Source organism: Aythya ferina (genome assembly GCF_964211825.1).
Source record: "Aythya ferina genome assembly, chromosome: Z".
NCBI classification, from domain to species: Eukaryota; Metazoa; Chordata; class Aves; order Anseriformes; family Anatidae; genus Aythya; species Aythya ferina.
The window spans coordinates 74,166,032-74,236,853 of NC_140299.1; the positions used below are offsets into that span (position 1 = coordinate 74,166,032).

Consider the following 70,822-nt stretch of genomic DNA (forward strand, 5'->3'; position numbering starts at 1 on the left):
GCTGGTGAACAAGTTCCTGTTGGAAGCACTCTGCAGTTTCTTTTGAAGCCACACCTGTTCGTATCACACAAGCCTCTCAGCTCGGCCTCCTGCTCTCTCGTGGCATTGAGAAAGAAACACGTCACGCCCCACTGGAAGGCAAGGCAGCGCTGCACTGGGTACACAAACACATGCCAGAGAGCTAACAGAGACTAAGCAACCTTGCCCGTGTAGCCAAATCGTTGCTCTCTCACACACACACACACACACACATATTTTTTAGCTGAGTAATAATTTCTTATTGCTGGGGAAGCAAAGGGAAAGGAAGGGCAAAGGCAAAGTTTCATATATATATATATATATATACATATATATATGTATATATATGATATATATATATATATATATGTTGTATATATATCATTATTTAACTGTAGTGGATCTAACCAAAGACAAAATGCCTTTTAGTTTTTACAGATGTCCTGTCCTTAAGGGTGAGATACCCAGGCACAGAGCACAGCATTTCTGTACCCCTATGTGCAACCACCTGCCTGAAAAGAAGCCTTAACTGTGACGAAAACCAGAGCACGTCACTAAGAAACGGGTGAAAAGATATGACCTTCTAGTCATCCCTTTTGCAGGATGAAGTAATTTGTAGACACTCACTGCCTTATCACAACCAGCTCGTCACGCCCTAACCTGATACCGGGGCTTGGAGGACGTGTCACAACGCAGCGATGACTCAGGATGGTGAGGACACAGAACGAGCCTGCCCCTTGTATTTTGGGTGCTCAGCCTGGTTATGACTTACTGACGAAGGGCTGAACTTCTTGTCCTTAGGCAAGGGCACCGTGGCAGTCACTCCCAGACACGGCGCAACACTTCCATCACGTCCCTGGCTCACCCAAGGGAAGACCCGTTTGTGAGCACAGCCCTGTCTGCCACAGGGCTCCTTGGCACAGGACAAAATCATGTGCTAGCCCTGCGTCTTTTGCCTTCACACTATGGGCTGAGGCCTCAAAGTTAAAAGAAAGTGAGAGAAATTGCACAGCCATCTATTTCTTCTCCTTTTTTTTTTTTTTTTTTTTCCCAGTATTTGAAAAAGATCATGCTCTTGTAGAAGGCAAATTTTTAGTGGATCCTCCAGCAGTTCCCACTGTTTCTTCCCTGATGTCAAGGTTGTTCTGAGCAAAGCTGACACAACAGCAACCAGCTGCTTCTGCTTCTGTTCCTGGCTCTTACTGGTGTGAACACGCCTGGTAAGAGACACTGAGGTTTGCTAAGGGCAGCTGATTTCAGAAGCAGGTGAGTCTATATCCTATTTAGTGGATACAGTTTCCGTATCCATTAAATGTGATCCGTACCGAATCAAATTCATTCCTGTCTGCAGATAAAGAAAACCATTACACAGAAGGTGCTCTCAGGATCACTGAAAAGACCTGAACTGGGAGAAAGCTCCAGAGCAAAAGCACAGGTCACTGCACGAAAAGGCCATGATGCTGAGAGCTCTGGTAATCCCACAGCTCTTCTAACTACTAGTCCCAAGCATGCACCTGGTTCACACAACTCAGAACTTAATATTTACAATAAAGCAACAAAAATCTGTTCTGCTTAGACAAAGGAAAACATACTTAGAGTTTTATAAAAACCCTGTTTTAAAAAATAAAAACAAAAAAGTGCTTCTCAGAGTTTTCTCAGAGTTACTTTCTTTGCAATACACAGTAGCTCAGCCTTCTCACTCACCTGCTGTGTGCTTGATTCTAATATTCTATTGCAGAGAAAATTATATGAGCATTACACTGTGGTGGGTTTGTAATGGGCTTAAGTAGTAACTGAAACTTTATATATATATATAAATATGTATATATGTATACACGCACACACACACAAGTACTATACGTATATACATATAGTATAAGTATTAATTAAATACTAATTTCCCACAAACTTACCCTACTTTTTAAGGAGTAGCTCACATCAAGCAAGGTGTAACAACACAAGGAAGGATGGCTAAATATGACCTTTCATTTGAAAAAAAAAAAAAAAAAGTTATAGGAATGTTAAATATTTTTATAAACAGAAACTCAGACATCATTGGTTATCTGGAGACAGAAACCGAAAACTCAGGTCTCAAGGAGTTCTGGTTGCCTGTATGTAACCTTTTCTTCCATCTGCAGTCTGCATCTGCATTCAAATTTTGGAAGATTGCATGCAAATGCTGGTGGTTATCAGGAAGCAGATCTCAGTACCTGGAAAGCACGGGGTAATTCCTGGATGCTTGGCAACTGTGCAGCAGTGGGGGAAGATACAAATACGGCTTGCATCTTTGCAGACACCGTGGAAGGAGAAAATCCTTGGGAAGGCCCCTGCCAGAGCTGTGTAGTATGTCATAATGGTGGTAGCCATTGAGACAAGAGTAGGAAACTCCATGAGATGTCTTGATGACTTCATTTAATCCCAAGAGATTTCTTGTCATTGATGTGTTAATTGCAGACTTCAGATGTTGCCAGGTGTTCTGTTTTGAGGCAGAGGTGGACCTGATTTCTAAGCCAGGTGTCTTTCCAAACCACAGATTTCCTCCACTCCTCCAATACTGGGGTACTTTTATATGGACCAAGACATCCCCAAGGCCGTTCTGCTTCCAGGCTCTCGAGGCTGTGTTAGTGACAAAGGACACAGGAGCTTTCCAGAGCTCCTGGGTCTGCTTCCCCTGAACTCTGGAGCCACCTCCCACCCTCACTGCCATTTCCGCACCGTGGGTACCCATCTTGGGGCCCAAGAGTGCACCAGTTGCTTCCTTAAGGGTGAATTCCTGTGTTGGCATCTAAAGATTCATTGAGCATTCATCTACTCATTTTCTTCTGTGATTCTGTGATTCTGTGATTTTAAGACCTTACGACCTTCTTGTTTTCTTTCTATATTCATTTTCAATATTTCTCTAATCATGTGGCTTTGGGTCATAAAATATATATATATATATATATATATATATATATATATATATATATATAGACATATATTCTCCTCAGCATATGCAGTTATGTGGATATACACGCAAACAGATTTAAGTCATAAAGGGGAGCTGTTTGCTGAGAGGGCTGACTTTGAAACACTGTTTTAAACACCGGAATAAAAGGATTGTTTTTGAAACAGGGCTAGCCCAAAAGAGAGAGAGATTGATAACTTAAACCAAAACAAACACTTTGGCTTATAAATATAGATATATTCATATTATACTATCTTATCTTATCTTATTATTCCTGAAGCATTCACACAAATTCCCTGGGAAAAATTTTATATGTGAGAAATACCACAGATACTGAGTTCTTGCTACCAGATGCTCTCACCCCTGATCATCATCTCTTTTTCTTGGATCAGCACACAGGGATAGTCTTGGCCATCTTTCTTAGCTTGCAGCTCAGAAATAATTGAAATACTGCGGCCAGATGGTTCTGTTTTCCAGGAGGCAAGGATAGCATGATATTTCTCAGAAAGAGATGTAATTTGTTTATAGGGATGTTACATTTTTTAAAAGCAAAATAACTCACAGCGGTGTAGATACTACAATTTTCTGTCAGTTTGTATATTGGAAAAAATGACTTTTCACCTTACAGAGATTATCCTTGTCCTGAAAATCTCACAATATAAAATGAGTGGAGACAAGAGGAGAAAAAGGGAAAAGGGCAGATGGAAACTGAAAAATAAAATAAAATAAAATAAAATAAAATAAAATAAAATAAAATAAAATAAAATAAAATAAAATAAAATAAAATAAAATAAAATAAAATAAAATAAAATAAAATAAAATAAAATAAAATAAAATAAAATAAAATAAAATAAAATAGTTGTTTCCAGTTACTTATAACAAATCCTTCACACTTTGCTTGCTCACTGATGATTGGAAATTGAAAGGAGAAATTCTGAAATGCCTGCAAAAGACAAGATGGAGCAAACATGTTTGGGGACAGGCCTTGGAGGATGAATGCCTGTGAAATATGGCAGAACATTGTAGAGGGAGCAAGCAGGGATGGCATAAATTGGAATAAAAGGATTTAGGAAATGAGGTTAAAAAGAGCTGGCAAGGCAGCAGAAAGAGACATTATAGTTCAAGAAACTTAGAATTCTGCTGCGTCTCTAGAATGAAGAGTAAGAACTTCAAAGGAAGAATTGGGACAGGCAGTAAAGAAAATGCACATATTCATAGAATCATAGAACCGCAGAATGGTTTGGGTTGGAAGGGGCCTTAAAGATCGCCTAGTCCCAACCCCCTGCCACGGGCAGGGACACCTCCCACCAGCCCAGGTTGCCCAAAGCCCCATCCAGCCTGGCCTTGAGCACCTCCAGGGATGGGGCATCCACAGCTTCTCTGGGCAGCCTGTGCCAGGGCCTCACCACCCTCTGAGTGAAGAACTTCCTCTTCACATCTAATATAAATCTCCCCTCTTTTAGTTTAAAACCATTCTCCATTGCCCTATCACTATCTGCCCACGTAAAAAGTTTCTCTCCATCTTTTTTATAAGCTCCCATCAAGTAATGAATTGCTGCAATGAAGTCACCCCAGAGCCTTCTGTGGGATGAACACCCCCAGCTCTCTCAGCCTGTCTTTGTAGAAGAGGAGCTCCAGCCCTCTGATTATCCTTGTGTCCCTCCTCTGGGCCTGCCCCAACAGCCCCACACCCTTCTGGTGCTGGGGGCCCCAGAGGAGGACGCAGCACTCCAGGTGGGGCCTCCCCAGGGCAGAGCAGAGGGGCACAATCCCCTCCCTCCTTCCCCTGCTGCCCACCCCTCTGTTGGTGCAGCCCAGGACGCAGTCGGCCTTCTGGCTGCAGGCACCCACTGCTGGCTCGTGTCGAGCCTTTTGGCCACCAGAGCCCCCAAGCCCTTCCCTGCAGGGCTGCTCTCCAGGAGCTCTTCTCCCAGTCTGTGCTCATGGCTGGCATTGCCCCGGCCCAGGTGCAGCACCTGGCACTGGGACTTGTTGAACCTCATTAGGTTCACGTGGGCCCACTTCTCCAGCCTGTCCAGGTCCCTCTGGATGGCATCCCTTCCTTCTGCTGTGTGACTGCACCGCTCAGCTTGGTGTCACCTGCAAACTTGCTGAGGGAGTGCTTGATCCCACTGTCTGTGTCGTTGGTAAAGGTATTAAACAGCACTGGTCCTGAGACAGCTGGAACCAGCGGAACAGCTGGAAGTTCACTCTTTGAAAGTCCAGGGTCCTCTGCTCTTTGACAGGGTCACGTTTCTCCTTTGTGTTCAGTACGGGTTTATGCAGGGGAACCACGCTTAGCCAACCTGACAGCCTTCTTTGACCAGCTGGCTGGTTTGTTGAACAAGGGGTAAGATACGGACGGTGTGAGTCTGAAACAGAGCAAGGCTTTCAATGATGTCTCCCATGACATCCTCGCAGATAAAACTGGCACAGACTGGACTAGATAAGGGTTTAGATAAGGGCGAGCTAGACAGAAAGTTGGCTGAATGTCCAGTCCCCAGGCCTTGTGATCAGTGGCAGGAGTCCAGCCGGAGGTCAGTTACCAGTTCAATGCACCAAGGGCTGACCCCGGGGCAGCAGTGTTTGACATCTTCCTTAATGACAGGGTGTTTGCTCAGCAGGTTTCCAGATGACACGAAACGTGCAGGCGTTGATGGGCTGTATGTATGAGGTGGGATGTACATGTGAGATAGGAACCACGTGAAGTTCAATGACAGAAGATGCAAAGTCCTGCACCTGGGCAGGAACAACTCCAGGTACCGGTACCCACAATTTGGCAGAGAAGGACCTGGGGGTGCTGGTGGACACGAGGCTGACCATAAGCAGCGAGGGCGGCCAGCAGCATTTTGTTCTGCGTTAGTAAGTGTGTTACCACTGCAAGAGACATGGGCATGGTGGGGTGAGTCCACCGCAGGGGCACAAATATGATGGAGGGACTGGACAAGGAGAGGCTGACAGAGCTGGGATTGTTCAGCCTGGAGAAGAGAAGGCTCAAGGGGAGTCTTGTCCATGTGCACATTACCTGGGTGCAGGGGAGTAAAGAAGATGGAAGCAGACTTGTCTCAATGGTGTGCAGCAACAGGATGAGACGACGAGCACAAAATGAAAAATAACAAACAACAAACAAAACCAAAAAAACATCTATTTAATCATATGAAAAACCTTGTTTACTGTGAAGATGTACGAATGCTGAGAGGTTTCCCACAGAGGCTGTAGAGTCTCTGTCCTTGGAAAGATTCAAACCTGCTGGGACGCGATCCTGGGCAAACTGCTCTAGTTGACCCTGCTTCAGCAGGAGGTTGGTCGCTTCAGCTCTTGTGTGATTCTCTGAAATTGTTTACTTGGGTTTTCTAAATTTAAAGCTAAACTCTGAGCATGCTTTCTCCAAGTTTTCCTTAATTTAATGCTGACTACATAACTGCTTTCAACAGCAATACTGGGGAGAAGGCTTATAGGTTAGTACAGACCAGGATCAATTCCCAAGAAAAACACCATGGAACCAAAACGTTTGCATACATCTTACAATATTGAGTATTTATTTATTATTATTTTAAAAATTATTTTAAAATTGTTTTCATATTCCCTTGCAGTAACATTCCTGAAGGTCAAAAGTATCAAAGCCTCGTTCCTGACAGATTTGTACCTTGAGATTTCACTGCAAACTTCAAGTTGATTTTTATTTTTTTTCCCCACTATTGGACTTTTTAAGAGCCTGGGTGTCTAATTCTTCTGGTGTTTAATTTGTTGAAACACTCTATCAGACAGGAGACAGCCTGTGCTATGGCCAGTCTGGCACTCTGTTTGTTAAACCTCAGTGGCCACTTCACATATGCTGATTAGAAAGCTTGTTACTACTGCCAATTATGAGGGTACTGGCAGACTTCTCTGATAAGTTGGGCCTCTCTAGTTCTCCTCTATTAGGCAGAATTTTCCTCAAATTTTACAAGTGCTCAAAGATTTGAATAAAATCAACTCATTCAGGCAAGGGAACGACTGACAGAGAGCAATTGAGTAAATTTCTGTATTGAATCCTGCTAAATATTGCACACTTTTTTTTTTCTCAATGCAAATGAAGACTCAAACAAGAGAAAGACACAGGAGAGAACATTTTGATAATAACAATCGTGTTTATCAGTAACATACCTGTTTCTTTGATGTTATTCGAAAGGAAGGAAGAAATCATTTTGATAAAGGGTTAGTTAGATATATCCAACATTCTGCTTAGCCTTGGAGGCAGAGTTTTTGGTGTTTAAGTTATTAAAAATTAAAACTTCACTTCAAATACACACAGTTTCTACCAAAGCATATTACTTTTATAATAAGGTGTTTTACAAAGCAGTTTCAAGTGCAGATGAAGTCAAGGATGTGGATGAAGCCATTATGCACAGGGCAAACTTCCACCCTCCCCTCATATCCATACTTTCATGAATAATTTGGTTTTGCCCTTTTTTTGCCCAGATCTTCAGCAATATCCCCGTGAGGAGAAACAGTAACAGGACAGTGACGGGAAAAGCGTACAGCTGGAAACACTAACAAAGGCACACATGGGCTGTGAAACAGCATTTCAGCAGATTTTACATGAGGTTTTAGCTGGGGTTCAGGTGAAAAACTGTTTTGCCATCTGCAGCTGCAGAACTAGATTTTAGGTTTTGTCTCTCCAAAACTTATATAAATGATGTTTTTATAACAGAAACTCTCATGATTTTGGAGAAACCTGAGAAGCCTGTATAAACTTCTGTAGTTTTTATGTTTCCACAGTCCTCTCAGAACTAATACCAGCATCACTAGAGGTTATCAAGTAATGATCTTTTGCTAATAATCTCAATATATGTATACTTTTTATCAGTACAAAATCACATATGAGTGTTTATCCTTCATCTTTTCTGTCGGAGCAACAGGTATCCTATCTACATACTCCACAGCCATATAGGATCCTCAGGAAGAAATGTCGGGGTGTGGTTTGGCCTCAGGATGTGGGACCTACTCCTCTTGCCAGGAATAAATGTCCCAGGAGAGGAAAGGGTGCCATTGTGAGGTCTTTGGACTAGAGGGAATGGCCTCACATTCCATCAGGGGAGGTTTGGTTTGGAAATGAGGAGACATTTCTTCTTAGAAAGAGCAGTCAGGCATTGGAACATGTTGCCCAGGGAGATGGACAATGTTAAGTGTGGGAGACAGAGGGATTTGGCCAACCTCTTTCCAGTGGTTTGTGGGGAGAGGACAAGGGGCAATAGCTATAAAATGGAGCCCAGGCAGTTCCACACCAACATGCCAAAGAACTCCCTCTTGGTGAGGAGCACTGGGACAGGCTGCCCAGGGAGGTGGTGGAGTCTCCTCTGGAGATATTCAAGATCCATCTGGACACCTACCTGGGCAGCCTGCTCTAGGGAACCTGCTTTGCAGGCTGATGATCTCTTGAGGTCCCTTCTGTGACTCTGTGCTGGAGTCACCATCCCTGGGGGTGTTCAAGGAAAAGTTGGACCTGGTGCACAGGGACATGCTTTAGTGGGTGACATTGGTGGTTGGGTGATGGTTGGACCAGATGATCTTGGAGGTCTTTTCCAACCCTAATGTTTCTATGATACTGTGTTACACTGATGAGAGGCTGGAGAACAGACCTGTTCTCCCTGTTGGCCTGGTGATGGGATGAGGGGGAATGGGCTGAAGTTGTGCCAGGGGAGATTTAGGTTGGATGTTAGGAAGAATTTCTTTACCGAGAGGGTTGTGAGGCATTGGAATGGGCTGCCCAGGGAAGTGGTGGAGTCACCATCCCTGGAGGTCTTTTAACCTGGAGGTTTAGATGTAGAGCTTAGTCACACGGAATCACAGAATCACAGAATTTCTAGGTTGGAAGAGACCTCAAGGTCATCGAGTCCAACCTCTGACCTAACACTAACAAGTCCTCCACTAAACCATATCACTAAGCTCTACATCTAAACGTCTTTTAAAATGTTTTAAAAGGGTGGGCAAAAAGCGAGAAGAGAAACATCACCAGGGCAGCTGACCTAAACCAACCAAAGGGATATTCCATACCATGTGGTGTCATACTCAGCAATAAAAGGTGGAGACAGGAAGAAGAGGGGAGGGGTGGGCTCTCGTTGTGAAAACGTCGGTCCTCCTCCCGAACACCAAGCTATGTGCATTGAGGCCCTGCTGCAAGGACGTGGTCAATTATCGCTCATTTCTGGGAAGCAGAGAGTAATTTCTTTCCTCTGCACTTCTACATAGCCTTCATTAGTTTTATTTGTTTGTTTTCCTCCTTTTTTTTTTTTTTTTTATTTTCCCTTCCCCCCTCCCTTTTCCCCTCTCCCTTTTTAGTTCCCTTTAGATAAATTGTTTAGTTCATAATAATCATTATTGAATTATTATTATTATTTCCCTTTAATTAAATTATCCCTATCTCAACCCGTGAGTTGTTCTTTGCTTTACTTCTCCCCCTCCTCATCTAAAGAGGGGGAGTGAGAGAGCGCTTGTGGGGTTTAGCTGCCCAGCACGGTAAAACCACCACACATCTGCGAACTTACTGAGGGTGCACTCGATGCACTCATCCAGATCACCGATAAAGATATTAAAGAGGACCGGCCCCAGTACTGGGCCCTGGGGGACTCCACTAGTGACCGGCCTCCAGCTGGACTTGACTCCATTCACCACGACTCTTTGGGCCCGGCTATCCAGCCAGTTTCTAACCCAACAAAGTGTACGCCTGTCCAAGCCACGAGCAGCCAGTTTCGTGAGGAGAAAACTGGCAATTTGGGCAAAAACTGGCAGAATTTGGGCAATGTCCCTGCTGATGGAAAAATGGAAACATCATGCCCCTACCCTTCAACAATTAAAACAAAGAATTGAACAAAGAGCACTACTCTTCAACAATTAAAACAATTAGGAGACATTTCTTCTCAGCAAGAGCAGACAAGCATTGGGACGGGCTGCCCAGGGAAGCGGTCGAGTCACTGTCGCTGAGGGTGCTCAAGGAAAAGTTGGACGTGGTGCACAGGGACATGCTTTAGTGGGTGACGTTGGTGGTTGGGTGATGGTTGGACCAGATGATCTTGGAGGTCTTTTCCAACCCTAATGTTTCTATGATTCTGTGTTACACTGATGAGAGGCTAGAGCCTGAGCTGGAAAACATCATGTGGAACAAGGCAGATAAGGCCGCAATTTGCAAGGTCCTGTAGTTCTGCCACCTAAGCTAACCCATAAAAGTGGCCTAAGAGAAAGCTGGAGAGGGGCTCTATCAGGGAGGGTAGTGATGGAACAAGGAATAATGGCTTTGAACAAATGGAGGGGAGATTTAGACTAGATGCCATGTGAGGAAGAAGTTCTTCACTCAGAGGATAAAGCACACATGGCCATTGGGGCTGAAGATGCACCGTGCTTCTGTTCTTTTCCGTAAACAAGAGAATGAAATTCCATAAAAAGCAGCGTTCAAAATAAACCCAGGGCACAGGATGCGAGGTGGAGGGCAATCCCTGTGGCCGAGGGGCAGCCTTTCTCTCTGGCAAGCCAAATGGCGCGGGGGAGCCAGCCCCACACAAGGGGCCCTCAGCCACCCCAAATTGGCCACGCACGGGCCCCTGCATCACAGAGGCTTCCTGAGGTCACAGTGGCCACCGCTGCCCTGCCCTTGCTTCGGGCCCTATAAAAGCGGACCCCCACCACTGGCCCGGCACTCGCTGAGCTTCGAGGCCCTCTGAGAGCCGGCATTGGCGGCAGGAGGAAGAGCCAAAGCAGCAAGGCGAGAGGCGGCCCTCGTTGGTGTGAGAAGGCAGCGTTGCAGGCCCAGCGAGCACCAGCAACGAAGGCAGCTGTTAAGGAGAAGGAGATGGAGGAGAGTTATGGGCGGAGGCAGAGCGCTGGCGGCACGACAGACACCAGTGCCCAAGGCAGCTCTGGCACCCAGCCCAGCGACACCCCGCAGCGGTACCATGGGTACCGCAAGGATGCGAGGAACAGGCCGGCCCCCCAGCCACACAGTGACAGGGGGCCTGGGCCTTCTTCCAGTCCAAATGGCGGCATGAGGAACCGGCAGGACCAGCGGCCAAACCGCCACCAGGAGCGCGGGCGCAACAACAACGCGCAACGCAGCGTGGGGCCCAAGCACGGCCAGAAGGAAGATGGCAGCGTGGGGCCCAGGAATGGAAATGAGGCGCAGAGTGGAACGGGACCTGGGCGTGAAAATGAACAACCCCATGGCTCAGCACCCCAGCCGAGAAAGTGCACGGAAAAAAGGCATCACATAGAGCCAGGACTCGTCAAGGACGGGCTCAAACGTCAGCAAGGCCAAGCCGTGCGCCGTCCCTCCCCTAACCAAGACAGCGACTCGGGCCATGGGCCTTCCATTTCACAGAGCGATGGGATGGGGCGAAGGCAGGAACATCGGGCAGGTAGCCACTCGGAGCAGAGGCGCACCCATGGAGCAAGCCCAGACTCCTATCAGCGGCACGATGGGCACCGCAGGGATGCGGGGAAGAGGCCATCCCCTCCACCGCGCAGCGACGGGGGGCCTGGGCCTTCCCAGAGCCGCCACAGTGGCAAGGGGCAAAGGCACGTCCATTGGGCAGACAGCCACATGCAGCAGAGGCGTGCCCAGAGTCCCCAGCACAGTGCAGGATCCAGGCACGGCCACAAACCTGACGGCAGCATTGGAGCCAAAAATGCAAATCCACCTCCCAGTGGCACAGGACCTCGGCGTGCAAGTGAACGACCCCGTGGCTCGGCACCCCAGCCTGAAAGGTCTCCTGAGGGAAGGCATCGCATGCAGCCAGGAACAAGCAAGGACGGGCTCCGACACCAGCAAGTCCAAGCCGTGAGGCGCCCTTCCCCTAGACGAGACAGCAACTCGGGGAATGGGTCTTCCAGCTCACGCCACGATGGCACAAGGCGAAGGCAGGAACATCAGCCAGCCAGCCACACAGAGCAGAGGCGTGTCCATCGAGCAAGCCCAGACACCTACCGGCGGTACCACTGGCACCGCAGCGATGCGAGGAACAGGCCATCCCCTCCACCACGCAGCGATGGGGGCCCTGGGCCTTCCCACAGCCATCACAGTGGCACGGGGCAAACAGAGGACTATCGGGCAGACAGACACGGGGAGCACAGGCGTTCCTACCCCAGGGAAACCAGTGCAGGACCCAGCCACGGCCACAGATCAGATGCCGGCAGTGGTCGCACACAGGAAAATCAACCCAACGGAGGCACTGCACCAAGGAGTGCAAGCGGACGAGCCCCTGGATCTGCTCCCTGGCCTGAAAACATGCCAAGTGGACGACAGCCTGTTTGGGCAGTCCCAGCCAAGGACTGGCTTTGCCTTCTGCCCAACACTGTGGAACCGATGGAGCTGGATCCACCGGGAGACGTGGAGGAGCCGATGGAGGTGGATCCACCTCCGCCAGAACTGAGCTGGGACCCCCGTGGCGCATCCTTGCTCTCTACTCTCCAAGCGCACAAGGAGCGTCGCAAGAGTGCCCGCCTAGTCCCCTACTCGTTGTCGCGCCGGCTCCATCGCAAGCATTAGCTTGCGACGGAGCCCCCAAACAGCATGGACATGCCTACCTGCAAGACGTCCCGCCAATAAACCACTCTGTTGCTAATTCTCAGGGGTTGTGTGTGTGTGTTTCTTTCCCATCCCCCAGCCCTCGTGCCAGAGGCGCCATCCCTTCTGCACAGAGCCTCAAGGAAGAGCACAAGAGAGGACTCAGCTGCCTTTGATCTGCTGCGCTGGGGTGACAGGAGGAGTCCCTGAGGGCCACCATGCACCTCTAACATTTGTGAAAATAGACCGAGGGAGGGGTGAAAATAGGAGTGTGTAAGCGATTATAGGTGGCTAAATTCTTCTCCTAGGAATGGGTTTCTCTAGCTGAGTGATTGGTAACAACAGTCGTAGAGAAGGCTGAGGTACTCAGCAATTTCTTTGCCTCCATCTGCACTGGTAGACGGGCTTCCCAAGTCTTTCATGGTCCTGAACCCATAGATGGAGGCTGGGAGATCAAAGTCCCACCCACTGTAAGTGAAGAGCAGGTTCAAGACCTCCTGATGGATCTCAGCAGGGACAGGTCTATGGGACCTGATGACATGAATCCCAGGGTCCTGAGGGAACTGGCTGATGGAGTTGTCAAACCTCTCTCCATCCTAGTTGAAAAGTCCTGGCATTTCACAGAATCACAGAATTTCTAGGTTGGAAGAGACCTCTAGATCATCGAGTCCAACCTCTGACCTAACACTAACAAGTCCTCCACTAAACCATATCACTAATATCGTTGATACAAATATATCAACGCCAAACAGAGGACTAAGGAGAATCTCCATCCTTTACTGGATGGGGGGAAACTTTGTGATGAGAGATGAGGAAAAGGCGGAGGTGCTCAATGCCTTCTTTGCCTCAGTCTTTAGCGGCAATACCAGTTGTTCTCTGGATACCCAGTACCCTGAGCTGGTGAAGGGGGATGGGGAGCAGGATGTGGCCCTCACTATCCACGAAGAACTGGTTGGTGACCTGCTACGGCACTTGGATGTGCACAAGTTGATGGGACGGATGGGATCCACCCGACGGTACTGAGAGAACTGGCAGAGGAGCTGGCCAAGCCGCTTTCCATCATTTATCAACAGTCCTGGCTATCGGGGGAGGTCCCAGTTGACTGGCGGCTAGCAAATGTGATGCCCATCTACAAGAAGGGCCGGAGGGCAGACCCGGGAAACTACAGGCCTGTCAGTTTGACCTCAGTGCCAGGGAAGCTCATGGAGCAGATTGTCTTGAGTGTCATCACGCAGCACTTGCAGGGCAACCAGGCGATCAGGCCCAGTCAGCATGGGTTTATGAAAGGCAGGTCCCGCTTGACGAACACGATCTCCTTCTATGACAAAGTGACGCGCTGGGTGGATGAGGGAAAGGCTGTGGATGTGGTCTACCTTGACTTCAGCAAGGCTTTTGACACCATTTCCACAGCATTCTCCTCAAGAAACTGGCTGCTCTTGGCTTGGACTGCTGTATGCTTCATTGGGTTAGAAACTGGCTGGATAGCCGGGCCCAAAGAGTTGTGAATTGAACAAAGAGCACTACTCTTCAACAATTAAAACAATTAGGAGACATTTCTTCTCAGCAAGAGCAGTGAAATACTGGGACTTGCTGCCCAGGGAAGCGGTCAATTCACTGTCGCTGAGGGCGTTCAAGGAAAAGTTGGACCTGGTGCATAGAAATATGCTTTATTGGGTGACATTGGTAGTAGGGTCATGGCTGGACTAGATGATTTGAAGGTCTTTTCCAACCTTAATTTTTCAACAATTCTATCAATTCTATCTTGTTTTCAGTATGCAGCAAAGCTGTCCTCAAACCCTGGTAAATAAATTCATCGATATTTTGGCAATGAAATGAAGAATGAACCTAGAGCAGTAGCTCTATAACACATGGATAGGTTGCCTTTTTTTTTTTTTTTTTTTTTTTAAACACAGTACACATTAGCATAAGTCCAAGGCATTTGATGAAAACTACAGGGTGTATCATGCCTCTGAGGCATGATGAGCCATCTTTGAGGAGGAGGCAGATTCACACCAGCTGAAGAACGCTGCTCTTCGTGAATCGACACAGTCTGTGCTAATGGGAGACCAGGAGCACGTCATCCATCACTTCAAATTGCTGCAGCTCCAGATGGCCCCTTGTTCTGGGAAGCCATATCCTTTACTCTTTGTCCCCCACAAAGCTGAGGGACACACCCACCTGCTGAAATATATAACGTACCTGCTGAAAGAAGCCATGTTGCAGGTTTGGCTAGAGAAGTTCTTCAGACCAAAGGCCTTACCGTACCTCACGTCTCTCCACCATGCTCCCAGTAAACCTCCTGAAAGTGTCTTGTAGCCTCATGTGTTAAACTAGGCATCAACTTCAGTGTTGGATGCCGCAGTCTCCCAAAGGTTTCTTGTTGCCCTTTTTACCTTAAACCTCTCATGAGGACGAATTTCTTCCTTTCAATACAACAGAGCAAGCAGGACCGATAGCTGACGCTGAGGGGATGGCAGAAAGACAGGTCCTCTGCTAAACCAAAGTGACTTGTGCCAGCTTGGCATTTTCCTTCATGACACTGTGTGATGGCTGCTCATTCATCATTAGTATGCTTTGCTGAAGGTTGCAGTCGGTAGCAGGGTAAATAACCTTTATTCATTTTATTTATACTCTAACAATTCTTAAACACATGCTACAGTTTATAGAAGCCGCAGAATGTTTGTATGGAGCCACTGACCCTAACAGCTATTGCAAAATAAGCAGCTGGTCAACATAATCTCCCATGCAAACACCTTCTGGGACAAAGATTAAGCTTTAGTGATTCAGCTCGATATTTCAGAGCCAGAAAAAAAAAAAAAGTTTAGTAAATTGTGATTATTTGCTCAACTTACTATTGAAGACTGGCTCTCAATCTTCCTAATTCACTGTACTGTAATATTTTAATGCAAGATACTATTTTGCATAGGTTGTTTCTGCCTCAGAAGAGAGATTAAGTCCGGGCAAGTAAGGGTTTATTACATATATCAGCTCATACTTTTCATGATTCGGACGTACTGACTCAGAATACTCTGGCTGGTCTTGTGACACTATCAAAACTGAGCACTACTGTTCAACTCACGGCTTAAAAATGTACATAAAGCTCATTAAGAATGATGCCGTCCTAAGCCCATATGAACAGGATCCTTAGCTTCTAACAGGGAAAAATGAAAAACCGATAGATTGGCACCCGCAGTTAGAAATGAGGTACGATCTGTGATAAGTGAATCTGAAGACTGGGGCCCTGTGTTTTACGTGGAAAGTTCATTAAACAGCAGTTTTGCTGAGAAAAAGACTGAAGCCAGACAGCGTGAAGGTATGCTGGCTCGCGCAGCGTTGGCTCTGCGGCACACCAGTCCCTCACCTGTTCCTACCAGAGATTTGTCAGTAGCTTTTCACTCCCGTTTCAGTTTTAAGCAGTGCTTTCAGTTTCAATTTAGTCGGTCATTTTCTGTGGCAGCGTGTGAGCTTTGTGGACATAGCATGGTTAAGGGTGGAGGAGACCTCCGAGATCACCCTGTTACCAGTGTCGCCCACTAAACCACGTCCCCGAGCACCACGTCCAGCGTTTCCTTGAATTCCCTCAAGGGTGGGGACTCCACCACCTCCCTGGGCAACGCGTCCCAATGCCTGACTGCTCTCTGTGCGAAGAAATGTCTCCAAAATTTCCAACCTGAACCTCCCTTGGTGCAACTTGAGGGCACTGCTTTCAGCCCGTACACCGGGACTCGACACTGAGCCGCGTCACCCCGAAGCCAGATTTTGGTGCAGTTCGGGGACATTTTGGCCACCAGACTTTTGAAACAGCTACGACCGAGTTCTTGGAAGGGCGCTGAGGAGCGCTTCACCGACACCAGCCCCTCTGAGGCAGCCCGGGGGGCGGCCGCGCCTCACCCCACAGCCCGCCCCACACTGCGGGCCCCGCCGCCATGGCCGGGCGGCAGCGGGGGCGGTACCGGCCATAACCGCCCGCCCCTGCCCGGCGGGCCGGGCCTGCGCCTGACAGAAAGGCGGCGGCGGGAGGAGGGGGAACGGGAAAGGGGCCGGGGAAAGGAAGAGAAGAGAAGGGAAGGGAAGGGAAGGGAAGGAAGAAGGGAAGGGGTCGGGGCTGGGCTGGGCTGGGCTGGGCTGGCGGCAGCGGCTCCTCCTCGGTGCGCGGTGGGGACGGGGAGCAGAGGCGCAGCCGCGGCGGAGCGGGGATGGCGGTGCTGGCGCTGGCCCTGGAGGGACTCGCCATCTTCGGGCTCGTCCTGTTCGTCGTGCTGTGGCTCATGCACTTCATGTCCATCATCTACACGTAAGCTGAGGGGCGAGAGGTTTTGGGGTATGGGGGGGTATCTGGGGGGGGGGGGGGGTAGGGAGGGACGGGGACGGGCCCCGCAGCTCGACCCCGCAGCTCCCCGCACACCCCTTCGTGCTGGCTGAAAAAATGATAAAAAAGAGAATATTTTAAGTAAATAAATAGATAAAGGGGTCGGCGTTCAGGCCCGGCGACCTTGCGCCGCCGCCTGGAGTGCTGCTGAAGGGGGGGGGGGGGGGTGAGGTAGGGCGCGGGGAGGCCCCCTCCTCCTCCTGCTTTTAAATTTATTTTATTTTATTTTTTTAATTTATTCTCGGTGGTTTGGTGAATGATGGCGGTGTGCGCAGGGTGTCGTGTCCCCCCCCCCCCCCCCCATACCACCAGCACCTCCAGGCCGGTGCTGGGTCGCGGGGTGCCCGGGGTCTGTGTAACAAAGCGTGCTGAGCCCAGCCCTGGATTCAGCTGGGTGCAGGGCGCTGCCCCCGAGGGGAAGGGGCTGGGGGGGGCTCCTCGCCCCCTGCACGAAGCACCCGGCTTGTGCCGCTGCCTGAAGCGAAAGGCCGCTGTTGCATCACCGCAGGCATCGGAGAGTATCGAAATTTGCGCTAGGATCAGCGGTGTTTCGGTGCTGGTGAGCTGCAGGGGTGCCCTGTGTGGGAGCACAGGCGGCGGCTTCTGGACAGCGCTGAGCCAGGTGAAAACAGCCCCTCGCCTGCCAAAACTTCATCCAGTGCGGGAGCGTGCGGCGGTGCTGCCGCTGCCCATGAATAATGAAGGAAGAGCGGCAGCTGTGAGGGGCAGGAGACCCACAGGGAGACACAGGAGGAGACATGCGAGAGGATGAACAGCAGGTTTGTGGCGAGAGGGGAGCCAGGGGGCCGTGCAGGAGGGGGATGTTGTTGGCAGCCCTCGCCACAGGACCCCGCTGTGGGTGGGTGACACCAGAGCAGGGCAGGCAGGGGACACCCAAGGGACTGCAGCCCCTGCACAACCCATAGTGGGGCAGGGATGCTGCCAGAGGGAGTGCAACCTGTGTGTGAGTCACGGCAGAGCAGCTGCACCTGCTGGAGCAGGGAACAGCTAAGGAGGAAGGAAAATGAGCAAGCAGCGAGGTGGGGCAGAAGGTGGCTGTGCACTGACCACGGCCGCCTGTCTCGCCTGGGTCAGGAGGGGCTGAGCGTAAGGTGCAGGGAAGCACGAGGAGCTCAGGTGGGGAGGAAAGGTCTTTGCCTGAAGCCGGGTTTGGGTAAGGGAAACAAAAGGCGCTTCTCTGGAAGTTTGGTGCTCTGCTTTCTTTCCTCAATGCCCAAAACAACGATTAATTTTCCCCTAAGTGGCAGTAACTCGAAGTGAGAAGAATTCCCCAAGCTGAGGCTGCTTTGCCTCCTCCAGGAGCTGGTGGAGAACACGGGCAGCGGCCAGACCTGACATGGCTTGGCCCTAGAGTAAGCGCCGTGGCTGTGAAACCTGGGCAGAGCTGTGGGTTTTGTCACTGGCAATTTGTGGGGCGCCTGTTGCCTGCGTGTGCCACCCCTGCTTGGTACACAAGGCAGTAACGGGCTGGGAACTCGCCAGCTGGCCGGGCGCTTGCCCCGGGCTGTGACACCCCTGGAGAAAGGCGTGCTTCCAGCAGGGCTCCGCGGGGACCGGCCCCGCAGATCTGGGTGCCTCTCTGCTGGAGGAGGGCCAGCAACAGGGCTGTCTGGTGCAGGAGGGTGTCCCTCGGGCAGAGCAGCTGGTAGCTGACGTGACCAGCTGGCGAGCTGTGGTGGAGGGCCCTGGCCATGTGGAAAGGGGACCGCTGCACCCAGTGTGGCCACGCAGCTGCCCCTCGCTGGAGGGGAAATTAAAGAGCTGGAGCAGTGGGCGGCTGAGAGCTCTGAGGTGTGCAGGGTCTTTGCTTACACGTGGGAACTCCTCTGGATCGCAGGGAGAGGGTGTAGCATCAGAGCAGAATTATGTTTACCACGCACGGAAAACTAATTAAACTGTACCCGCTACAGAAAGCAAGGGAGGAAGATAAAAGTAATTACTCTTGCCGTTTTCTCTTTGCGTGGATGATGCTGTTGGTTTAACACTTGTTAAAGCGATAGGGGTAGGGACTGCTTGTTCTCAGCCTGTGCTGCGCCCAGCGGTGCTTGGCTGGTGGGCTGGAAGGGCTGATCTCTGCCGCTGGAATGATAATGCCAAAGCTGCTCAGCAAAGCTTTTGTGGCCAAGGCAATCCTCAGGCTGTGGTTCCCCTTCAGCATTTCGGATGCTTGATTTAAAAGGAAATGCCCTACGAAGATGTGTGAATTAATTAGATAAATGGGATTATACATCTGTTAAGAATGTAATCTTTCCCTGTTTTTAGTTGCTTCCGGCAGTTGCCAAGGTTAAGGTCATAGCAGCATCTCAGCTCTGCTGGTTTGCATTGCAGTGGCTTCAAAGAAGATACAGGTTTTGGATATCTAGGGTGGCATGCAAGGTTTTGGTCGGAGGAAGAATGCCCACTGTCTGTGCTCCCATCAAGGCACTTACTGCGTGGGATACGAGTCGTGCACGGTTGTCAGCTTGGTTCTTGACGGCTTTTTCCCCTGCCACCTTTCCTCGCTGCGAATGGGCTTGATTTATAAAAAGTGCAGCGGGTTTGGTGGATTTCATGTTCCTTCGAAATAAGCACGTGGGCTGGAGCAGTGAAATTCAGGCGGCCCCACTGCTAAGCCAAAAGGTGATCTCTGTAAATTGCCTGAAGTATGTGATTATGAAACCAGTACACGCCGGGTGCTCACCGTGTAGCACTGACTCAGTGGAGTAAATGAAATGAACACAGGCCAAATGGCAGTTTTTTATTGCTAGTAATTAGGTAAAGGGCAGTTTGCATGTATTTGCTCTGTGTAATAAGGCAGTGATGACTGACCTGTTTCAGGCTCTACCCTTCATGCCCAGCTTGGGTCCTTGGGCAGGACCCTTGCGTGCGTATAGCTGCTTGGGTCGGGGCTGAGACACCGATCCAGCAGGAGTTCAGTGCTGGAGGTCACTGGATGTACCAACTCTGAAACCTTCTGAAGCTGTGTGGACAGCCAAAGCAGACCTTCAGAACTAAAATCAAACCCGTAGCTGTATCTGGAATGAAAGGAGTGCAACACGAAAAAAGGATCTTATGATATCGGCTGAAGTGTTATTCAGGAGGCCGAGGAGTAAATCGTAATTTATTTCAAGGCTGCTAAAATATCAATGTTGAGTTAATGATGCCTAACTATCATTCTGATGATGTGCAAACAGTGGAACAGAAATTGTCTTAAATCGGGGGGGAAAAAAATAAAAACAACTGAAGCTGCTTTCTCGGGGTTTATGGCACTCTAATACGTCCTGTATTTCTGAATGACTGACTGGCAAATTCTGTGGCAGCGGGTTTGCTGCTTTGACAGCGTTTTAAAATAGATGGTTCTAGTTTAATAATGATGGTTTTCTGAACTTTGTGTCGCTTCTAAAATAAGACTGGCAAACAAAGTCTGTAGAAGCTAGAAAAAGCCTGACTTAAGCATAACCCGATCTGTTTCCCTACCGTGTCTTCCGCCTTTAGTCTAGAAACGAAAGAAAGCTCATGTTTTACAGTTCTCTGAATAACTTGACTTGATTATTTCAACTTGTATGCCGCGCAGAGATGTGTTGCTAATGTGTTTTGGGCACCAAAGAGAGGATGGGACATCTTCGGAGATGTTTTGTCTGCACTGAGCTCTGCCAGTGCGAGCTCACAAAACCTCAACCTGCTCGCAGCTTCCTGCTCTGTTTTCCTGGCCCTCGAAATGGGACTCGTGGAGTCCTGTTCCAGCCCTGAGTCTCCATTGTTTTTGTACCTGCTGTCAGCAGCAATTCCAAGTACAAGCACCTCATTTAAATTATTTTATTACTTATTTTTTCCAAGGGATCCATAGTCAGTCCGTACACAAGTTGTTCATTGTGCTGGTTCGCCAGGTATCAGCGGGAAGGATAGTACCATATCATTTCATTGATAACTACTTGCTGGTTTTAGCTTCTAATTATACTTAAAATGTCTATATGTTAAAGAGTAGCCAGTGATTAAAAAAAACCACAGATTTTGTATTCATGCACTGTTCAGGTATAATTAGGTGTACTATGCCTTGTCTGAGTGAAACCCAAGACTTCCAGAAACATAAGTGTAGTAAAACTCCTAAATCTGACTAAAAACATATCTAACACCCCTGGTGTGAGTCATATGCATCTAAGGATGAAGTTCAGTTTACAAAGATACAGAAAAATCAAGTTTTCTTCTAAACAAACACCAGCTCCCTTCCCCCCCAGCATAGCTGGTGTTTGATTTCTGCTCTTTGTGAAGTCATGTTGATCTTTGGGTTAATAACATGTTACTGTAGAGCAACTGTGACCTTTCCTTCTTAACACAATGATTCTGTTGTCCATATCTTATTGTCTTGTCCCCCTGTATTTGTATTTGTCCCTCCCTTGCTGCTCAGTCGATGATTTGTGTCCAGCCCTACCCTGCTCTGCTCTGACATCCTTGCTCGTGTCCTTCTGACCTTTCTGCTTGTTGGCACGGCGGCTCCTTCCTTCAGGCTGTCTTGGTTTTCCACCGTCACTGTCAGTGCCTGGCAGCGGATTGACCAAAGGAGATGGATGAGCAGTAGCGATTCCCTTCGCCGTGACAGGGCTGTGGGTTTTTTTTTTTGGTTTGTGGCACTGCTTCAGAGGCAGCCCTCAGACAGAAGCTACGAGGGGAGGAAGCACGTGCTATCACGTACCGCCAGGCGTAAGCGAGCTAAGATTTGGATGAACTTCCCTGGAGATAATGCGAGTCCCTGTTTGTGAGATGAGAGGTACCCTTCCCTCTTGTTGGTGATCAAACAGAAAACTGAGAGATGCGTGCTGGAGCTCCTCCAGGAAGCGGCTGGGAGGTTCCTAGCACATGCAGAATGCTCTGTCTGTTCTTGGGCTTGTTTTTCTTCGCTGCTCAGATGAATCTGTATTGAACTCAAACCATTTAGGCTGAAATTTTCCATGCAGGTGAATAGTTTTTTCCAGCTATGCAGCTGATGACAAACAAACCTGATCTGAAACGTTTGGTAGCTTTAACAGCAGATTGTCACCTGCGGTCTCATCTGTGTGGAACAGAGAGTGGAGTGAGCTCATGATCTCCATTAGTAATCTTTCTGCAAAAATGCAGCGGGTTAAAAGGAAGTAAAAACAGAGCTTGCATGTTTGACCACAGAGAGGGACACCAGAGAGTTAGGAGAAGTCGGGCACTTCTCTGAAACTTCTGTTTGGTCTTGGGTGACGCTGCTACCTTCCTGTGATGCTGGTCCCTACTAGCTAGGGACTGATGGGGATGGAGGTGGTGTGGAGGACGTAAGCTGTACATGTTGCTAATCTTAGACAACCTCAAATTTACCTGACTCTTGTAGTCACCAGGCTTAATTTTAGGTGATCTGTAGGGAAAGACAGACCTGGAGAAGGCAAGTGTTAATTTGTGAGTTATATGCACTAAGCTTGTGATTGGGTGTTTCTGGACTAGAAGGAAGGAAAGCAAAACAGCAGAGAACCAGGAATCTGAGAGTGGTAACAATGTTGGAGAAAAGCCATAATGCTGTAGCCAATTAGCTGATTTTTTTTTTAATGTTATGTGTCAGGAGGATAAGGTACAGGTAATAAACTGTGGGGAGGCAGTGTAATATCGGAGGCTCTTAAAGTGGATGATTTGGGGGAATCCAAAGCCAAAATTAAAGACTGTCTGGGGTAGGCTTAAAGGAGAGCAGCTGTGGCAAACCTGCGGGTGATATCCTCAGTATGTTGAGAAAGAGGGGTGGTGGTGGTGCAATAAACGTGGCAAGTGTGCTGGTAGGGCCAACCATGTCTGCTTGGTGAATGGCTTGTGTGGAAGGGAAAGATGGAAGGCTGCAAGATTTGGGGTATACAAGGCATAAAACCAGGTTAAAGGGAGCGAAATGGATTGTGCTACCAGTGTAAGCTGGGGTCTTGGAGGCCAAGCAGCATCCAGCTTTGCCTGCCAGCTGCAGAGGAAGAATCTGAGCAGTGGGACGAGGAAGAAGATATCTCACGTGCTGGCTACCATAACCTTAATCAAGATCTCACAAAAGGGGAAAGAAGCTGAGGCTGTCTGTAAAGCAAAGGTTGCCATAAAGGTGCGTGCAACTTGATGAAGTTGTGTAGGCAGAAGGTGGTAGATGGCCATGACAAGTGACTTTAAGAGTGAATTTGTGGAATTTGTCAGAACTCCTGTGTGGCATGCAAAGTATGTAACTAGTTTTTCTCGTTTGCTAGAGCACTCCTGAAGTCAAAAAAAAAAAAGTAGTGTTAAAAGTAGTCAAATTCATCGGGATTGTAATTTTTTTCTTATAACTGAAAGAAGTTCTGCAAGTTTGATGCCCCTAACATTGGTCTTGCATTTTACTGGAGACTATGGTGTAGAAAAATAATTAACGTACTTCAAATATTTCGCAATAGATCAAAAAAGCCTGTAATTTTTGCTTATTGCAAGGTGAATAGTTTGCATTTTCTTAAATACGCTACTTAGAGTTGATAAAGATCGAGGCTAGATTATACCTTCTTGTTCTTGGCTTGGGCTAATTCATACCTTGAGTCAAATTACTGAGGTTGTAGCATGCATAAAACAAGTCTTACGTTGTCTTCTGGGCAAGTAAGGTAAAACATGTTTACAAGCGTAGGCAAATGCAGAAAGCCGCAGTGAAGCATAGTACCAAGTAAAAGACTGTCTTGGCAGTGCTGCTTGTAACTTTTTTTTGCTTTGAAACTGTATTTCTTGAAGCAGTTTGACCTCACAGGTGCTCCTATGGACTAACCTTTTTTTTTTTTTTAATTTAAAAAAATTAATTAAAACAGCTGGATAACTAACAACACATCTCTGTTGCTGGTAGTCGCTTTGGTCTATTTTAAACCATTGCTTGTTCCCCTCTTCAGAAATACCTCTTTGAAAACCAAAGTCTGTATGTTTTGTTAGTTGTTTGTTGTTTTTAACCCCTTGGTAAGGCTTCTGTCAGCAGTGTAGTCCATGGAGAAGGAAGCTGTTTAGGTGAAGAAACATCAATTTTCGTCTTTGCAAATGTCCTATTTGTAAGTACTTGTTCTGGGGTGTTGTTTCATTCTGTCTGTGTAATAACAAATTCTCAGGTGATTGTTGCTATGGTTTGATAATGATAGCGTGCTGCCCTTCATTTTGAAGAAGTATTTCTCTGGCTGTATGCATACCTTGCTTGTAGCAAAATCAAGATGCTGAAAATTAGACTTCGGTCAACATGCAGAGCTATTTTTGAGGAGGTGTCTTAAGTGCTTTCTGCCACAATAGTATTTTTTTTTTTTAATCCGAAACATGTTTTCCTTGCAGACTCTGCTGGAGTAAGAGTTAAAGCAGAAATCTTTCAGACTTGTCTCCATCGTGAGAGCACGCATGGTGAAGTGAGAAATTCTTCCTCCCGTGATCATCCTCGCAGACACGTGTTGGGCTGGGGGAGCGGGGGAAGCAGGCAGGGTTTCCAGGCTGCAGGAGTCTTCTGCTGGCCTCTCGCCTGCCTGGCTCCAGAGAAGGAGGTGGTACAGCTGGTGGTGGAGATGCTGCGGTGAGGGCTGTACCCAACAGCCTTTTGAAACACCAGCGAGGTGTTTCAAAACTGAGAGGCTCCGTGTTCCCTTTCAAACATCTGTAACGGGGAGGTGAAATGCACAGGTTTCACAACAGCATTTCCAGGCAGATAGTTTTACGTAGATCATGTAGGAAGGAAGGATTTTTTTTTTTCTTTTAGGGCCTGTGACCAAAGTGTTGTGTGTATATTTTTGTGGCTTTTTGGTACAGAAGGCAGATGAAATTTGCAAAGGTGGTTTTTCTGGTTCCCATCTGCTGAGGGAGTGGGGGGATTACTTCTCTGAAGCCTTTAATATTGTGTTGAGTATAGAAATTACTCTAATGTTTTCTTTGGAAGGTTTTCATAATTGCTTTCTTTATTGGAAAGTCTTGAAGGTCCCTTAAGACCGTTGCAGAGAGCACTGACAGCCCTGTAGGCCAGACAAGGTGTGTAGCTTTCTTATTATCTCAGTTGATACAAGGAGGGACTGGGACTGTGTGTTCAGACTTGAGTACATTGGTGTTTGGGTGAGGTTTCTGCTGCTATTTTGTACTCTGGAAACATTGTAAACATGAAAATGAGTTAATTAAAAAAAAAAAAAGGGGGGGGGGGACTGTCAACCACTAAAATAAGGAGAAAAGTATTGACAGAGTCTGTCTGATTTGTTCATGCCATCTCTGGCCAGTCATTACTACAATTCTCTTACTTGCCGTTAACTGTTTTGGAAGCTTTCAGGGGGAAGAAAATGGAAAATGTTGATGAGTGGCACGATGGGAGCAGTAAGGAGCAGCAATGGGTCTGTAGGAAGCACCTTATTTAATGTTGAGAAAACGATGTTGTCATTTAAACTTGTCCCTTCTGAAATTAATAACGATGTGCTATTTTCTCCCGACAGAATTGCAAAATAAGTCAGAAAACTTTTTTGATTCAGGTTTGAACTGCATTATCTCACAGTGCAAATCTTACAAAGCTTTATTTAAAATTTTCATGCTTTTTTTTTTTTTTTTTTTTTTTTTGGGACTTGCTTCTGTGCTAAGCCCTCACTGCTGCGAGTGGTTTACCTGGCGCAGAGCTGTGGCCGTCCGCTGGAGGTGCCCTCATAAATAAAACACGGGGTGCAGTCCTCTGAAGCTGCCTGGCACTCGTTGCAAGGAGTCTGTATCAAAAAGCACTTCTACTTCTGTGCCTTGCTGGCTCTTCATTTGCTGCCCAAAGGGATAATCTAAATCCCCTTCCACCCCTACACCTTCCTAAACGTTTCTGCCGCTCTAATCTGCCTGTAGCGAGCGTGTGGCGACGTGGTGACTCAGAGCAGCAGCGAGCTCTTTCCGTGGGGTAGCTCTCGGTTTGGTCAGCCGGCTGATCCAATCTATCCCGTGGCCCTGGCTGCTTTATAGGGTGTGGGGAAGCAGAAGCCAGGCGTGAGTGAGCTGCTGTTTTGATGGCAGCCTGCAGGTAGGCTTCGAGCAGGACCAGGTTCGTTTCAGTGCTTGCCATGATCCAGCAATGGCTGCGGCGCAGGCAACGCGCGAGGCTTTTGTTAAGCACACGGGCAAATTGTGCAGGACCTAGGATTTGGATGGTAAAAGGGTTCCCTTTATGTTTAACTGCAGCCCATTGTATGGGAGCCTGATTGTTTCCCTTTTATCTTGTGGGCGTGGGGATAAGAGAGGGGAGTAGGGAAGGAATTTCTAGATTAAAAAAAGGGGGGTGTTTGCTAGAGGTTTTCAGTTGAGGTCTAAACTGTTTGCTCTTACTTATTTCCAAAAGATAAGGTTTTTTGTTCTTTTTTCCTGCTTCAGCTTTTTTCAAACACGGAGTTAAAAAAAAAAAATAAATCAAAATCTAAAACCCCACCTTTGAAAAGGCTGCACCACCTTATGCATTGCCTGTGCTGAATGTGACTTCTGTGATAACATGTTAAGCTGTTCAGAAAGCACCTCGCAGGGAGTTTCAGCTCTGTATGAAGGCTTGAAGTTAAAAATGTTAAATTGCACGAGATAAGGTTTTTATTGTTCTGCATTGTATGGTTGTACTTGTCTTTACCGCCCGCTAATTGAGCTCCTGATTCCCAGAACTGGAAGAGCAAATTGATGTTTGTGTTCTGAAAGCATTTCCCTCCCGAAAAAGTGTCATCCCCACAGCCCAGGTTATGCCTCATTCCGCCCCTCCTTGAGACCTTTAATTCTGCGTTTTTCTGTGAGTGTGTGTGGAAAGCCTCTTCCATGCAGCCATGCCAGGGAGAGTGGCATGTCTTGTAAGTGGCAGCAGTGTTTTCTACCAGCAGCTGATACTGGTTAGCCCTTCTGGTGGGCCAGTGAGGACAGGGAGCAAGCTGGAAGGGAGAGGATGCTGCGAAGGACAACTTCTGTGCCAGCCAGCTGTGGAGGGGTTTTCAGGGGACTGGCCCTCATCCCACTGCAAGTGTATTGACACCAAACAGGCAAGGGAGAGGAGGAACACCAGGGGAGCCTTCTCTTCGCTGTTAGTGAAGCTGCTTGATCATCCTGGCCATCATTTCAGGGTGTGTGCTTGCTAAACTGCATTGAGAAAATGCTGACATGATGAATGGAGTAACAGGTGATGTCTTCTGCTTACGGATCTGTTTTGCAGTTTTCAAATCCTTCTGAAGTCGAGGAAGGACCCTAGGAAAGAATAGTGTAGTAGGCCTCAGAGTGCTCAGTAGGATGTCCCTTAAACCTGGTGAACTCCTGCTTTTTACCTTTCTGCTTCCAGAAGAAGAGGAAACCATCTCCCTCTTGTTTCTCATGCTCCGAGCCCAGATCTGGTATTCCATCGCAGATCCTGCTCTCCACAAATCCCTGTGTGAAATGATTCAGCTGACTAAGATGGGAGCTGACCAGAGGGCGTGTGTGTTTGTGTGGGTTCAGAATGACAAGCAGGGAAAGCAGCCTCTTCCCAAAGCAAAGATCTCCTGGGCTATCTCAGCTGCCTGTGCACCACAGCCTGCGAGGCTGCTTTGGGTTGGAAGGGACCTTAAGGACCACCCAGTGCCACGGGCAGGGACCCCTCCCACCAGACCAGCCTGGCCAAAGCCCCATCCAGCCTGGCCTTGAGCTGCTAGCCCTGAGTATTTTAATTTATTTCCCGTGATGGCTGGTCAGTTTCTCTGGTGATGGTAGGTGTTCAGCTGTAGCATTTCCACTCTTCTTCAGGTTGTGTCAATGCACAAGTCGTCCGTATCGGTGTAAAATGATGCTGCTTGAGTGCGGCGTGACGAGTAGCAGGTCATCTGATGGCTTACCTGTAGGGTAGCAAGCTACCATCGGTGCTACCCCACTGAACTGTGCTCTGTTAAAATTCCCAGTCTGTGGTGCTGTGTAGCTGGGTGGATCCTGGTCATGCCACGTGCCCCGTTTGCAGGTTTTTTAGGGCTTTCCTCACTCGCAGCGTGTGTAGGCTCTCCTTTATGTAATTCAGTCACCTCCGCAGTCCTGCACGTCAGCAGGGCTTGTGCTGTAACGCCTGGCGAGGCTCTGCAGTCCTGTCACTTGCTGCATATTCTCTGTCACAAACCTTTCCTTTTTTTTTTTTTTTTTCCTCTCCTTTCCTCCCTCCATTCACTCTTCTCTTCCCACCCTGTTACCCTGTTCTTAAGGATTTTGCCTCTGTATGCAAAGCTTATGTGTGCATTGCTACAGTCCATTTAAAATGGATTTTTTAAAAATTTTTTTGCCTTACATGCCTCTTACTCCTCCTTTTCAAAGTTACATTATTTGCTCTCCCTTCATACTTAACAGCAAACAAGGGCATTATGTTTATGTGAACATTGGCAAGGAAATCATTGTGGTAGCTTTCTGAACTGTTAAAACTATTACTTTCCTTGTTTCGCTCTGACTGTCCCTTCTCTGTTAATTGTTCTGCAAGACAATTCCGGTTCACCTCTGCAGTGCCCAGGCTCAGGCTTGGTGACAGCGTGAGGACAGTCATCTGTCTTTCTGTCTCTTGGACCAACCATTGCTGGTGCTCTCTGTGCTGAGCTTCTGGTGTCCAGCTGCAAAACTCGTTCAAAGGAGCGTTCTGGGGAAGCAGAGGAAGTAACACGTGAGGATGTTGCTGTCCCGTTTCAGGGAAAACTGTAAAGAACTCCTGGAATCTCTTAGTAGATCAATAGCTTCCCTTCATCAGGCACATTCTTCAGGAGCAAGCTGCAGGAACATGACCTCTTGTTTTGCCATTTAACTAGGATGAATTCCACTCAGTGGACAACCGCCTTATTCTCTTTTTTAGGCAGCATCTTGTGAATTGTAAAAAAATTTAATACAAAATATTATTTCAGTCTGAGTACTGTGCATGTTTTCATACTACTGCAGCATACAGTAGATGAGAACTCATTTTGCAAAGATTGATATTGTAGTAATTTGCAAATGTTACGTTTCAGCAAATACTTTTTTTCTGCAGTTACTTAGATTACATATTTACTTCATTAAAATTTTATTGTGTTCTGGCCCACTGAGAATTTAATTTTGCATTAATTCACACAGGAGCGTAGAATTAAACATTCATGTTAGTGAGTTGTGGCACGGTTTTAAATTTTACTTTGTATATTTATTGCTGAAATATTAGTGATAGTCTAGATTTTTTTCTCACTTTATCCATGATTCTGACCAGGTCTGGTATCTAATTTTTAGGATATTTACACTATAGTTGATAGTTGTACTTTTCTCGGAGATGTTTAACTGTTGATTCTGCTGATCAGTTTTCCCCTGTGCTTTCAGCTTGATTTAAGTTTTGCATAATTTAGTATAGGAAAAATAACATGACTCTTCTTTTTTTTTTTCTCTGTTGTTTACAGTAAGTTGTTTTTCTGGTTATCCCATTGTAATACCAATAATTCTAAATACTTTGTAGGAAGGCAGGAAAATCTCATCTCCCGATTAGACTGCAGAAAGTGATACTTTTACTGTTCAAAATGTGTACAGTTTGGAAGTTTTATCTGAAATATATAGAAAGTTGAATGAGGTTGAATTTAACCTATTCAGCACTGAAGTTCTTTGGGCATTGCCTCTGACGTGTTAACTGTCATCAGGTCTAAAAATGCTGAACAAACCAAGTTTTGAAGCAGTTTTTAACTTCCGAGTTCCTTAGTGTTTACAGTATTTTGAGTAGAGTTCTCTAGCGTATCTTCATTCTTTTATGGTGATGTGTTATTTCTCTTACAGGCGTCTTCACCTAAATAAGAAAGCTACGGATAAACAGCCGTATAGCAAGCTTCCTGGTGTTTCACTTCTCAAGCCGTTGAAAGGTGTGGATCCTAATCTGATCAACAATTTAGAAACCTTCTTTGAACTGGATTATCCCAAGGTATGTATATTATTTTCAGTCTTTCTTCTTATACCTTCTTAACTGGTATCAAGTGTTTATGTTAGAGCTATTCAACTTGATTGTATAGTGAGTTGTTCTTCCTTCCACAGCTAATGCATAATTACACGTTTTATGTGTTCCAGACAATAAATATTGCTCTTAAAAAAGCTGCTTATGAAGAAACATGGCTAAGACTTGGGAATAAAACATACTCTAGACATTAATAACAAAGAATTGCTCAATGATGAGATTATCCTATAAAAAAACGTTGAGGTGCAGAGTCTCCAAGCCACTTAGCCACTGCTGGAAAATAAATAGTTAATAAAAGCTCCCATTTGCTCTTGAACACTGTTTGACTTTGTAATATTAGTGATAAGTAATATATGTGATAAGTGCCAGAGTCTGTCCTTGCTTTAAGGACTGTACAGCATAAAGTAGAAATGCTTGCTGCATCCTTGGGTACCTGGCTTATGCTACCGTGTGTGGAAAACACGCTATTCCTACTACAGGCCAAGATTTTGAACCCAGGAGATATTAAGACTTTTTTCTCAGTCTTTCTCAAAACCATTTCTGGTAATGTTCCTTCAGCTGTAGAAGGCTAAAGGTATGGGTAAGCTCTACAGCAGGTTTTTGTTGTGTGTGCTATTTAGGAGTGAGTTCAAAACTGTCTGGTAGGGTTTTAAAAAAAACAACAAACAAACAAAAAAGAAAACAACAACAAAACACTTGGAACTTACTAAAAATTGGATTGTTCTTTTGTAATGACATCCATGGCCTTTGAAAAGCTTGAGGCACGCAGGTTTGAATCCTTTGACTCACTGAAAAGTGCAATAAAGGTTAAGTGTAGCCAAAATAAATTAAAGCACGCTTGAGGCATTCTTTATATGCTAATATTGCAAACAATGCAAAAAGCTTGCAACGCGACCTTAAGACATTCTATGACTTTAATGAGCATCTGAACACTTGACTACAAATACTTTTTTTTTTTTAACCTACTATGCATATTGAAATTTTGGCAGAAATCCCCCCATTCCTGTTATATCCAAATGAACCTGATTCTAATGTTTATGTAGATAAGCATCTTTGTATTTCTTCTGCTTTAGTCATATACTTTGTAGCTCTTTAGTCTGTTACTGTACACAAAGACTATTTACTGTGTAAAAGAATTTTTCTCTGTACAAATGTTGGCGTGTCAAAGCTTTTTGTTCTTTCTCGTTGAATTTCTTTCAGACTGTGAATATAGAAATGTCAATGCAACTGTGGATGGAAGATTAATTTTACAAGTTACCAGCAAAAATAATTGTTCTTTTGCATATTTAATTGAATCAGCAGTAAAGCGCTAATTTCTTCAGTTGGTAATTTTCCTGATGTTCAAGATGTCAGGACCATTCTATAATAGTGGAAGGACCTGCCTGCTTAATGAGACAGGTCTTTTGCCTTTTAAATCCAACTTCTTATGCTGGTAAAAAATAATGTGAAGCAAATATTACTGACTCTTTAGGTTAGCAGGCTTTAGGCTTGCACTCTGAGACATAAATGTGCCTGTCCGGTAGTCTGTAGCGCTAGACCAAGTCTTACTAGCTACTATTTAGTGGTTAATGATTTTAAGTTTCCACAACCTAACTTTTGATTGCTGTATTTTTGTCTCTATCTTTTTTTTTCTTGAATGTATTTATTCCATTTATTTTATTCAAAACTGTAAAAACATTACTTCTTACTGATTGAAAACATCAGAAATGGTTGTCACTGAACTCAGCTCTTGAGATTCAGCTTTATTTTTGATTATGTAAAATAAAGTTCAGGTAGGTGTTAAAGCAGTGTGAGGGAGATTGAAGTAACTGTCTTGATCAGTAGTTGGAACTTCTCATTTGGCATAGCAATTGTAAATAAGATTCAACAATAATACTGTTCTTAAGCTGAATTTTTAATTTTTGGTCTGTAAAAATGGCCGCTAGGTTTCTTGATCAGAGATCTAAATTTTCTGAATGTTCTTTGTATGGACCTCTATTAACTTCTTGTAATGTCAAGTAAGGAGCATTCAGGGAATCTCTTGCAAATGCAGAAACAAATGTTTCCTTCCAAACTTGTAAAGTTGTTTCAAAACATTGTTGAGTGATTCTTAAAAAATGCCACTTTTTCACTCTAGTGTCTGTAGTTCATGTAATAAGCATGTAGATTGCTGAAACTGCTACAGTTTTCCTTTACCTCTTGATAGTTTTTCTAACTGTTTTTCTGTTGATGAGGAAAATGTATACACATTACGATGGCAAGATGCATGTCCCTGAGCTTAGCTTTTTTATGTGCTTAGGAACACACTTACTGGTCTCAAAGGATTATCTTCTGTGCATCTACATCTACTACAAAGTAAAGAAAGGGAAGATGCAGTTTGATGTACAATAAAGCTTGTGTTAACATCTTAGGGAGTTCTCTTAGGGGTATAAAAAGAAACCTGACTGTCTGAATTCCATTTTTAAGTGTCTTCCTTGTTTTGTCATGCAAGCATTCAGAGCATTACAGGCTCTGTTGGTAAAGATAAAATTCAATCACAGTTCTGACATACTAGAGTTTGGAAATTAACGTATGTTGACTGAAAGTCAAGATACAGATTGCTTGGTCTGCTGTGAAAGCTAACGCTTTCATGGCTTGTATCATCATTTCTTTAATTATTTTGTGTACTGTAATTTCATAGAGTGTAAACTCGGTTTTAAGATTCGTATGCGAGCAAAAATGGCAGTGAAACAAAAAATGTTACCTTTTATGTGTACCAGAATATCTTGTTTTGTGCCCAGTAAAAACGTTTCCAATAACAGGAAAATGAATGTTCTTAATGACAACAGTTTATAAAGAAACAGGTTTAGGTTCTTCTCACAAGCATGTGGTTGCACATTGAAAAAGTCTTATTTAGCTGTAGAACAACCCCATTAGTTTTTTTTTCCAATTCTATCCCAGTGCTCTTTATTTTTTCAGTTTGGTGTACCATTAAGCTTTATTCCCTCAGCTATACTGATATTGTGTGTGTGTGTAAAAACAAAACAGAAAAACATCTGTGCATTTGTGTACACTTCTGTTTTTCTTTTTTTACTAGTATGAAGTACTACTCTGTGTACAAGATCATGACGATCCAGCTATTGATGTTTGCAAAAAGCTCCTTGGCAAATACCCAAATGTTGATGCTAGGCTGTTCATAGGTAAGCAGCGCAGCTCTGGGGTGGGACTCTAGCTTGAAAAATCTCTTTAGGCCTTCAACTCCTTGTACAGTATTCTGCAATAAATAGTTGTCTTGTTCTGACAGCGTTGGTTCTGTAGCTTAGTCATCTGTTTGAGAGAAGTATAGAATTAATTTTGTATTCATAATTTGAGACCTCGTTTTAAAAACAAACAAAACCAAACTGTAGGAAGAAGCATTTGTGCAAGCCCCTCCTCACCCCCCAGCTTTTTTCTACTAAATCTGGAATTCATCAGTTTAAATCCCATCTCTGTGCTGAACTAAACATGCAGGAAGTTACTTAATGTTGTGGGTGTATTTGAGCTTGAGGTGTTACAATAATCCTTTTTCACCAACTTGGAGACTGTGAGTCTGTTTCTTCTCTTTCTGATTATATTAGAGGAAAGGAATAAGGCATATTAGAACTAAATACTAGTTTTAACTAGAAAGCTATAATGCTTCTCTGACATGAAATAAACTGAATCATATCTGTTAGGAGCAAACTGTCTCACTGTTCTTGCTTCTGTTCTGTATTTTTTTTTTTTTTTAATAAAATTGGCCTAGAGCATAATGATCGTGATCAGTAGTAGCAAACAGCATTGACCCTACAGAATGTAGTAACAAGCTTTTTAGTTCTACTGTCCTTTCAATGTCATTAACCTTATTACCCTGGCATTATGAGGAAGCACTTGAATCCTTTTCCTTTTTAACCCTCTGCATAATTGTAGTAAGAGCTAAAATATAGAAGTGAAGGAACACTTAAAATTTTAATCTTTCTATTAAGTTGGACTTAAAGAATTGAGAGGTTAGATTATTCTGTTTCAGTTAACACATCTAAGTATTTGGAATATTGAGCCTAGATTGTAAAAAGCATGCATTTTATGTACATTTTTTTTTTAGGTGGCAAGAAGGTTGGCATCAACCCCAAAATTAATAACTTAATGCCTGGCTATGAAGTTGCCAAATATGATCTGATATGGATCTGTGATAGTGGAATCCGAGGTAGGTGGGTGTTGAAATGTGATGACAATTGTATTGCTCTTACTTGCTGCAAGCAAGCAGTTGTGTGGGATTGTTTTAAATGAGAATAGAAATAGAAATTCTGGAAAGATATTTTCACAGAATAAAGATGCTTCATCTCTAAAAAGTATAAATACCATTTAAAAAAAAATATTAACCTGCTTTCATTCTAATTGCTGTTGATCATAATAATGCTAATCATAATTACTGTTTTACTGACACTGTTGCCCAAAACTACTGCACACTGAAGTGTACCTGCTCTTCATAATAAAATGAGTCACTGCATTTTCTGTAGAGTAGCCTCTTGCTAATGACAGCACTGTTCAATGAATTGTTCTCTCATTTGTCACTTAGTCACACCAGACACACTGACGGATATGGCCAATCAAATGACTGAGAAAGTAGGCCTGGTCCATGGGCTTCCCTATGTTGCAGACAGACAGGGATTTGCTGCTACCCTGGAACAGGTCAGTGCAATGCTTTTTTTTTTTTTTTCCCTAACACGCTGCTGGCTGATTAAAAGTTGTATAGTGCCTTCTGCAGCTTTTAAGTGAAGGGATGTTTCATTTATTTTTAGCTGCAGTTACACTTCAGACTATCTAGGATAATGTTTAAATGTTTGAAAATTCAACCACAGTCCACTAAACATTGATTGAATATTTAAGTTTGCAATTCCAAGAAAGAGTGCAGGATTTTATTTTAAAGTTAATTAAAACTGGAAACTTCTTCACTGCTTATTCAGAAAAGGCTATTCATTTCATGTTTCCTTTTGAATAGGAATACAAAAATGGCTGTATGCCAGAATAGTCCTTTTCATACAGTGTCTTATTTACAACTCAGCGTATAAGCAGCACCTTTGAGAACAGAACCTAAGCAAGGCATATATGCTGTTTTCAGATAGTAGTCGCTCAGCTGAAAATACCAGAAAGCTGGGAGAGATCCTGAACAGAAAGTAGCCTTGTTTGTTTACTCAATATACTAGTAGGAATGGTTTTCTTAGAAGAACATTTCCATTCCATTTCCATTCTATTAAGTCCATTTAGACTTTCAACATCTACAGCTGTATGTAGCAGGAAGTTCCACAGTTACAGCCACCACCACCTTGTTCACCCTGAACTTTGTTCTTCTGTAGTGTACTTCGTGTCTCCTAATGCTTCATTTGGAAGAGAAGGTGAACAGCTGATTTCTGTCTATCCTCTTTATATCACTTATGTTTATCTGTCCTATTCTTCCCTCTCTCTATTCTCAGTAAGTTCTCTTTTGTAGAATGAAGAGGTTGAGTTTTCTTGTTTATTCCTTTTGTCTCAAGGCAAGTAATTTAATCAATTATCTTTTATTCTAAGCTGGCATGAATGAGGCGTTATGGCCCTGAGTCTGATGTTAGTCAAAGGCAAAATATGAGAGACAAAAGTGCAGGGAAATTCAGTGGAGAGAGAGCAGCTCGTGTGAGTTTTCTGCAGCAGAAAGTCTGAATTGATTTTTTTTTTTTTTTTTAAGGGAGCAAGAAGCAGTAGCACAAAATTCTTAGTATTGCTGTTAATCTCCTTAGTACAGTATTTCATCTCTTGCTACTGTATTCCTGGAAGAGCTTTTTCTTCCCGTATCCAGTATGCTGTAAGATCAGCATGGCTCTTCTGGAATGAATTAGTGTATTAGTAAGACCATCAGTGGGAAGAAGTAATGAGAGGTGCTAATGCTCAGTACCAACTGTCTTTCTGTAGAAAATTGCTGGTTCTATATTAGATCTTACAAAAACATAACTTGCTTACAATCTGAATTTTTATTTTGCCTATTTCTTCTTGCATGTACGTTAAATAAACAAAATTCCACTGGTTCTATACCACCGTATAGTAAGCTTCTTTGAGAATGTATGCAGAAATTTACTTGATGTTTACAAGGAAGCAGCATATCTTTTTTTCTATAACCAAATCTATAAGTGATTGGTAGTATGATTTTTAGTATGTACTTCCTGAGAACAACCTCTTAATTAGAAATTAAATACCAAATTAAATATGGTAGTTCAATACATGGATTTAATGAACAGCTTACATTTATAAAAACAGCACATATCACTATTAGATTTATCAGTTTTGGTGATACTTTAGATTTCTTATGTGGGTGGTGAAGATCTTTCCAAGTATATCATCATAATTGGCCATGTCTAGATTATTTTTTTTCCAAACACTTACAGGAGAAAGCTGTGGGTAGTACTTGCATAAATACAGGTAGATCTTTAAAAGTCTTATTTGTCTTGTTTTTGCAGGTTTATTTTGGAACTTCACATCCAAGGTCATATATTTCAGCCAATTTAACTGGCTTTAAGTGTGTGACAGGAATGTCGTGCTTGATGAGGAAGGATGTCTTGGATCAAGCTGGAGGACTGATAGCTTTTGCACAATACATTGCGGAAGATTATTTTATGGCCAAAGCGATAGCTGACCGGTAAGATGACTGGACATTGCTTATTGCTTTAAGTGCAGTTTTAATTCTTATTTTACATAAAGGCAGTTGGGTCAGTTTCACATGTATACAGCAAACAGATTTTACATGTGCTTTGTCCTGTCAATGTATTCTTGGAGAAATAACTAAGTCACAGTGCACTCTATTCCTTTGGGAAAAAAAGTTTCAGAGAACTTGGAGTAAATATTATTCAAGTGGTATTTGCTACCTTCCAAGCAAGAGACTTGATAAAATCTGCTCAATTTGTTTTGCTTATGTATAAAAATGTGGCATATATACCAAAGAAACTTTCCAAGTCTAATAAAATTCTTAGATGTTTGTTCTAGAATTAGTCTTTGCATTTCTTATTTGCTCTTTTTTTAAATACACATTTATATTTCAGGGGCTGGAAATTTGCAATGGCCACGCAAGTTGCAATGCAAAACTCTGGTTCATATTCTATTTCTCAGTTTCAGTCCAGAATGATCAGGTAAAATTTAAATTTTTACTTCTCCCTCTCACCTCTTACTTGCGTCTGATGGGGAAAACTTAAATTATTTTGATAGAAGTTTGGCTCTCATCATTTAATGTAATATCCAGAATGATGAAGTTCCAATGCATGGCCTGAAGCACTTTTCTTGTTGGTGCTGAAAGAGGGGTGCTGGCTTTCCACAGAAGTAGGACTAGGATATTAACATCTTAAAAAAACAAACAAACAAAAAAATAAAAACCTTAACAACAACAACAAAAAAAAAACAACACAACAACTTTATACCTTTTAAATACTATGCACAGTATGTTTGAAAGGGAGATTTTTTTGCCATGCTTAATGTGGAGGTGTACATTAAATGAGATTAAACTAGCATTGAGAAAGACCCTGTCGGCTCTTCACCTGATGAGTCTGTTGAAGAGACATAAGGAATTGTATATAGTTGGAACTTATTTATTTGTTTTTCCTAGGTGGGCCAAACTGCGAATTAACATGTTGCCTGCCACAATAATCTGTGAGCCAATCTCAGAGTGCTTTGTTGCCAGTCTAGTTATTGGCTGGGCAGCTCATCATGTGTTCAGATGGGATATAATGGTATTTTTCATGTGTCACTGCTTGGCATGGTTTATATTTGACTACATTCAACTAAGAGGTGTTCAGGTATGTAGCTTTTTTTTTTTCAAAGGTTATGAAAGTGTTTAGTGCCAACTACTTCAGCAAAAAGATAAATGTGGTTGTAGGGACAAAATACTTCTCTTGACGTTGTCAAGGAAATACCAGGTCAAATACTGCTACCCCTACCCACCTTCCAGCTTCAGTTATAGAAGCATAAAAGGAGGGTGTAAGTGTGCTTCTTCGTAATCTTGTTTTCTGAGTACACCTACCTCTACATAGGCTCTGAAAGTTGGCTTCTGTGTTGACTTTACCTCTTCTGCATTTGTTTCTAGTCTGCTCTACGTCAGCATGTCCAGAATTTTTAAGCTTTTTTTTTTTGAGTCCAAGAACAGCAGCTTTGTGGGATTTTAGTTTTCTTCCTTTCTTAGTTGTTCTTTTGTCTTGTATGACTTGAGGCTTATATGTACATTTTAAGTATACGATTACTTAGTCTTACTCTATTTTGATATTGAATAATGGATTTATTGTACAGATGTAGTCTTCTAAAAATAATTCTTTTCCATCACTGGAAGAAGTGAAACCTCAGCAAAACTTTGAATATAGAAGGATGTCACAAGTCAGTACAGCATTTGCTGTTTTAATGCTGTAATTCCTTATGCTATTTTTTCTGTGACCATATTCCATCTAAATCCGATCCACGATTGCTTGTGTATACAAATTTATCAAATAGCTCTCGTTATGAAAAATATTCTTTTTGTAGCCTTAACAGTTACTAGAAAGATAAATTGGTTCTGCTGTTGATTGTGTAGAACACCAACAGGCAGGTTTCACAGTCACCTTTCTGAGTCCTCATCTCACCATGCGTGACGTGTACATGGAATAGGGGAAGAGCTTTGTGCCTAGTCTTCCACTTCTGAAGCCTTCTGAAGCCTCCTCAGTTTCCAGCTCTGCATGTGGCTGGAAATCCTCAAAGGAATAGAAAAGGCAGAGGCTCTAAGCTCTTTTTAATCCCACTTTTTTCCAAGGCTAAAAGCTTGGAGTTTTTTGAATTTCTCTCCTGAGAAAGAGCAGTGTACTTCTCCCATGTAGGTGCTGCTGTTGTGGGGTCTGTGGCAAGAACCTAGTGCCTGCTTGAACACAATTTTACAGAGCGTCAAAAGGAAAAAATATTTACACTTTTCCTTGCCTTTTGCTCAACACAGAAGTCATTCTTTGAACCTTGTGGCTCATTCTGTCAAGCTTTGCATGTTTAAATATGGGTAATATTTTGAATAGGAAAACTTTATTGGATTCAAAGAAGTTTATTGATAACGTAAATCTTTTCAGTAAGCTTTAGTATAGACTTGTTAAAACACTTGTGTTAGAGATAACTCCAAAATTCCTTTGGAATAGCATGTTTAAATATTTGTTCTTACGTTCCTAGGGCGGTGCTTTGTGCTTTTCAAAACTTGATTATGCAGTAGCTTGGTTCATCAGAGAATCCATGACAATTTATATCTTCCTATCTGCTTTGTGGGACCCCACTATTAGCTGGAGGACAGGACGCTACAGATTACGTTGCGGAGGCACTGCAGAAGAAATCCTTGATGTATAGCCACAGCTTTGTAACTGTGAATGTCAAAAGAGAAAGGGGATCAAAAGTATTATAAATTGTTTATATAAGTACTTTTAAGAAAATCTACCTTCAGTAGTTTTATTACTTGTATGTTTTGGTATCTGTTCCTTAATTTATTTTTGCATGGCACTTGCATCTGTGAAAATACATCTGTAGTTTTGGCCAAATGGTACCTTGCTCCTATGTACAAGTAGAAATGGTGAGAATTGGTCCTGACATCTACTTGCTATGTGAATGCTCTGCAGTAAACTAATTAAAAATTATACGTATATCCTCCTGGATATGAACAGCTTCTTACTCCATGGTGTACTGGCCTAGCAAAGCCAGGGGTCACATAGCTATTGTCCAGCTGGCTTGCACAAGGCTACACCCAGTAAAATCACAGAAAAAGTATGTCTGATTTCTGTCATATCCCACTAAATTGAACCAGTAATAGGACCTCGGGAAAGAAGCTCTTAAATGCTTTATGCCTACCTCTTGTAGTTGCTGCAGAACAAAACAAATGGAAAGGTAAAAACGCTTTGCAAAAACAAGCTAAAGTGAAGCTGGAGTCTCGTGTTTATATGTATATATGAAATACTTGTCATTGCAATGAACCAAAAGTGGACTGAGTTTGATAGAATGCATTGAAAGGAATTATTAGACAGTCATGTATTGTGAGCACATTTTGGCCAACTCTGATCTGGTTCGGTCTTGAACCTTGTTAAGCACTGTGCTGTAACTAGCCTAGCTGGTCCCCTTCACTATTTCCATCCTTTTATAAGGGGTGTTTTGTGTGAGTGGATGCTTTTAGGGGGGCGGGGGGGTCACTAGGGAGTGGAAAGGAGCAGAAATACATTTCAGAAACATTTCACATGAGCTATTTTCTTACACACACAATGTCTTAAGAATGTAATTTCATGATGCAGGTATTTAATAACTTTTTAAAGTGAACATACATACCTACACTAGTATCATAATTAAGTATTCAATTGCAGTAGTTATTGTGAATATATTAAAGGGCTGAGTGAGTTTGCTGTTACTGATTAAAGTTGTAATCTTAATTTAAATATCAAACTAAGTCTACTCTTGGCTTTTTGCCTACTACTGTTAGTCTAGCCTTTAAATTGGACTTTTGTATTCCAGTGGTATGACTAAAAAGACTAGATTATAATGCATGCCGTGTTTTCTGACCCCTTCCCTGTAGCTTGGTTTCCAACCTCATTGTGAGACTTCCTAATTTGTGGTGAACTGGACTTGTTTTCTTTGAACCTTTTAAATTAAAAGCAAAACAAAAAACACAGCAAAGCTAGAGAGGGATGTTGCATAAGCCTTTTGTTTTCATAATTGTATTTATGCTACTTTACTTCAGATGGGATAGAATATTGCCACCATGAATGTGAGCTGTTAATAATAAGGCTGAAGCCAACAAAGCAGCTTTAAAAGTTGGATTATAACGTGTAGCATATTAGCAATAATGATGTGTATTTATAAAAATGGATACTTTTACCTTACTGAGCCAATCCCTTAATTGTCATATGCTACACACTAGCGTAATGTATATGTATGTGTTAAACATACTCTGGGCCAAAATGCTTTATCCACCTTAATATTTCTTTTGCCTTATGATACAATGGAACTTCTTTTAATGGGCATTTCTGTATGAACAAAGGCTTTTGATGCATGCTTCATTCTTTTCATGTGAATCAGGAAGAAACTTTTCCTGAGGAAAGTTGCACACTGAAAGCTAGTCTAGTTGTGACCCACGAAAACATTGTTTTTAAGAGTTTCTACATAGTTGAATTTTGCTGACAACGTTTGTATCTTTGTTTCATGAAGTTCGATGCAATTCATTGCGCTGTTGAAGTGAAGCATAGCTTGCAACGTAGCATTATGCTGATTTCTATGCAGGCAATGGAACAGAAAACCAAAAAAGGCTGAACAGGCTTCATTTTAAAAATGTAAGTGGGGATAACTGTTTAACGGGTGCTTTTGTATTAGTAGAGCCATCTTTGGTCAAGAAAACTGAAGCTTAAGCAAATAGTTTAATTTGAGTATTGTCTGGTTGATTATGGAATGGAAACCAACACTGTCAGATGCTGTAGAAGATGCTGCAACAGATCTTTTAAAAGTTAAAAATGGCTAATGTAAAGTTGTGTTGATATACAGATATGTAGAATGTACCATGTTTATTTAAAATCATTGTCTTGTTTTTCTTTTATTTAAAAATAAATTTTGAATACAATGTTTGGAATACATTTTTTTTTTTTGCATTTTGTTCAATGGCATTGTAAAAAGGCAGCTTTGATTTAAAGCGTTTATGACAGTTTTAATGGGTTTCTTTTCTAATTCATCTTCACTGCAATAAATGAGAGTGCTGTGGTGTTTTTTTTTTTTTTTTTTTTTTTTTTTTTTTTTTACACCTATGCCATCTGTTTTGGATTTTACATTTTGCTGAAATTACCTTTCATGTGCCTAAATCTTTTGAGCTATCCTTAGGTTTTTATAGAATAACTTCAGTGTATGGAAACGTCATAACTGATCAGATAGAAAACTATCTATTGTCACTAATCAGCCTAGATTAAGGCTTTATAGATAGATGTCTTTGCTATAAAACTTGTAGAAATTGAGGAGTAGCATTCATACTTCGCTTTGAGGCACTACTGCTGAGAAAGCATTCTGTGCTTGTGCTGTCATCGGACTGGTATTTCTTTTCCTTAATACATCCTCTAATACCAGTTTTCATGCAAATCTTAATAAGAGACTGTGCACAACAGAGCTGCTGGAGTCTGGGAGGGATGGTGGAAACAAACACCCCTGGAATCGTTTGATAACTGCTTATAGAAACACAAATATTCCTGAATGCATTTCGTGCTCAGTGCAGCTGCACAGCACACAGCACAATACTTAAATCCCTCTTCCGAGTCCTTTTATTAATTTCCTCCCTATTAAGCAATGCTTTGGCTTTTATTCTGTGCTTTCAAATGAAATATTTCCCACTTGAATTCCTTTCATTGCCACTCTTCTGTCTCCTGATAGTGCTGACTACCTTCATTTCCTGTTTTCAGGGCTTGAACAGTTGATGCCTGCTTATATCCATCTGCTTTCATATCACTTCTGAAAGCTATTTCATTCATTGTAAAGGCCTCTTACTCCTCACACAATTATTTTCTTACCTCATTTTAGGGTAGGTCTGAGCTCCAGGCGTTGTCTGGTTAATCTTGTCTCTCAAGAGCTTAAAAAGTGGACAACAACAGTGTCATGTAGTAACAAAGAAACTTCCATAGTGCTACAAAGTGACTCGAATGCTCTTGTAGAGTACCTAAGAGTGACTTTTAAGCATGTCTGAAAAATAAAAACACTTGAAAGAGAGGATAGCAATGTGTAGAATAGCAATGATTTCAAACTCAATCCAGATTTTGGGTCTGAAAATGCATAAAATGAAGTTTGTCACGTGTGAGTCTACAACTTAGACATTCAGAGTAAAGGTATAAGTTTAAATGATGAGAAAACATGCTCATTTGGAATAAACTACATCCCATGTCGGAATTGTTTCACAATGCCAAATGTTGTTGCGTGTCTGGGTGGGTGGGGAGCTTCCCCTAGGAAAGCAACCTCCACACCGACTGTACATGCAGGCTGGCCTTGGAGGAGGTATGTATGGCTCCTCGCTTGGTGTTGTAACTCTGCGGTGGCTCAAATCGGTGATCGGGGATGTGCTCTTAAGGAAAAACTAACAAAACCACGCCCAGACTGGTTTTGTGGCCCCATCCCAGCCTGGTGCCAGCTGGAGTTAATTCCTGTGGGCGAGTGGAAGAGGTCAGGCTCCAGCGCTCGTCTGGCTGTGCAGGAAGCCAGCGAGCCCACTGGAAGCATGAGACAGGAGCTGTCAGAAGAGGTCTGGTCACTCGGCTTTGACATGAAGAGAGTTATTGTTCGTGACTTGGGTCTAAGTCCTCCGGGCCTGCTAAACTTGGGTCTGCTGACAGGACTGCAGCAAGCTCAGTCACTGCAGAGCACTTCCCTTCCCCCTGCCTTACCATGCAGTGAGTAGCTCCTCCTCTTCCAAGGCTTGCCTGTCGCCTGGAAGTGTTTGTTTTTACTTATTCAGCAGCAAATTGCTTCTGGTGGCAGTGGCTGCTTCCTTCCTCTGGTACCTGAAAGCTGAGGCAACACAAGGCTCCAAACAGGACCTGTATAAAACACAGCAACACACTCAGAAATGGCCACAAACCCTTTTGGAATAAGGAAATACGGGGGAACTGTGAAGACTTTTAGTGATTTTAGTCAGTATAGCTAACTTAGTTTATTTTTGTATTCATTCACTTATGTATAACTATGATTATACACATATATGCAATTATATATAGCTATATATAAGTATATAATTAGCACTCAAAAGAAAAGAAATAAAATTAAGATGTCTTGAAGATGCTCCAAAGGAAAAAACAAACAAACAAACAAACAAAAGCTGTTATTTTCTGTGGGTGGACCAGACAGGTAAATTATTTTTCTAATTTAAGCATCAGCAGATTATAACCAAGTAATCCTGAGCCACTGGGCCTTGTAGTCAGTTTCATTTGGTCTTTCAGTAAGGAAAGCCTTAAGGATAATGCCTTTTTTTTTTTTTCTGGACTCTTTTCTCATAATTTTGAACAATGTTTAATCCTTCAAACCTTTTGGGTGAGCTCAATAACTGAGGCAGAATTCACACTTTCTTAGCTGGCAGTCCCACAAAACCTGAGCAACAAACTTTGCCTCTTGCCTCCCTTCTGTTCATTTTTGGTGACTTCTGCTCTTCCCCCATGGGACAACTGTCTTGTCCCTGAAGATCTTTGTAAAGGAGCTTTGCCCTAGGATGAAAATGTGAAGGAAAGGGAAAAAGAACAGGAAGAGAGAGCTGAAGTGCATGTAGTGTTGTTTGCCTATGGCTAATAATTAAGAGTGACAAATTATAGACAAATCTGGGTGCTTTTGCAACATGCTGGGTAATGAGGAAGAAAACCAGAGGTGAAATCTTAGGGATGTACTTCAGGTTTCTTGTTTAAAGACAGGCTCAGACCTCTGAAGGGTTCAAGGCTAGCTGTCTAGGACATGCCATGTTCCCCTTGAATTATACGGGGCTTTCGGCGAGAGCTGCTTTACGGCTGCATCGTGCGCCTGGAGGTGTACAGCTGGCAAAGGAGGAAAGCCAGCTGGTGGGGCTGGGAGCACCAAGACGTGAGAGCTTCCAGCTGTTGTCTCTGGGTTGCAGACCACTCCGAGACCCTCTCATTGCGGCATCCTCTCGATATTCAGGCAGGGCTGCGTAGCACTTGGCCGAGGACGACTGCCTCTGGATGCAAGGCGCCTGGTCTGCCCGCAGGCTGCCACCAGCAGCGATCTGCGCTGCCCCCGCCAGCAGCGAGCACTCGTGTTTGACATCCAGTGGCACTTTTGTAAAGGCAGACAGCCCCTGGGCAGCCCGAATGCAACTGCATGATATCCCCCTGCTTTGCCTCCCAAACAGATGGCTTTTGTGCGCAGCAGGTGATGGCCAGAGAGATGATTTCACTCCGCTTGAAACCATAGCTGAAGGGACTGCCAGAAGTGAGATTTGGCATTTCCAGCCCTCTGTTGAGAGAAGCTGGTGTGTTTCTGCCTCAGGGGGTTTGTTGCTACTGAACAGCAGGGCCCATTCTGTATTAACGTATAAAACAACGAAGCCGTGTCTGTAAAGCACGAAAAATTCCAGTCATGCACAGGATCGACGCTGATTTTAGCAGAATCTCTGCCATGCAGCCCAAACCCTCTTGGCTGCAAATTGTTTTGAGCTTCTCACTCCCCAGGAAGTTGGTGCTGTCATCTCAAACAGGCTGGATGCATTTTTTCCTCATTTTTGGGGGCTGTTTTAGGTCATGAGGTGTCTGAAGGGACCAAAGTGCTGTTGTTTCGTCGGTGTGCACCAGAATTTCCCTGCTTTCACCCGGTCTGTGCTGCGGCCTTTTCTGCTGCATCTGCGGCAGTCGTTTGTTCCCGCTGTAGCTCTGCAATCAGTGGATTAATGAGCTTCGTCTCGGCAAGAGAAAATGTCCACCTCCTCCCTGCTGTTAGCAGTGGGGGAAAACCAGGGCACCGAAGGACATGCTCGACTTGTGGCTGGTGAATGTTATCTCCATGTACCACGGGGTGCAGGAGGTGCGAGCCTGGCACATGCTTGGCAGTCCCTTGCTGGGCTCTGGCTCCTGCCAAGGCAGCAACAGAAGGGAAGTGTTTAAAAAGAAAAAAAAATAAATATATATGTATATATATAAAGCCTTTGTTTTTAGCATTTGTTCTGAGATAAGCAGGTTGTTCGGAAAGTCTCACTGCAGACAGCAGTCCTTGCCACCCATCTCCTGAATCATGCTCCTGGACTATTTTCTCCATACTTAACTGAAACCCAGTATTTTGTGGGGAAAAAAAAGTGCATCACTACACACCTGAGTTTGGTCAGGTTGACTAAATCCTCTTAAAATCGTTGAGACTCAGACTCTTTAATGGAGGATAATCCCTGCTTCCGCAAACAGCACCAAATAGCCCGTGATGAGCATCCCTGGCTCCATCCCCTCAGGTATTTATGTACATGGATACGATCCTCTTCAACCTTCAGGCTGAACAGACCTTCAGAGGTCTTCAACCTCTCTTCTAAAGCTCCGTGGTTCTCATTTGTACAGGCTGGTAGCATAGTTTGTCTCCCAGTGGTGTTTCTTTAACCTGATGACCTGTGCAAGCTCTCCCAGGCAGCTGTTTAAGGAATCTGAGGGCTTGGGCTCTTGCTTTTCCAGCTTCTGCTGGTGAGAACCGGGACTGAAAGCACTCCCGGCTCTCCCGTGACACCCAGACTTCAAATAAAACCACGTTCATTTCAGGAGTGCCACACAGACAGCCGGGTCCGTGCTGCCTGCTACAGAGCAGAGGTGCATTCAGCTGGAGGACAGCATCCGGGCCTCTCTCTGGGTATTCAAATCACGGGTCTGAAATAATTTCACTTCAGCGCAAGTGGGGGAAAGCTTCCCACCACCCTGAACCAAAAATTGTCTCCTTCTTGGTCTGAGAAGGAAACAATGCAAATGAGGTGATGGTTGCACTCATCGGCCGTGAGCCACTCCTGAAATAACTGGGTGAAAAAAGAAACAGAGTGTGTTTTGTGCAACCCCAGCGTACCCACCCGGGCACAGGTTCTGTGTCAGTTCATTGCATTTTGGGCAAGAGTCGCTGTTTTTGAGGGTGAGGGAACTGAGGCACTGCCCTCGGCACGGAGCATGCCTCTCTTTGCCCCTATCTCTCCCTTTGCCTCTCCAACCTTTCCCCTGCCACCACCTTCCTCCTCTGGCCTCTGGGAATTCAAGCTGTGCATTGGATTAGGTTTAGGTTTCAGCCACCTAAGCAGCATTAACCACTAGAATATTGTACCTATATGCAATATATTCACTTTCAAGCTAAATGTATTGACTTTCATATTAACTCTTTTTCTTCCCCTCATTTTTTTTTTTTGTATGCAATTTTAAATTACATGCTTGTTGGTGCATACGTTTGTGCATATAACTAGGAACAACAGAAAATGTCCTGTTAATAAACCTCCTCCCTTTCATTTTCTAATAAATATATAATGTGGCTACTTAAGTGAATGAAGAATGTTTTTGATTTGTGTGCTTGCCTGTCCTAATCCTGGGAGGCTGCCTTATTTATCTGGCAGCCACAGGGCTGGATTCCTCTGCTGCTTTCCTTGTTCCTGTGCAAAAGAGAGGAGAAACCTGTAACATGGTGATTGTTCGCAGTCTGGTGTCCCCTCTAACTCTTTGTTCGGCTTTTTTTGTTTGTTTGTTTGTTTTGTTGTTTTTTTTTTGAGCTCTTGACACCAACCTGTGGCAATTCCCCAAGGCAATACCTGTGGCAGGGTGCACCCAAAATCAGCTGCCTGCTCTCCAAGTGTCTCAGCGACAGGAGGAGGCTGGAGGAGCAAGTCTGCCTGCTCATGGCCCTTCTTTTGTCACCTTCCTTCACTTGCAGGGCTGTCCCATGAGGCCAGGCAGGAGAGAGGCATGTCCTCGCCTCTCAGCAAGCGAAGCTGCGGTGTGTGCAGCCTTTGCCACGTCTGGTTCATTTCAGAGAAGTCGCAGCAGTGCTGGATGCTCAGTCCCACAGGCTGGATGCCACAGAGATCTGTTTTGCTATTTTGTTTTTGAAAGGGGAAGAAGGTAATACCACCACCAGAAAACGGGGCTTTTGGAAACTTTTTTGCAGGGACTGAGGTTTGTGGCAGCGACGCAAGACCTAACAATGTGCCATTTAGGGGAAGTCCACTGACAGCACTCTGCAGCCCCTGCTCAGCTGCTCTGGCGTGCACGCTGCTCACCTCCTCCTTGCAGTCTGTGCTGGAAACAGCGGTGCTCAGCAGCATTAACCCAACCCCCACGGAGGCCACACAGCTGCCTCCTTGGTGCCCCCTTCCTCCAGGGTCTGTACATCCCCAGAGACATGCCAGGAGCCTTCCACTCCTCTGCTGGGGAGGATGCTCACACCATCCCAGCCTGATGCTCCTGTCAACACCACCCTGGTAGGGATGCTGGTGGCATCCCCTTGCCAGGTGCTTGGACATATTCCTATCCCTTCCATGCATTGACGTCTGCCTGTGCATTATGGCCATGGAAAACCTCTCTGTGCTTTTGTAGGTAGTGAAATTTCCTGGTGGTGCAACCATAATAATGTTGGTGCCTCGAGAGGGCTTAGTGCACAAATGTGGTGTTCGTGCTTTTATCTTCATGTCGAAGTGCAGAGGGGGGTTTGCTGATTCCTGAGAGAGGAAATACCTCAGCCTCCTTGTGGTTTTTCTTCCCGAGATTTCTTCCTATGAAGTAATGAGCACCCCTAAAATCCACTGCGGTGAGTAATCTAACAAATGGTTTCACTTAAGAAGAGAAACAAAAGCATGCTTATTTTGGAGAGGAGTTGGTAAGGCTGCTGTTCTCCAGAAGTCTGGAAATCCCCTATTTCCCTCCCCTCCCTCCTAAGGTCCAAGTGAATGGGCAGGACTTAGGATAATACACATAGTCAAAATTTTGACCTAAAAAAAAAAAAAAAGTGGAGAAAATTGCATCTCCAGAAACACAACCACCTTTTGGAGCTACTGAGAGCCTTTGCTGCTCTTTCGTGGTTTTGGTTGCATATAAAATGCCAGGGTTTGGGGAAGCATACAGATTAGGCAGTGTTTGGTAAATACAGTCAGTGCAAGCTGGTGGTCACCCAGCCTGCTCCTTGCATCTGCCTGATGTGCTCAGATGTGCACCTGGATTTTAGGGTGCCCATCACCAACCTGGGAGCAGGACCCAGCTTGGCAGGCTGAGAAGTGTGTTCTGCAGGAGCTGCCTACTGGGCTGACTGCTTTTCTCTGGCTTTTGGCTTTCTCTCTGCTTTCTCTGTCGTAATGTTTATTCTGAACTGTAAGACCATTTCAGGCCATCCAGCAGGTTAACAACTTAAAATTCTGGAGGGAAGATGCTCCCTGTGCAAAGCTGAGCCTGTCTATTTATATAAACACCTCTCTTCAGGTATTTTATTATTAGGTACTTTTAGCACAGATAAAGCACTCTTCACGTCAAATGTGTCCCTAAAAAGAGCTTCGTCTCTTCTCAGTGCTTCAGAGCACCTGGAGGAGTGTGTTCACCAGTGTGGAGGGTGCAGGAGCCCACAGGGCTGTGCAGGCAAACATGTGGTGTGGGACAACAAGCTCTTGTGCAAAGCAACCACAGTGGTGCTGTCCCCCGATGGTCCCGTAACCTCAGCAGAGGAAGGGGTAAAAGTTTCAGTTGTATTTTCTTTTCTTGCTTGCAAGGACTTGAGGAGCAGAGCTAGCTGAGCGATGGTGCCTACCCATTGTCTTACCGTGGACAACCCCAGCCTGGGGAGACTGCCCCAAGGCAGGGCAGTGCACAGCAGTTATCCTCCCACCTACCTGAAGAAGAGACATGTTCTCTGCTTATTTTTCCCCCATACCACGCATGCTGTGTGAATCCTGCTGCACCACCATGCCAGGCCCAGTGGATGGTGGCTGCCCAGCTCCCAGGGTCCTTGAGCTGTTTGTCACCTTTGGACTGCCACTTGTGTCCCCTCCAGCAGTTGTATCCCTTTCAGGTTTGTCTCCATGTTGACTACTCACATACCTGTCTTTTAGCAGGGTATTAAAAAATAAAAATAATAACAAAAAAAAGAGTCTGGAAAGGTGAAAATCAATCATTTCCATATGGTCCTGCACTCAGAGGCATAAAGGGATAATTGTGCTCCTTGGTGAAGGTAAGGGAGTTTTTGCATTTTGACAAACTTTGGCACAGGTTTGACAAAAAAACATTGGCAAAGATTCCTCCTGGTGTGAGGAATTTCATTTCCCCATGAAGGGGGACACCAGCAGTGTTTTTTTCTCCTGGCATGCACTTCCCCACCACTGGGACTGTGTCGTGGTCTTCCTTCCATAGCAATTGGAGTAAGGCTGAAGAACAGATACATATTCATGGTGTATTTGCTTGTCCGATATCCTAAAATATACCTGAAATGGAGAATTTTTGTGGGATGGAGGAAATTGTAGCCCATTACACAAGAGGAGCAGTTTGGCTTACAGGAGGCTGAGGGGGGACCTCGCTGGTCTCTACAGCTACATGAAAGGAGGTTGCAGAAGGAGGTGTAGGCCTTTTCTCAGGTGGCAAGCGATAGGATGTGAGGAAATGGACTCAAGTTAAAACAGGGGAGCTTTAGATTGGGATTTAGGAAGAATTTCTTCATGGAGAGGGTGGTCAAGCATTGGAAGACGCTGCCCAGGGAAGTGGTGTAGTGCCAGGCCTTTCCAGTGGCCAGCACAGAGCACACTCTGAGCCAGAGGGTATCTGAAAGGAAAAGCAGGCTTGTTCTTCCTTCCGTACACTTTGCAGGTGCTCCTCAAATGCAGCCCCCAGCTCTTGATGAGGTCCTGCAGCTGAAGGAGATGTTATTTCCATGGTGAGCAGCTGCTCTGATGCAGTAGCAGCAGGTGCGGGCCACACCTGCTCAGGCCTAATCAGTTTTGCACCAACCCAGCTGGCTTCAATTCACTTTATGGACACCAGTCCCATGTCCTCCAGGACAGGGCTTTCAAGGAAAGCTGGCTGTCCCTACAGAAGCTGGCATCCTGGGCATGCAGGAGTCATCCTGTGGAGATGCCCTCAGGTCTGGGCCTTCTCTGCCGAAACCAGCTCCGATGTTTCTTGGGAGGCGCCAAGAAGCTGACTGCTCCAAATTCAATGTAAATCAAGGGCTGTGCTTGTGTTGAATCCATGTGGATTTAGGGAAGCTTTAAGTCTGTTTCACAATGTCAGTTGAGGAGTTTTGCCCTGGTTTCATTGCATGATTTTTTTTCAGTTACGCCATTTCTTAATCTACGGAGACCTGGAAAAAGAGCAGGGCTGAGATCTGTGAAGAGAAGCCAAAGGGCAAAACAGTGCCTGTGAAATCTGTCAACGTGGTGCACACAAGGCTGTGGGCAGTGCAATCCCCCTGGAAGGAAAAGCCAAAATAAATTCCATATTTTATGGCTAAAATGGCCTCTATTTGCAGTTCTGCCCCCGTGACCATGATTTGAACGACTGCTTTCTCTGATTCAAGAACAACTGCTTTGTGTAAGCAAAATGAACCCATTTTCACTGTGTTCCTTCACAGTCCCTCACACTTGTGCTGGATGAGCTTGCACCAGAGGAAAAAAAAAAAGAAAAAAGATATTAATAAGGATAAGAATAAAGAAGAGTCTCACAGTGAATCCTATGTGGGCTGCCTGCTGAGCCCCATCTTGCCTGTCTCATTGCGCTGGCAGGAGGCCACCACCGAGGGCAGGAACAGCAGAGCCTCATGGCCAAGGCTGGGCTCTTCCAGTGGGGTTGGTGGGTGTCAGCCCTCAGCAGTGGGCTGGCACAGGCAGGACCCTGGCCGAGGGTGCGAGCTGTGGCATGGGAGCGTGCCCTGGTGTAGCTCTGGGTGGCAACACTTCTGTGAGGTTCACACCACATCACGCCACCCATAGAAGTTTGTTTTGAGCTTCATAGTCAGAAGAATAGCGTCAATGTGGGTTTGGTGGTTCACAGCAAGCACCTGGAGAAGGCATCTTCAGATCTTTGACCTGCAGTGGCTTGGGGAGGCATGCATACATACATGCCTCTATGTATGCCTGTGTATGTGTAGTTTAGTTCAGGGGGCATAGTACTTCCTCCAAGTCTTCCTCTCAGCTGAAATATCTGATTTAGAGGGCTTGCTTGTGTCTTGGCCAGAGAAAGGCAGAAACACTCAATCTGTTCCTTTCTTTGGTTTGCATGGTGGAAATTGGGGTGGGAGGTAGCTTAAAGGATGGGAAATGAGCACTTGCAGAGTGGGAAATGAGCACTTGCAGAACATAAAAGCAAGAACATAAAAGAGCATAAAGGCACGTCTGGTTTTGTTTTTATTCACTCCATTTCTCTGACGCTTTCATATTACTGGGTTTAGCCTTGCTGCACAAAACACCTGTGATGCTAGTAGGAGCCAGCCCACCAATACTCCAGATTGTGGAGTTGTATTCCTGTGGAGTTTATGGCTCCTTAATATCCTGCTTTTCTTTATTTCTTCTCTATTTTAGAGTTCCAGGGTGTATCTGTGGTAACAAGGAAACATGACAGCTGGGTCTGATACTATCCAAAGGGAATTAGCACTGGACAGCTAGTTTGGGGTTTGCAAAAAGGATCTGACAGGGGGAAAGTTGGTGCATAAAGGGGGAAAAGGGAAAAAAAAAAGTTGAACTAGATGGGGTGGATAGAAAATTTGCAGCAAACAGAATTGGCGATGGGATGCTCAGTGTAGCTGAACTTCATTAGCTGAGCAGCCAAGGACTTGCTGGGTGTTGTGTTTTGGTACATGTAGGAGGTTTTACCCTTGAGATCCATTGCTCTGGATACATAGACTTGATGACCTTAAAACTCAAAGTGGGTGTTGATTCATCGTGTGCTTGCGACAGGAGGGATGACAGAATTGTCATATCATGTTTGCGCAGGCTTTCCTTATTACCACGATTAGATTGCACAACCATCGAGATTGATGCACTTTGTGGTTCAATTAATCTCTATCTTTACCTTAAAGTCCTGAGCTCTGACGTGACTGAGCAAGGACAGCAGCTGCCCCCTGGCAATTTTTACTCCTGGAGCTGCCTCTTCCAACCTCTGGTGAGACTCCAGCAGTGACTGTCACCAGAGCCTTTTCCAGCACTGGGGTTGCTCATATCACCACAAGCTTTGCTTCTGGGCTGGCAGGGACATTTGTCTTCTCTGTGCTTCGGTTTTCCTCTGCTCCCTGATGTGCACCTCCACCATTCATCTCATAACACATTTTGGCAGACCCCCACAGAGGGCACTCGGTATCAGCTGCTGTAACTCTTCCTGGCCAGAGAGGAGTTTCTCTGCTATGGTGCCACCACATCCTTCCACACCCCGAAGGCAAGCTAAGGTCCCTGGGGACATTTTCCCTCTTCAGGGTAGAGAGGACTGGACCAGGACCATGTCTTCCCCTGGGTGTGCCGTACTCCTTCTGCCCATCTATCAAGGAAAAGTCACGCCTCCCAGGACAACCTGAGGTTGCTGCAGCCTCTACTTTAATCCTATGTAGCCTTTGGACACTTGGGCTGCACTGTGGTGTGGTTTACCCACACGATTTGACAGTAATGCTGGGTAGCATAAGCCAAAGTCCATGGCATAGCAGGTCTGCGTGGTTCTGGAAATCAGGTCCATTTAGAGGTGTGTTTGGTTCAGGAGCCCCATTTAAAATAAAGCCTGTTTCAGATTGTACGTAGCCACGGTGAGAAATCTGTTTCACTCCGGCAGTTCTCTCAACAATATCCATTTTATGACACCGTGTACATAATTTAATCACTGCAGTTTACACAAAATCTTCTTAACTTAGCCATTACTTGGAGTGTAGTTCTCTTCAACTGACTATTTCTTCTGCATGTTTTCTCATGTCTCTTATGAATCCAGCCTGTGTCAGAATGAAAACTCTGAGATCTATGTTACCTATCCATCTGTCTATCTATTTATATATCTATTCCATTTATCAGTTTGTTTCTGTCCTCTAACTTCTTTCCCTAGCCATTGTAAGACAGAGCAAAAGATATCTCCATTTACAATCACCTAAAAAAAAAAAAAAAAAAAAAAAAAAGACTAGTAAAAACAATAAGGAAGAAGGAAGAAGACAATACAGAGATAAGTTTTAGCCATTAGAAAACTTTCATACAGGAAAGCTATGGGAAAGCTATGTCAGGAAGCAGAGAGATTTTTCATCCCTAACACTCTAAACTGGTTTGGTTTGTTTGTTTTAATGTTTTCAGTGAAAAAAAAAAGTGTACAGAATGCAATAACGTCTCTGGTTATGAAATACATTTTTCTGTCAATGAGACACTCCTCATTAAAAGCCCCTTCTCCTTTATGCGACAGTGGCATCAGTACATCTCGCTGCCACACGTGTGGCTGCATTTGGTACAGCTGGGAAAGGTCATTATCGTTCACACAAAGGGGCAAGGTTTAGGTTTTATCTGCTACTATCTGCCACACCTACTGCAGTTCAGAGGAAAATCACTTTTTATTTTACTTTCAGCTGGTGGAAAGTCTGAGTCTAATTTCCACCAGGCAATCTCAGCCTTTCCATAACAACTGATCAGCTAAATCATGGACTTTCAAACCCTTGCCAGGGCCCCATAAGGGCTATGCTGCAAGGAGTGACAAATGATGGGCAATTAATGGAAACCTGAGCACGCTGGCCTGGCCTGCTGAGGCAACCAAGCCACTGCTGTTGTGGGAGAGGACCCTCAGCACTGTGCAGTGCATGTGGGAGGCAAGCACCGTGGGGAGCAGAAGCAAAAGGAGACGAGACACCACACGGGACACCAACCAGCACTGGAGATCACATCCACCAGGGGCTGGTCCCATAGAGAGAGCTTCTCAGGTGACAGGACCAGCCTCTGATGGGTTACAAAGGGCTGTCACCCACACCTCGCCAGCTGCCAGAATCTGCCCCACCACCAGCCTGGACAGGGGCCTCCAGGAGCCCAGAAGCAAAGGCTGTCAGCAAGGAGGATCCTCTGCCCTTGCAGGAATGGGCACCTGCATTTGCTAATTACCTAGCTCTGGCCTGGGAAATGTGAGGGTCCTTGCATTTCAGGTGGTATGGCATTTCCACGAGCATCCCACGGGTTGTGGCCTGCATGTGAAGGGATAGCAGCGTCCCCTTACAGTCAATAAGCAAAACCATGAGAGGCATGCCACACTGTAAGTGATACGATTGTGGTAAATATTGCATGAAGATGTTTGCTGGAGTCTCCGGAGGGAGGCTGCTTAGTGGAAATCAAAATGCAAAACCAAAATATCCTTCTGCATCATGAATAGGGATCTCATGCATCATTTGGGTCATGAATCCAGGCTATAAAGCTGAAGCAATGTCTTCTGAGGTGCTGTAAGATAAAAGCAGCTAAGCTTCAGAGAGCTCTCAAGAATGATTTGATGAAAAGGATAATAAGAGACAATCAGCAGCCTGAACCAGGCAGAATTTTACCTCACCTCTTATGACACCAAGCCAGCAGGAAGAGAAATTCTTTCTGTTTTTCCTGAGCCTGGGAAATCTTAAACCCTCTTTTGGGCCTGCAGGTGACCTGCTCCAAACCCACCTTCTGTTCAGACAGCATTTCTTCCTGACTCTTCTTCCTCTCGTCTGCCTCCAGATGGACCTGAACTGTCCCAGAGATGGATGGGGACCACCACAAAATGAAATACTACCAGGGTTTTGAAAATGCACCCGAGTCTTCAGCTTTGGATCTCTGGAAGAGGGCTCCTAGACCAAACCTAAAAGGGAAAGAAAGACTCAGACAGCTGCAGTGACTATGTGAGTTGTAAGATTTTCCTGTTGGGCTATTCTGGACCTCGAGCATCTCCTGCAGTTGTTGTCCAACACTCGTCTTCCCTGCACAGTAATCCCTGCTTTTTCCAGGATGCCCCATGAGCTTAGAGAATCACTGGTGGGCAGACCTTACTGCATCTGCAGCAGGCATAACCTTGCACTCCTCTGGAGAAAGATTTCTTCTCATTCTCCTCTGTTTCTCCAGTCCCTAGATCCTGTTGCTTTGATTTTTGCCATTTTTGGACCAACAAAAGCATACTTCATTCTGCCAATCTCCTCTTCCACTGCTGCTTTTCCACATTATCCTTTTAACAAGATGAGTTTTGGAGGCCAGGTACGTCTTTACTTCACAGCACTCCAGGGCTTTGTTATTGTGCTTGGTTCTCAACTTAAAGGTACTTTCATTACCATGGTAATACTTTAATAAGAATGGCCGTGCTAGGAGCATAGCATGGCCCTGGACCCTGCACAAGCCGTCAATGACAGATCACACTCCCTGCTGTTTCTGAGACTGCATACAAGAATGAAGTAAGTTAATTGACAGCTTTTATGGGAAATTGCTGAGCACAGGCCCAGCTGCCATAAATACCAGAGTACACACTCTCAGCCCGTGATAAGAACAATGTTGTGCAATGTCCTTTTACTACAGACCAAGCTAATAACACGTTATCTCACTTTTACATCAAATAAATGGGTGCACACAGACAGCTACTGTGCTGCAGCACAGTCCCACCTGGCTTTCAGTCTAAACCACTGCTCTCTAGAGAGCTGCAGCACAGGATCTACCTGCCTTTTGCTTGGGGCTGCAGTAGGAATTACCAAGAATAAGGATGAAGGGAAAGCCTTGCGCTTATCCTGGTCACACTGGCATTACTTACAAGCAGCTTTGCAGTTAGGAGTATTTGTAGTCTGACATTAAAAGTGGCTTCAGATCAGTTCCTGCTGCTGTATTGCAGAGGATGTCCCTGCCCAACAGGCAGCAGGACATCCTGCAGTGCTATTTCTCTGCTCTTTCATGCCTTAAATTCACTTTACTGACCTGACACCTCCCCATGCCAGGGTGCCTGCAAATCAGGGAAAAGGTCTCAGATGAGCTGGAGAACTGCCTTTTGTCTTCATTTCCAAGACACAAAGAGGAGAACCACTTACCCAGACCACCTCTCAGGGGTTGGCCTCCTTCCCTGGGCACCGGTGACAGAGCATTGGGGTCACAGGGCAAGAAACTTTCACACAGCAGTGCAGCAAGCACCAGTGATTGACCAGGGAAGGAAGTTGTGAGCTATTTATTTATATAACCTTTGGAGCCGCCTCACTCCCTCTTTTCTTTCTTGATCAGGAAATAGGGCTGGGTCTTGGCGGGGGGGGGGACTGTGAGAGCAGTACGCTTGCCTCGGGGCACGCAGAAGATGTGTGCTCAGCAGTAAGGGGCTCCTGGTGGCACATGAGCACGTGGCTCTGCAAGAGCCCTGGGCACTAAGGTGCTTGAGCAACATCCACAGATTTCCCCTTGCCCCCCTCTTAGTCGGATGGACCAGTCTCAGTTTTTGTGAGTAGACCTCAGGTGCCATCCCTGTATCCCTGGGAACCAAGATGTGTGTTACGGAAGACAAGTAGTAAAGCAAACATAATAATAATAAACTTATATATATATATTTGTCTCTCTCTACATATTTATTTATTTATTTATTTATTTTTCTGTGCTGCTTCTTTGCAACTAGCCAACATGCAGTGAAAGGAGAAATCTGGCAAAACACCTCTTTGCTCTTTATCTTTGTGATGGCTCTCGGTGTCTTACCTGTTTGGGAGAAAAATGCACTTCTGTAGTGCGGAAACAGAAAACGCCAAGTGTATGTGCAGGGCCCTGTGGCAGACGGCACATACCAGAGTGCTGATAGCAGGATTTTTGGTGTCCTTTTAGGAAGACAAAACATTTAAAAACAGTCTGAAAGGATCTAAGAAGCTTACATTTCTGCTCTGCAGACTGTACAGCTTGATTTCCCACCACAGAATCACAGAATTGTCTAGGTTGGAAGAGACCTTCAAGATCACCCAGTCCAACCTAACACTAACAAGTCAGCCACTAAACCATATCGCTAAGTTCAACATCTAAACGTCTTTTAAGGACCTCCAGGAATGGTGACTCCACCACTTCCCTGAGCAGCCTGTTCCAATGTCTTAATAACCCTCTCGGTAAAAAAGTTCTTCCTAACATCCAACCTAAAACACCTCTGGCGCAACTTTAGCCCATTCCCCCTCGTCCTGTCACCAGGCACGTGGGAGAACAGGCCAACCCCCACCTCGTTACAGCCTCCCTTGAGGTACCTATAGAGAGCGATAAGGTCGCCCCTGAGCCTCCTTTTCTCCAGGCTGAACAAGCCCAGCTCCCTCAGCCGCTCTTTGTAGGACTTGTTCTCCAGGCCCCTCACCAGCTTCATCGCCCTTCTCTGCACCCGCTCAAGCACCTCGATGTCCTTCTTGTAGCGAGGGGCCCAGAACTGAACACAGTACTCGAGGTGCGGCCTCACCAGAGCTGAGTACAGGGGGACGATCACCTCCCTAGCCCTGCTGGTCACACTGTTTCTGATACAAGCCAGGATGCTGTTGGCCTTCTTGGCCACCTGAGCACACTGCTGGCTCATATTCAGCTGACTATCCACCAACACTCCCAGGTCCTTCTCTGCCTGACAGCTCTCCAACCACTCATCTCCCAGCCTATAGCTCTGCTTGGGGTTGTTGCAGCCCAGGTGCAGGACCTGGCACTTGGCCTTGTTGAACTTCATACAGTTGACCTCAGCCCATCGGTCCAGCCTATCCAGATCCTCCTGCAGAGCTTTCCTACCCTCAAGCAGATCGACACACGCACCTAACTTGGTGTCATCTGCAAACTTACTGAGGGTGCACTCGATGCCCTCACCCAGATCATCGATGAAGATATTAAAGAGGACTGGCCCCAGCACCGAGCCCTGGGGAACTAGTGACTGGCCTCCAACTGGACTTGGCTCCATTCACCACGACTCTTTGGGCCCGGCTATCCAGCCAGTTTCTAACCCAACGAAGCGTGCGCCAGTCCAAGCCATGAGCAGCCAGTTTCTTGAGGAGAATGCTGTGGGAGACGGTGTCAAAAGCCTTGCTGAAGTCAAGGTAGACCACATCCACAGCCTTTTCCTCATCCACCAAGCGTGTCACTTTGTCATAGAAGGAGGTTAGGTTCGTCAAGCAGGACCTGCCTTTCATAAACCCATGCTGACTGGGCCTGATCGCCTGCTCGCCCTGCAAGTGCCATGTGATGACTCTCAAGATAATCTGCTCCATGAGCTTCCCTGGCACTGAGGTCAAACTGACAGGCCTGTAGTTTCCCGGGTCTGCCCTCCGGCCCTTCTTGTAGATGGGCGTCACGTTTGCTAGCCGCCAGTCAACTGGGACCTCCCCCGATAGCCAGGACTGCTGATAAATGATGGAAAGCGGCTTGGCCAGCTCCTCCACCAGTTCTCTCAGTACCGTCGGGTGGATCCCATCCGGCCCCATTGACTTGTGCACATCCAAGTGCCGTAGCAGGTCACCAACCAGTTCTTCGTGGATGGTGAGGGCCACATCCTGCTCCCCATCTCCTTCCACCAGCTCAGGGTACTGGGTATCCAGAGAACAACCGGTATTGCCGCTAAAGACTGAGGCAAAGAAGGCATTGAGCACCTCCGCTTTTTCCTCATCTCTTGTAACTAAGCTTCCCTCCGCATCCAGTAAAGGAAAGGAGATTCTCCTTAGTCCTCCTTTTCATGTTGATGTATTTATAAAAACATTTTCTGTTTTCTTTAACGGCAGTAGCCAGATTGAGCTCCAGATGACCTTTGGCCTTTCTAATTTTGTCCCTGCACATCCTTAAAACATCCTTATAGTCCTCCTGAGTGGCCTGCCCTCTTTTCCAAAGGTCATAAACCCTCTTTTTTTCTCCTAAGCTTAAGCCACAACTCTATGTTCACCCAGGCCAGTCTTCTACGCCAGCTCGTCTTTGGGCATGTGGGGACAGGCTGCTCCTGAGCCATGAAGATTTCCTTCTTGAGGAGTGCCCAGCCTTCTTCGACTCCTCTGCCCTTTGGAACTGCCTCCCAAAGGACTCTGCCAACCAGTGTCCTGAGAAGCTCAAAGTCGGCCCTCCAGAAGTCCACGACAACAGTGTTAGTGGTCCCCCTCCTGACTTTGCCAAGAATAGAGGACTCCACCATTTCGTGGTCACTCTGCCCAAGACAGTTTCCAACCACCACATCCTCCACCAGTCCTTCTCTATGTGTGAAGAGAAGGTCTAGCGGGGCACCTCCCCTGGTAGGCTCACTAACCAGTTGTGTCAGGAAGCTATCTTCCACGCTCTCCAGAAACCTCCTAGACTGCTTTCTTTGGGCTGTGTTGTGCTTCCAGGATATGTCAGGGAAGTTGAAGTCCCCCACGAGAACAAGCGCTGACGATTTCGCAACTTCTGTCAGCTGCCTGTAGAACTCCTCATCAGCCTCCTCATCCTGGTTCGGCAGTCTATAACAGACCCCCACCAGGACGCTTGCCTTGTTGGCCCTCCCGCTGATCCTAACCCATAGGGACTCAACCTCATCATTCCCAGCCTCAAGCTCCGTGACATCAAAACTCTCTCTGATATAGAGAGTCACACCACCACTCCTCCCGTGCTGCCTGTCCCTTCTGTAGCCAGACATTGCAGCACTCCAGTCATGAGAGTGGTCCCACCACATCTCTGCGATGGCAACAAAGTCGTAGCCTGGCTGCCGCACGATGGCTTCCAGCTCCTCCTGTTTGTTACCCATGCTGTGTGCATTAGTGTAGATGCACTTCAGCTGGGCCATTGCCTTATCCCCCTGCCTAGCCGTTGTTACCCCTGGCACATCTCCAACAAGCCTTGTTTCAGCCCCATCCCCCTTCTTACCTAGTTTAAAGCCCTCTCAGTGAGCCCTGACAGCTCCTGGGCTAGGATCCGTTTTCCCCTTAGAGATAGGTGGAACCCATCTGCAGCCATCAGGCTGGGTGCCAGGTGGTAAAAAACAAAAACAATGACAAAATTTCTGTGTTGGCATCAGCTTCTGAGAATTGTGTTTATCAGGTGGGCTTTCCAAGTCCTCTCTGTCCCTCTCTTTCTTTGCTGCCAACCTGGACTGTCAATAGAGGATAACAATCAGAGGGGCAAACCAGGCTGGGAAGCTTTCTGGCAATGTCCCTGACCCTGACCCCAGGGAGGCAGCTGACTTCCCTACGGGTAGGGTCAGGCTGACAAATAGGGCCCTCTGTTCCCCTGAGAAGGGAATGACTAGAGACAATGGGTTTGTGTACAAACCTGGATAACTAAGCCTTTTCTTTCATCACTACCACAGTGCCCTTTGTGGACACGTGTCCCCAGGGCTGGATCTGATGCAACCCTGCAGTCGTGCAATTCTTCCTTGGCACAGTGCAGGAGAGCCCCGCCTGGAGAAAAGGCTCACCTGAATCATAGTTGGCTTCATGGAAACAGGAATTGCTGCACTTTGGCAATCTCCCTTCCTCCTCATTTCACTGTTTTCTTCAGCCTCAGCATTTTGTGTGTGCCTCTGGACACCCCTCTCGCAAGAAGAGAGCGAGGCACTGAGAAACCAGGACTGCTGCTGGCAGAGCTCATACAGCCTTGCTGATCTGCAGTGCTGGAGTCCCAGGTCACTTTCTTTCTCATTTATGGTGCTCAGGTGGTTTCTTTTAGTTATCATGCTGCAGGAGGCCATGCTGAGGTGTTATCAGAGAGCGTCTGCAGTATGTGTTGAAGGTAGATGGCACAAGGCTTTGCCACACATCAGCACCTTCTCCCCTTCCCAGTGCTTCAGCAACCATCTTTAAGATGTCTGGGGTTTGGGGCATGAAGGTGGTGCCCCCTTCTTTACTCATGGGGCTCCAAGATGAGGGTGAAGCTGCATCCCAGGCTGGTGGCTTGCAGACAGCTCTTGTGAAAATCATCGCCATCCCAGATCTGCATGGGGGCTGCAGCCCCGGGTGTGCAGTGAAATTCTGCAGCTATGAAATGGCTCTCTAATATAATCCTGAAGGCCTTGGCGATGCTTTTGTTCAGTCTCCTCATCAGGCAAATATTTCTCAACATCTATTGGGAAATTTCAAAGACCTCATCACTGATTTATTGTGCTTCTCTTCTTTTTGTTAGACTATCGCATTGCAGGCTGGTGCGTTGGAGGAGTGGGAGAGGAGTGATGCAGGAGGGGATCGCCTGCAGCTTTCAGCAGCAAGGCAGAAATTTACTGGTGTTGCAGCTTCCCCAACAGCTCCAGAGACACTGCTGCAGGAGGTCTGCCACCTCTCCTGCAAGAAAAAGGGAGAACCCTTACTTTATGCAGTAAGGGTTTGGTAGCAGAGGGGGGTGTAGAGGTGGTCTCTGTGAGCAGTGCCCAGCAGCTGCCCCATGCCAGAGCAGAGCCAGCTCCAGCTGCTCCAAAAGGGACCCACTGCTGGCCAGAGCTGAGACAGTGTGAGATGCTGCTCTGGGAGAGCAGATCGAAGAGATGGAAAAAGAAAACCTGCGCAACAGCAGCTGGGAGTGAGGAGTGAGAGCCAGCCCAGCAGACTCCAAGCTCAGTGCAGCAGGAGGGCAGGAGGTGCTCCAGGCAGGCAGCAGCAGTTCCCCTGTGGCCTGTGCAGGGAGAGGCCCCTGGAGGAGCAGGCTGTCCCCCTGCAGCCCATGGGTCCCACATGGAGGAGATCTCCACGCTGCAGCCCCCCCATGGGTGGAGGAGCCCCCGGTGGAGCAGGTGGATGTGGCCTGGAGGAGGCTGCGGCCCATGGAGAGCCCCCGCAGGAGCAGGCCCCAGGCCGGAGCTGCAGCCCGTGGAGAGGAGCCCACGCAGGAGCAGGGGGTCTGGGGGGAGCTGCCACCCACCCGTGGGGGACCCGTGCTGGAGCAGTTTGCTGCTGGGGGATGGATGGACCCCGTGGGATGGAGCCGTGTGGGAGCAGTTCCTGAAGAGCTGCTGCTTCAGTTCGGGAAGGACGGCATCCTGTGGGAGGGACCCCACGGGGAGCAGGGGCAGAGAGGGACTGTGAGGGAACAGTGGAGATGAAGCGTCAGGGACTGACCGCAGCCCCCATTCCCTGTTCCTCAGTGCTGGTCAAGAGGAGGAGGTGAACAGGATGGATGGAGGGAAGGTGTTTGTAGCTTGCTTTTAGTTCTTCATTGTTCTAGTCTAAGTCATTGTTCTAAGATAATTGCTGAGCAATCTCTCCATCCTTATCTCAAACCTTCAGCCCTTCTTCATTGTATTTTCTCCCCCTCTTCCTATGAGGAGGGGGAGTGAGGTGGAATTTAGTTGGCCACCAGGGTGAAACACCACAAATCTACCACATTTTTTGTCCTTTCCTGCTGCACTGCCTGAGCCATTGCTGCTCTTTTGTCCCTTGCCTCAGCTGATTCTGCAGCAAAGCCACAAGCAGAGGCACAGCATGCTGACCTTGTAACCCCAAGGTGTCTTCCCTACCTGCATGTGTTTTGAAGACATTTTTGATAGCAAGGATGTACCACAGCGGGGTTATCTCTCTCCAAGTAACACCAACCCTTGTCCTCCTCTCACATCCCCCCTTCCCACCGGCACCAGCCAGCTGGGGCTCGCCACGTGGCCTCCACTCGCCTTCCTTCATATACCATCTGAAAACATTTTCATCCCCCAGTGTCTTTTTGAACCCATGACAGACTCCTTCTCCCAGCTTCTTGCTCAGCTTTGTGATATTAATGAATGAAAAGCCTGCTCTGAGACAGGGATGTTGGCCAACAGGAACTTCACTGTTGATGTTACACATCAAGCGGTGCCAAGAACATAGTAGGTCTCAACAGTTAGAGAAAAACAAATACTGGGCTCTGCAGCCTTTTGGTGGGAACACTGTTCCTGCAAACCCAGGAACCTGAAATGAAACAGGAAAATTTCTCCATAAATGTCCAACCCACCTTTGATTCAGAGTGCTGGGAAGGGAAGGGACGGGACGGGAAGGGAAGGGAAGGGAAGGGAAGGGAAGGGAAGGGAAGGGAAGGGAAGGGAAGGGAAAACTGCAAGTAGGCTACTCCCTGGTATTTCTAGAGATTTACTGGGCCAGAGGGACCATCCCAGCCTGGTGTCTGATCTTCCCACTTGTAATGGCTTCTTCTGTCAGTCTTGTGATAGGTCTCTGAGGATGCTTCACACCTCTTTGATGCCTGCAGCACCAGTGAGAGAGACCCTGAGGAGTTTCTCTGTGATCAATGCTTCACATCGTGATTATTCTCACCTAGATGACTCCTGCAGGTTGAGAAAAATGGCAGGAGGGAGAGGCAGAGGAAGGAGAAGAGCTTGATAATAAACGTTGTCATTCCTAAAACCTTCACTCCATAGCACTGCACCTACCTCTTTCTCAGATGTGGGCAGTAAGCAGAGTTTTAGATGTAGGAAGGGGTTGGCATCCTACCTGTCACCTTCTGAGAAATCTCACAGGAGCTGTTCAGAAAGCAATTACTTTCACAGATGTTGTGCTCTCCCCCCCCCATACTGTTTAATGAATTTTTAAAAAATGCACAAAGTCCTCAAATGCCCAAAATCTTCCTCAGCATTTCACAGAAGCACCAGCTTTCACCTCCCTCTGCGAAGCACCAGGATCCTGCAGGTCTATTTCCTCCTGTAAAGCGAGTTTTAAAGAAGCGGGTAAGGCACGAGTGGGGGGGAAACCAAACAAATTTGTCCTCAGCTGTGCACTGCTGCTGGCAGGGGGGTGACTCAAAGGGAAACCCAAGCGCAGATGAGAGAGGGAGGAAGCGCCTGGCAGGCTGATTTCCTCTGGGCACTCGGTCAGGGGTTAGCTCGCTCCAGGTTTCTGATTTCACCGGGAAGCCTGTGGGGTGGCGAACATCCTCCTGCTCCCTAACGCAGGTGAGTTTCATCACAATCACTCCGTTTCTGATTTTCTTACGTGTAGCTATCTCTCAGTATCTCTACATGCCAAATTTTAACTTCCTCTTTATAAGGCGCCGAGAACCAAAGAGATTTTAAGGCCAAAGGGTTAAGATTTCACTAGCCCAGGAAATGTGTATTATTTTGTTAACAGGAAAGACCTGATCTTTCCAAAGTGCTTAATTGTTCTTGTCCAACGCCCCTTTTCTTGGCTGAGCCCTGGCCTCTTGCAGTAATGATGTTTTCAGATTGTCAGGGACAGAAAAAGAAAAAAGAAACTGGCTGTGGGGCAACCGAGAGGAAGTGGTTTGCACGACATTTCCCCTCCTCCTCGTCTTTCTCTGTCTGTACTTATTTGCTTTCCTTTTCTCCCCCCACACACCTCCTTTGGCAAGCACATGTCCCGGAATAAGCCCGGGAGGTTTCTTGTTATGTTGTGTTTGAAATCTGGGCTGGGAAGGAGAGATCAGTCTTTTTCTTCATAAATAAAAACATGAAGCACACGATTCATCCCGGAGAGGGAGGAAGGGTAACAGGACGAGGAGAGCTGGGGGAGACCAGGCAATCTGTCCTCTGCCAGGAGGGATCTGATGCCCCCAAAATGCTTCGGTTTGCCCTGGGAGGATGTGTGTCCGTGCCCTGCTGTGGAAGCAGTGAGAGCGAGGTGTCCGAGCCCTGCTGCCCCTCCTGCAGAAAGGAAAGAGCAGGAGGCAGGCAGGGCATGTGGTGAGTGCAGGGGGGGTGCTTTTGTTCCAAAAGCCGCAGCCTGTCCTGCTCAACCTTCCTGTTCATCCCAAGGCTTTCTGCAGGGTGAGCCTGGCAGGGAGGCGCCCTGCTGGTTCCCACCCTGCAGCGAGCACCCAGGGGAGCCAGCACAACCCACTGAAAGGCTGCAGGCAAGCAGCCTGCGAGATTTTCTCACCAATTCACCCCAAGAGCTGCCACTGCTGCCTTTTCCAGCAAAAGCCAACGTGTCGTTTTGAAACCAGTCAGTGGTGACAACAAAGCTCTGCGGCCATCCAGACGCAGCTGGGAGCAGATCCTCAGCAAGGGGGTGAAGGATAAGGACAGAGACCAGAGGACACCCCTGCCCATCGACATTGTGGTTGCAGTTCATTTTCTTCAGCTTACAAATATTTCAGGGTTTCATCTTTTCAAGCCTGCTGAGGACAACTGGATTAGTCTGCCGTTAGCTTGGTTAGCCCCTTGAATTTGAGCTGGTGTTAAAAATTTTAGAAATAAAAATCATTGTCCAAGGGAAAAAGATTTTATTTATTTATTTGTTTGTTTGTTTGTTTATTTTAATCATACCAACAGCTGTCCGAATGCTGAAGAAGAGCAACAGAGGAAAGCAAAAGCAAAGTGATTCAGGAGCATATGCCCATGGCTCCCAGGGGGCTGCACTTCATGGAGGAGGTTTGCACTGGGATGCTGGGATCAGAGGGAAATGAGCAGCTCAGAGGCCCAGGAAAGGATCCTGCTTTTCTTTCGAGCGGTTTTGGGGTGAACGTTGCATTTCCAGTGACGCTTGCAAGAGGTTAGAATACGGGCAGAGGTCTGGAAGCCTGCCCAGATCGTCCATCTGCTCCTAACATTTCTGGCAGGGAGAGAGCATGCAAGTGGCAAGCAGCAACAATTACCCTTGGTGTCCTGGTGTCTGCTGGCTGCTGCTCCAGGAGGACACTGACCCGGGCAGCCCTTTGCCAGGTCACGAGCACAAGCATGGCATGAGACTCATGAAGCCCATGCAAAAAGTATTAGTGTGACGCCAGGTTGCACAAGGAGGAAATGGGGGAGCCCACGAGAACCACGCTGAAATTTGTTCATGCTCAGCCAGCCAGAGGTGAAGCATTGCCACTGTGCTGTGAGGAGCTCCCAGCATGAATTTCCCTGGGATCTGCCTCTCCCAGAGAGGTCTGTGCACTGGCACATGCTACAGAAAGCCCACAGCGTGTTTATTGCTCCTCCTGGTGCGTGCAGTGCAGCCTGGAGAGCGATCAGTGTGAGGGCTGGGAGGTGAAAGGGAGCAGCGCTCGTGCACCAGCTGTCTCACTTATTTTCTGGGAGCTGGTCCTGCGCCACAGGACAAGCCTTTGTTTTGCAGGGAAAGCACAAACTGCTCGGTTCCAGCCATGCTGGCCGAGGCTGTTCATCCCCACTGAGGTAACGGAGCAGCACTGACTGCCATCAGGTCACGGTGTGGCCAGATGTGGTGGCTGGCATCAGGTACTGGTGGGCACCAGTGATGGCCAAAGACCTCCAGCTGATCCCATCAGCCTCAGCAGATAACATTCAGCAAATCCTAGCAGGATTTTTTTTGACTATGTTCCTATTTCTCAAAATCACAGAATGGCTGAGGTTCGAAGGCACCTCTGTAGGTCACCTGGTCCAACCCCTGCTCAAGCAGGGCCATCCAGGGCAGGCTGCCAGGACCACGTCCAGGTGGCTTTTGAAGATCTCCAAGGAGGAGACTCCACCACCTCTCTGGGCAACCTCTGCCAGTGCTCCACCACCAAAACAGAAAAGAGTTGTCTCCTGATGTTCAGAGGGCACCTCCAGTGCTCCACTTGCTGCCCGTTGCCTCTTGTCCTGGCACTGGGATATTTCCCATGTCTAACTCCAGAGGGGCTTGGCTGCTTCTTAAGCGTTACTTCTTTAACTGGAAGCTCAGCTGAACCTGCTATTTTTAACCATAATTTTAAAATTTCTCTGGAGGCTGCTATCAGCACTCCGTGGACCTCTTGCACAAATCTGTGAGTGCCTGGGACTCATTGCTTGACTCTGCCACGAAAAGTTCAGGCTCTGTGTGACTAGCAGATGGAGAAGGCTTCACAGCTTCAACCACAGCTTCAGGAAGACCTGGTTTCCCCTCGCTCTGCCGCCAGATTTTGCTGCTTTGGATGCTGACCAGCTTCCCAAGCGTGCTGCTCTTACACCATCTGGGCTCTCCTCCTGCAAGGTCACGCAGCCAGCAGGCCGGTAACTGGGTTTGTAGTGACAGCAGGAAACTGGAAATGCTTCCAGCCCCTCGAGGTTTCCCTAATTTACCTTCCCTGTGCAGACCACGGGCAGCCAGCCACCCGTGCTGTGTCCCCACAGGGCCGAGATGAGAGGTCATCTTGCCCTGCAGGGCCCTTGTGGGGCTGGCTTTTCTCTTTCCCAAGCCCCCTCTCCTTCTCACCTTGAAAACACAGCTTGGAAACAGTGGCATGGATTTCCTCCAGGTTGGTTCCCCTTGATCTGCTGGGGCTTCCCTGCTGGCCTTGGCCCCACCAGAGCCCCAGAGGACTGCTTGCCCTGGGGCAGGAAGAGTGGAGGGCCCAAGAGCTGGGCAGGGAGTGTTTTTCTTCCTGCTGCATTGAACACGCCGTGTCCCGGCTGACCTCAGCCAGTGTTTGGTTGTGCCCTGAGCCCTGTTTCCACATTATTCAGCAGAAGTGAAGCAGGTAAATAGTTCAGCAATGCTCTCATGAGATACAGACTGGTCGAAATGTAGTCCAGGAGGTGTTCTGCAGAGCTATCACTGCTCCGTTATTTTTTGCTGAAACGACCTCACTTACACCCTCACCTGGTATCATTGCACCAGAGCCAAGTAAGGAAGCAAATGAAAATACACAGTCCTGACTACCCCTCTGTAAAGAGCACAGACTACACTTTCTTTTTTTTCACCCATCTTCATTAATCTGTCCTCAGAAATGGCTACAGCTAGCAGCCCTTTGGAATGGCACTGTGTCCAGACAACACAACCCAAGCAGTTCTCCAGCTGCTACACCACAAACTGCAACATTTTTTTAGCCAAAGATAAAGCTTGATGGTTTAAGGAATTTAAGGAATTAAGGAATTCAAGGAATTCCTGCCAGCTTCTGGTGCTGGCACTTTCCGTTCCCAATAAATGTTAGAACGACCCCAACAGCCGGATCAATGGTTTCACAAGAAGCAGTTTCCAGCTCGTGGCTCAGCGGTACATGAAAGTGATTAGCAATCAGGAGGAAAACTGGGACAACGTCAATCTCTTGGGCTGCATCTGCAGTGAGCAGGCAGGATTGTCCGCGCCCCAGCTCTGTCCTCTCCCCCTGAGGAGTACAACATTTCTTGACGACCTCCATCACAAGCCAAAAACTGGGAGTCTTCTTCTGCTGAAGATCCGAAGTCTGGGAATTCAGGCTAGGAAGCCTAAAGTAAGGATTCAAGCAGGTATGTACCAGCTTCCTTGCGCAGACTAGCACAGCCCTGCAGGAAGTCATCATCACACATCATGTGTAATTACAGTCGGGGTTAAGCAAAGCAGGGTTTGCTAAGATGTAAATGGATCTCAACCTGCATTGACCATTATGAATGTGAAACTCACTGATCTGAACAGATGCAATTCTCTCTCCACCCCTCCCCCCCCCTTTTTTTTTTTTTTTTAATATATATATATTTTTTCATGCACTAACTCTTTGCCTTAAGGTAACTTGCATTTTGGCTGCTTTTCACTTTATGCAGAGCCTGTTTTACCCTGGTCCACTGCACACTCGATGCTGCAGCTTCCAGTGCTTGTATCTACAGCAGAAGGCAAACAAAAGCGAGGATTTCACCAGCAAATGGTGACCTCAATACAGCAGTGTGTAGATACATGTGGGATGTGTGGGCACAGATGGGCACTGGGTGCCAGGCCAGGATGAGCAGAGGCTTTCTGGACCGCATGTGGAAGCAGGGTCCAGCAGCCTTCTCCGAGATACTCACATTTGCTCACCCACCTGCTCCCCACCAGGGGCCTGGAGGCTTTCTCCTGACCTCCGAGGAATATTTGCAACTTGATTCTCTGGGCTCCTGCCTTGGTTTGGTGGTTGCATCCTCCAAGATCTTCTTGTGTGCCCCTCAGACCCCTGCACTATCCCGGTTTGCCTCCTTCTACATGCATTTGGGTGATATTTTAAATCCCGTTCTTCTTTTATGGCATTGTCTGGAACAAAATAAATAATTATCAAAATAAATAATTATCCAGGCCCAAAAAGAACGAAGGAGTTTCAAGGCAATGTTTCCCGTTGCCGTTTTCGGCATGCAAAATCAGAGACAGGTCTAGCTACTGGCTTTGAGGAATAAATAACTAACTGGAGGACAGTCCATAACCTAGCACATTAAAGCCAAACTAGCAGCTTATTTTAACAGCAAGCAACGCAAGGTGACCATTTGTCATTTAGACCTGTCTGACCTCCAGAGCAGTGCTGCCAGCAGAAATGGGATTGCTCTTGAGATGCCCTAACAGGTTGTAAGGAGTAAGCTGAGGTGTGGCTTGGCAGCAGGGAGGACAAGAACTGGTCAATAAAGGGGGCTCGAGAAGCTCTGTTATAGTGTTATAGGACCTGCTTTCCTCCCAGACCTGCAGAGGTGAGCTCTCTGCAGCATGCTGCAGAGCACCCTACTGTTTTTATTTATATATAAATATATTTGTATAAATGTATATTTATATTTATTATATTTATGCACCATCCCTTTGGGAGCAGCACGTCCTCCCTTTCTGCCTGCTGCCGAGGAGAGCAGTGGGATCTGGCCTTAGAAAGCAGAGACTCATTAAATTGGGAGGGAAGGATCTCTGGGAGATTGCAGGCTTGGGGTAATTATTTTTCTGCTGGCTTTCCCTGACATCCTCACTGGCACAGTCACCTGAGGATGCCTTTCATGGACGCTGAAAGACACCTCCCTTTCCTGCCCAAGCAAAATCTGTGCAGTTAACGACCAGGCTTCCTAATGAGGCTGTAAGTTAGGACTTCTTTTGGCCTTCTCCCAGCTACATGTATAATCCTAAAGCTTCTGTATAGTGTCCATTGCTTCCTGCTTGGTCTCTCTCCAAGCTCTGTGCCTTTCCCATTTGCATGTCACTGCAGCTGGCACCTGCCCAGTGCTACCGTGGAAATGACCTTCCTCGAGTGGGACCTGCCTGCTGTCACCCACCCCACAACACTTATTCCTTCCTGCAGAAGCATCACCCTGCACCTGACGCTTGCCTTCTGCCCGTTGCTGCTGTGCTGCTATCCGAATCCTCTGCTCACTCTCTCATCCTGACACCTGGCACTTTTGCTTCTCTTTCTGCTGCTGATGTCGGCTGCAGCTGCAGCTCAATCGTAATGTTTGGTGCATTATTTTTTTTTTCTCCAAGCCCCTCCATTTTCTCCTTCTCATCCCCTTTAAACTGACAGCTGGGATGGTCCGAGGGACACAGCTTTCTGCTTGGCTCTCCTCCTGACTTCAGAGGTTAGGGAGCAGGTGACAGAGATCAGACAGGCTCCTGTTGGATGCTTTCGTGTGACAGTGCTCACGGGGCAAGAGAGGCTCGCTGCTGAAAACCCCATTGCTTTGTTGGAGGTGCCAGGAGCAGGAGGGGCTGCACAGCAAGAGCTTTCAGACCATGACTGCAAGGTCGCCACTCCTCTGTGATGTCAGCCTGTTTGCTCTCCTCTGAAGGAGCTTCTTTGTCTGCTGCCCCAGCAGGATCTCAAACCCCAGAGCTTATCCCAGTCTGCCCTTTTTTTTTTTTTTTTTTCCTTCATACTTCCAAAACCCCACCAAAGAGGGAGAAAATCTACACCCCAGGGTCTCTGCACACCACATTTTTCTAGGAAAGCCCAATAACCAACAGAACCCTGGACAGCCCACATGTCTTTATATCTGGAAATCTGCAAATAAATAAATAAAAAATAAATAAGGATCTCCCAACTTCCTGATCGCTGCAGAACAGCCATTTGCAAGCACATTGCCCTGGCACCTCCGTGCCAGCCACCCTCTAGATGAGGAGATTTCCCCCGTGGGTTTGCTGAGAGGACAGAGACATGCAGATAGCTCCACTGCATGCCCT

At 46.1% G+C, this 70,822-nt stretch overlaps 1 protein-coding gene and 2 long non-coding RNA genes across 3 annotated transcripts in view; all 3 read left to right on the forward strand.

Annotated features, from left to right (window-relative positions):
• Nucleotides 1–16,633: 16,633 nt before the first annotated feature.
• Nucleotides 16,634–41,354, forward strand: UGCG (UDP-glucose ceramide glucosyltransferase). Its single transcript, XM_084504490.1, has 9 exons — nt 16,634–16,794; nt 29,596–29,737; nt 32,823–32,925; nt 33,843–33,944; nt 34,317–34,429; nt 36,226–36,404; nt 36,805–36,891; nt 37,362–37,551; nt 38,930–41,354. The coding sequence occupies exons 1-9, from the start codon at nt 16,697–16,699 to the stop codon at nt 39,098–39,100; spliced, it is 1,185 nt and encodes a 394-aa protein (XP_084360616.1). The 5' UTR covers nt 16,634–16,696; the 3' UTR covers nt 39,101–41,354.
• Nucleotides 41,355–50,241: 8,887 nt separating this feature from the next.
• LOC311427323 lies at nt 50,242–51,417 on the forward strand. Its single transcript, XR_014687296.1, has 2 exons — nt 50,242–50,390; nt 50,507–51,417. It is a non-coding gene; the product is annotated as an uncharacterized lncRNA (long non-coding RNA).
• A 12,423-nt stretch (nt 51,418–63,840) lies between these two features.
• The window catches only part of LOC311427801, an 8,604-nt gene continuing 1,622 nt past the window's right edge, over nt 63,841–70,822 (forward strand). Inside the window, exons 1-2 of the long non-coding RNA XR_014687572.1 lie at nt 63,841–63,966; nt 65,305–68,181. This is a non-coding gene — a long non-coding RNA (uncharacterized lncRNA). The remainder of the gene's footprint in view (nt 63,967–65,304; nt 68,182–70,822) is intronic.

What these genes read in the sequence shown, in the direction of transcription:
- UGCG (XM_084504490.1), top strand. Translation starts at nt 16,697, where the DNA reads ATGGCGGTGCTGGCGCTGGCCCTGGAGGGACTCGCCATCTTCGGGCTC. An exon ending in TTGAACTGGATTATCCCAAG is followed by an intron (nt 29,738 to 32,822) that starts GTATGTATATTA and finishes TTTTTTTACTAG; the next exon opens with TATGAAGTACTACTCTGTGT. An exon ending in TTGCTGCTACCCTGGAACAG is followed by an intron (nt 34,430 to 36,225) that starts GTCAGTGCAATG and finishes TTGTTTTTGCAG; the next exon opens with GTTTATTTTGGAACTTCACA.